At 34.7% G+C, this 72,089-nt stretch overlaps 1 protein-coding gene across 2 annotated transcripts; it reads left to right on the top strand.

The window, feature by feature from the left end:
• Window positions 1-26,025: 26,025 nt before the first annotated feature.
• Window positions 26,026-71,333, top strand: LOC141396521 (homeobox protein unc-42). 2 transcript variants are annotated; one of them, XM_073972067.1, is made up of 7 exons: window positions 26,026-26,488; window positions 26,588-28,158; window positions 44,756-44,934; window positions 47,182-47,289; window positions 64,405-64,581; window positions 64,654-64,759; window positions 70,737-71,127. In XM_073972067.1, the coding sequence occupies exons 2-7, from the start codon at window positions 27,765-27,767 to the stop codon at window positions 70,841-70,843; spliced, it is 1,071 nt and encodes a 356-aa protein (XP_073828168.1). In that variant the 5' UTR covers window positions 26,026-26,488; window positions 26,588-27,764; the 3' UTR covers window positions 70,844-71,127. The 2 variants fall into 2 exon arrangements, with proteins under 2 accessions (XP_073828168.1, XP_073828167.1); XM_073972066.1 differs by having other exon boundaries at window positions 26,026-28,158; window positions 70,737-71,333.
• The last annotated feature ends 756 nt before the right edge of the window (window positions 71,334-72,089 follow it).

The raw sequence follows: 72,089 nt of genomic DNA, 5'->3' as shown, positions 1-72,089 counted from the left end.
TTATCTTAAGTCTTCAAGATTTTGCTTGGAAACCGCAAGTCATATCAAAATGGGACTAAAGAAAATAGTGAAGCTGTGAAAATTCTCTACAAGATTGGATGATTTATTTTCTAGGTTGTACCATTTTCAAGATATATAAGTTTAATTTGGGAAATTGCAGTAATGACATTGTTTTATAAGGAGGCGATACAGTCAGTGCATTGTCTCAATTTGAAATTCTATATCTCAAAAACGGTAAAACCTACGAAAATATCATCAAGGCCAATCTTGTGGAGAATTTTCTCTGCTACAACATTTTCTTTAGACCCATTCACATAGAACTCGCGGTTTCCAAGTTAAATCGTGAAAACCTAAAGAACCCTTAAAAATGTGAACTTAAATCGCGATTTATTTTAAAATCCCTCCGGCGATTTTTTTTCGTTTCTTGATATTTCTCATCTATGAGCATTGTAGTTTCAGAATCAGCAAAAACTTCCGAGGTGTAAGCAGCTTCCATTTAAATTTGTTAAGGCACACCGTGAGTAGTCAGAAATAAGTAATGTGTTACCAAGTAAGGAGTACCAGTGGCACAGAGTCTATGTGTCCGACTACAAAACCGAGAGTTGTGGGTTCTACACATACAGTCAGCACGCGATGTTTTGTTTTTTGTGGTTTTATAGTATCTGATTTATGTATGTTTCGCTCATGTTAAACTATGCGATGTTTACAAGACATATTTTTATATACCTTTTAATGGTCAATTATTTCACAGCCCCAACTCAGGCGACAACACTTGCCCTAACATTTAATTTCAATTAGGTATGTAAAAATAAGTACATACATATCGCTCATTTACTCAAAGAGTGACATAACTCAAAAAATGCGTTTTCTGAGTTAGCAATTTCTATTTTTTCTACGACTTCTACTTTATCTTGTGTCAAGTTTTCATGCTGATATCTCTAAAACTCGACGAGTTACAGCTCATTCACTACGAGTTTCGCATAATTCAACACAATAGTTTTTTGAGTTTATGAAGCACTGAAACACTTCAAATCGTGCTTGATCATGCACAGAAATTTAGCGCTAATATCTGGCTATCTGGTTGTAAAATATGGTCCAAGTAGTCATTTTAGTTTTAGTGTAATAATCTTTTTAAGTTGGGAAGTCAAATTTCAATCGCCAACTTAAAACGCGTTTTTCCCGAAACTTGATTTTTCGAGATGTGTCACTCTTTGAGTAAATGAGCGATATGTATGTATGTAATTCGTAATAAAATGTATAATGTTGTGGGCGTTCGTTTAAATATGTAGAGTGCACGACTACATGCCCGATATTTTACCTCCATGAATAAAAGCGTCCAAATTTGTTTAACTGTCGTTTCATAAGAAATGACAAACATTTTTTGGTTAAAATTAGCATTTCCCCTAATTAATAAGGCATCATTTCATGTTGACACACTTCTGTAATAGTTGAATTTTGTAAACAATTTTTTATCATTATTAACATTTAGTTAAAAAGTCCCTTCGTTCAATTATTTCAAAAGCGAAAAATCATAAATAATAAATGTGAACTAATTTCGTAAACCACGTTCTGTTTAGGGGATTAAAAAAACCATTTGTTTTTGTTGTTGTTAAATTGTTCCTCTATTTGAGAATACAATTCCCCTCTTGTGTTTTAATATGGCATTGTCTTTGTTGCTGTTGTTGTTTGCCATTTGTTAATTTATTCGTATTGTAGTTAAATTCAACATTTTTTTATTCTTTCGAGTTTTCAGTCTTTTAGCATTTTGAAGCTGATTTGTTGGATGTGCTTTAAAGCGGCTACATACAAAAGATCTTGTGTACATTCATACATACAAATATATGTATGTGTGTCGTATATGTACGATTGTAAATGATAAAGTACAGTGGTTTCAATGAGGATATTGTCAATCATATTGAAATTAACTTTGTGAAGTTATGAAAATATACAGAACCATTTGATATCCCACGGCGCCATCAACAATGTAATGTAAAACTACGCCAGGGTTAACTGTAAGTAATGTACAATTCCACGGGTGCGGGTTCTTCGATACCGGATTGACCCGGAACCACACAACATCCAAGTTCCGGCCAGCGGAACTTTGCATCATTTTTCTGTGTTGGGAACAGTACGTTTATATGGGAGCTATGTATACCTAAACTTGGACCCATATTCAACATTTTTTGCAGGGAGGTACTTTATATACTGAGAACTCAAAATCCAAAATTACAGCCAAATTGGTTCGAAAATTTGGCAAAAATATCGTCAAAATACCGTAAATCGGGCGGTACCTATCTTAAACATTTTTTGCGGGGATGTATTTTGTTCACTCAGAAACCAAATTGCAAAATTTCAACCAAATCGGTTAGAAAATTTGTCTAAATTCATCAAAATACCAAAAACCGTGCGGTACCTTTATATGGGAGCTATACCTAAACTTGAAACTATATATATATATATATATATATATAATTGTTCCACAAACATCCCAGATGGGACAAGGGAGACTTCTCTCATATCAATGAGTGCACCCCGATTCATATTAAGCTCAATGATATGGGACCTACTGTTTATTGCCGAGTCCGAACGGCGTGTCCTATAACACCACTTGTAGAGAAGTTTTACATGGCTGAAATACTCAGGAAATGTCGCCAACATCACTGAGGGGTATTTTGCCAACGTTGAAAATTTGATGTTGCCTGGCCTGGGAATCGAACCCACTACCTTTAGCGTGCAAGGCGGGTGTGCATACCATTGCACCACGGTGGCATCCGTGGAACTATATTGAACAATTTTTCGGGGATTTATTTTGTTCACTCAGAACTCAAAATGCAAAATTCAATCAAATCGGTTGGAAAATTTGCCTAAAATCGCCTTTATATGGAGATTATACCTAAATGTGGACCTACATCCACTATTTATTTTTCTATCTTTTTGCCTCGTTATAAACCAATGTTTAAAATTTCGAGGAGGTAGCTCGATTAGAACTATTTTTGGCACTCCTTTCCATACAAGTGGGACCACTGTGCGCAGGACCAATTTACATGTGCTTAGTTTATCACATCCTCATGCACCATACTCAAACTTCGGTGAGATGCAATAGATGCCGCTAGTTGGTTCATCTCAGGGGTTGTTCTGGACTCGTCCATGCTAGGACTACGACAGGGACTATGTTGATGCATGTTGCGTGAACACTAGGGTTATGACTTTTTTACAACCTCATATCCCTGTATCATAGCGTGATGAGTTTTGCCATAAGATTACATAAAATCTTAATTATAAGGTGGTTCGGTGAAAAAAACCTCACGCACAAAATGATTTTAAAATTTGAATTTATCAAAATTGTGGACAGTTTTTTGAAGTCACTGAAAACAGATATATAATTGAAAATAAACTTTAGAGCCACATGAGATAATTAAAATGACATAAAATTTATTTCTCACTATTTTTCTTCAATTCTGAGAATCGTAAAAATGTCGTAAACGCTTTTATTCAAAAATATAAGTTTTTAACAAAAAACAAAAAATTTAAATTTTTTTCAAAATGACTTTTTTCGCGACTTTTTTAATATTTGAATGAAATAAACGTTATTATAGTTATTAGTAGGCTTATATTTATTCATTCGTGCAACAAAAAATAATTTTTTGAAATTTTTTTTTTCATCTCATATATTTTTTCAAAAAATTATTTTTTTAAAATCGATTTGTGCGTGAACTTTTTTTATATTTCAATGGAATAAACGATAGCATAGTGATAAATGGGCAAAAGTTCATTCATCCCTGCTACAGGAAATCATTTTTGAGGAAAAATGTCAAAAAGTCATAACCCTAGTGAACACTCGTTGTCAACAGAATACTCTACTCCCCCGCAGTCCCCCAACAGCACCAGCACACGCAGCACTTAACAAAAGCCCTTGTTGTTCCAATCCCTGAAAATGAGGTACGATAGAGGAAATAGCGGATTTCATGAATCTGAAGAATATCATGGTCACGGCGGTGTAGGAAACCAAGCTCAACAATAACCGCAGCTTACAGCGTTACAGTTGATTGTTACAATTAGCTGATGGATTAGCTTTCCTGTTGCACCAGTCTGTTCAATGCAGACCTTTTCGTTTGAGCATCTAATGAACCGTATATGGAATAGCAGTCAGGTGTGGAACAGCTCAAGTAGATTTGCTGTGCGTATACGTCCCACCGATAAATACATATCTGTACTGCAGGTTACAGGTCCCGCTTTTGGAACGTCATAACCGTCTGGTCCTGGGGGACTTTAATCCACATCATAAGTTGTGACGTCAACTGCCAACCCGTAGTTTCTCTTGGAGCAAACCATTCCCCTATAATTGTCTTCATCGACAGATTGCCCGATTTCATCACCTCAAAATGCCGTACTTCCATTAATTAGGGAAAGCTAATTGGTCTAGTTTGAGTGAGTCCACTAATCTCCGCTCAGAGATCTGCCCAAACCTTCTGATGTTCCGATACTCCTGGTCGAATCCCCGAAGTGAGACCAAACTTCCCAGCACAGGTGACAGGATTAGTAAATGAGCGTGAGCGGAACAAGTGGTTAAATCATTTGAAGAGTTGCAACATTGGAGCAGGAATATGTGAGTTGTGGCCAAGAGTTAAGTAACTTTCGAACCCTGGAAAAATGGAAGATAGTACCTCAGTTATGTTTGGCGACGTTACGCTAACTGATCCGAAGTGGTGCGCACATTATTTCAAACGACAGTTTGTCCACCACCCAGCTAGTTACAGGGCGAAGAGAAGAGTTATACGATGCATTCGATCCCTTCTTGTCGAGGATTAACCACCACAATTTACGTTGAATGATGTTGCGAATGTCATCAGGAACGCTAAATCATCCAAAGCGTTGGGCCTTGATGGTATCTCGATGGTAATGCTGAAACAACTGGATATGCCGCGAATCGAGTATCTCAAGTTATCGCTAGCCACCCACATCGTTCCCGAAGTCTGGAAAATGGACAGGGTGTTCCCGCTACAGAAGTAAGGCAGGGATGCCAGCAAAGGTGAATCGTACAGACCGATTTCGCTTTTATCGCCCGTAGCAAAGACACTTGAGGCTTTAATCCTCCCCAGTTGCCGATAATCAGCACGGATTCTGTAAGCTGTACAGCGTGACAACAGCCCTACATGCCAACTCCACATATAGTTGTCGAGGACGCAACCAGAATAATCCGTGCGGAAGGACTGTGTTGGTGGCGCTCGACTTATTAAAAGGACGTTGGATAATCAATTATATGTGTGGACGCCAGTCGTAGGTGCAATTCAGGTACAAAAAGTTCAAGCCCCGTAGAGTGAATCAGGAAGTTCCCCAAGGTGGGGTAATATCTCTGAAACTGTTTAAGCACCCGTCAAATCGATTCGGGGTAATATCTCTGAAACTGTTTAAGCACCCCTCAAATCGAGGTACACAAACTATTGAAATCAATATTTCGTTACGTATCCTTTATTCTGGATGATACAAGCACATCTTTTAGGCATAGATTAGATATTAATTATTGGATATTTAGCTGTTTCAAATAAATTTTCTTTGGTTTTGCATTTTTTTCGCTTGATTTTGGAGTTACCGGTTTCCCACAAGTCCCCATCGAGAGCTAAGATGAGGGGATTGGGCGGGCCAATGGAGAACTTTTGTCGAATTGGTTTGGAATCACTCCTTAACCACTTTCGATACATGTTTTGGCTCCTTATCTTCCTGGAATGTCCATCTAAGTGGCATCTCTTCTTCAGCATAAGGCAACAACTCGTCTTTTAATACATTACGATACTTGAAGAGATCCATAATTCCACTAATTTTATGAATTGGTCCAATTCCTTGCCCCGAAAAACAAAAACCCAGACCATTATGTTCCGCCTCCATGTTTTACAGTGCCCTTACAATATTTAATCGTTGCCCATTTGTTCTACGCCTTATGCCATCCGAGTTCTTTAAAATAAACTTAGATTCATCAGAAAACAGCACAGTCCTCCATTTTTGGATACCCCTGTTCAGATGGGTCTTAGTGAATTCAAGTCTGGCTTTTTCATTTTTTGACGATATGAAAGGTTTTTTTAGTCGTCGACTGAATAAGCCGGCCTCTACCGCTCTTCTGTCAATCGTTATTTTTCTAATTTTTAAATCTAAGGGATTTTGTATTTGACCAGAAGTTGCTGTAGTATAATTTTTGAATGAATGTGAACAATATCGGCTAATGTTTTGGTATAGCACCTATTTATTTTATTTATTTATTTCAAATATTTATTATAATAAAAAATTACAATAAAATTATATAAAAAATAGCACTAGCATCTAAGGCTATCGGCTACTGGTATAGCATCTTTTATATCGGTACCTTCTGATTTTCGCTATTTTGATGATTTAAGCCACATTTTCATACTTACGGTTCCTAGTGGTCACAAAACTTTTCCACCAAAAATTTTGGACCTGGGTCCACGTTTGGGTATAGCCCCCATATAACGGTACCTCCCGATTTTCAGTATTTTGAGGATTTAAGCTACATTTTCCAAAAATTTATTATTTCGCTTGAAATAGTTAATAATTTAATATCCTCTATGTCTACAAAATGTGCGTGTGTCATTCAAAATAAAGGATAACCAACGAAATATTGATTTCAATAGTTTTTGTTATACCTCGAATTGGGGGGTGCTTTAATTTTGTCCGATTATATTTGCGACCTAAAATGTTTTTTGAATATTATTCTGAATTCCTTAAGTTTGTATTTTCAAATAGCCTAGACAGACGGCAGTCTTAATTTGCATTAACAGCCTTAATTCAAATTAATTTGAACATTATCCACATTTTTAATGCACAAAATCAAACTGAATTTATATTGAATTTAGTAATTTCCATATGGCAATGTTGTTGAAAATCAATTGTCAAAATGGGATACAAATCAGCAATCTTCACATTTCGCGCCTTCTATCAAATCTATTTTTAAAATTTTTATTTTCACAAACATTTCATTACCCATCATACCAGTTCTATCGAAAATAATATTTTCTTCAAATGTTTATTTACAGTATTACGACAGTTTTATACTGTTAAAAAGACTCAAAGATATCGCGAATAAAATAAATTTATTTTTGCTTTATCGTGGTGAGAAAGTCACTGGAAGAAAGTATATTTGTTTCACATATTTTGGCGAACTTTTGTAAAACTTTATGAAATGGTACAAACAAACAGCTGTTTCATAAATGCAGAAACTATCGTCTGTCAGGGTGAAAAATTAATTCAAATTAAGGAATTGTTAATGCAAATTAACTCTGCCGTCTGTCTAGGGCATACTGTTAAATATATACATTTAAAAGAAAAATACAAACAAAACAAGTAAACAAGTGATATATACCCTCAGCCAATGTGAAGTGAAACTTTCACCTACGGACAGATCAGAATTTTGTGGCCTTTTTTAGACATTTAATAGGAATTAACTGCTCTAAGACACAAATGTTGAACCTTTGTGGGGGAGGTACCCTTAGGTAGGACCGATATGGGCAATTTTAGAAGTTTGTTTGAACAGTTCGAGAATGATCGAACTATTTTCTCAGGAAGTATGGACTTGCCACTGATGAAACTTGTACCGTCGCATGGGGGGCAATGAATACAAGTTGCTGCAACAAAAAACAAAACAATTCGAGAGCAGGTCCTAATCTGAACTTATCCGAAATTTTGTGTGGGAGGTACCCGAAGGAGTGGACCGATTGAGTCCATTTTGGAACCTCATCTAAGTTTACTAGAAATTTCACGATGTGCAAAGTATGGATCAAATCGGTTACTTCCTTGAAGAGTTATCGTGCGCACAAATTTTCCGAACATGTTCGAACTTTTGTGGGGGAGGTACCGGAAGGAGTGGACCGATATAGCCCATCTTCGAACTTAAACTAAGTTTGAACAAAATGTTACGAAAGCTAAATTTTGGATCGAATCGGTTGATGCGTTCGAGAGTTATCGTGCGCTCCAGCTAGCCAGACAGACAGACAGACGAACATTGCTCAATCGACTCCAAATTGTCTGAAACACATTTGGTCAAACATACTTGTGGTCTAAAACCATTATTTCGATGAGGCACATTTTGCCCGTATGAAAGTGTATATGTATACCCTCGTTAGCATAAATACTGAGGGTATAATTACAATTAGTTTCCCTTAAAAAATTATCATTTTAAAAAATGTACTGAGGGGGTGCTTTAGTTTTGGCCACCACTGTAGGTCCATGTTTAAGAATTGCCCCCATGAAATGGTAGCGCCAAAAACAGTGTAATCTCGACTTTACATTGCATGACTTCCAAATTACTTTGATCGGATTTTGCTGTCAGAAACACTGTGCCTATATTTTGGATGTTACACGTACACACGTTCAAATATGTCACTGTTTCTTTTATTTTCTTCATCTGTACAAGAAAAACAAGAACATTCATATCTATATTAAGTTTTTTTCGTTCTCCAAACAAAAATAAAACGAATAAATCCTAAAAATGTTTTAAAGCAAACCGAAAAACACAACAACGGCAACAACAACAACAAAAATGACATTTTCCGTTTGGTGAATGCATGCATTTGAGCTGGTATTTCTTTAGGCGTCCCTTTAATATTGTTCTATTTGTTTGTGTGGTGGATACGACATACATACGTACATACATTTGGCTGGAGGAGTATATTCGTATTTATGTGTGTAACATTGATTGTAGAATCGTCATGCCACTATTACGGGCCTCAAAACAAAAAAAAGCAAGTTCACAAAACTCCAATAGCAATGGTATCCAACAACGAAACGAATGACAAATTAAGATGGAATACAAACGAAATGAATAAACGCATCAAACAGAAAAAAACACACAGCACAAGCAGTACTCAAACAACAACGGCAACAATGATGATGATGATATGGCCCCCGAGTAACACCCACCATTGCTTAATACAACTGCACCATACACCAAACTACCATACACACACACGCTCACACTGCAACAATAATGGTCTCGTATTGTTTTAAGGATTACATTAAATGCTGTTGCAAAACGTTTTTGAGAGTAGTTCTTCCATATATCATTACCGTCCTTAACGCCGTCGCCATGACATTTCCAGCAGAATAGAAGGAAAACGATGATGTTTCGGTCGGTCATTTTTTCAACGACTCAGTGTAGCACACACACATACACACTTTTATAAATGACAAATTAGGGAATTCATTGCGCAAACTCAGTGGATATTCGTTAGGGTCTTGTTTTTATTCGGTTAACTCTCGCCTGATTGGTTGTTAGTCGCTGCAGTTGTGTCGAGCAGTGTGTTAGAAGAGTACAGCTAGAGGGTATATGTATTTTGTTTTGTAGCAATGCAGTAGTAGATTCGGGTACTGTACAAACAATGTCAAAGTGATAAGGGTTTGTTTTTGTAGCAATGCAGTAGTAGATTCGGGTACTGTACAAACAATGTCAAAGTGATAAGGGTTTGTTTTTGTTCAGTTACTTTCAAACTGTGCTATGTGTTGTACACGCCACTAGCCGTTGTTGTAATATGCGGCAGTTTTATACACTTTCGTACAATTCATTTTATTCAATTTGGCTGATATCGCCAACAAAAGTTTTAAAACGTTTCTAATCACAATAGGCTAGGCTCGACATTTAAAAAAAATTAGTGAAATTTGATGCCAAACATGCCGTAAAAAAACGTCAAATGGCAGCGGCATTATTAAATGTTGGCACACTAGAAGTTATTTTAGTAACTGATTATACCCTCAGCCTTTAGGCAAACGAAATGTGCCTCGTTCAAACAATGTTTTTAAATCCTAAGTATGTTTGGACGACATCCGTTTAAGACAATTTGGAGTCGATTTAGCTATGCCTGTCCCTCTGGCTCCCCTCCTACACAAAAGTTCAAAAAATTTTCGAAAAATCGGGTGCAATATACGTCTCGAAAGGAATAGCCACAATTTGGTCCACCCTGCAGAAGTTCGAATATAGGCTAAAGCGGTCAACTCCTTCGGGTTCCTCTCATACACAATTTCCAAAATGTTGGCGAAATTGCAGTTTAAGACCTGCTCCCGAATCGGAAAATTACGACTGTACAAGTTTTTTTCACGGGCAAGTTCATACTTCCTGACAAAAAGGTACAAAAGCTGTAGAAAATTCCTACGGCCGCCGTGTGTAGTGGCTGGTGCCACGACAACCGACCGAATACTGCGTTGGTCCAAATTTAGCATATCGTAAAATGTCTGTTAATCTTAGACAAAGTTCGAAGATCGTTCTTACCGGTCAACGCATTTCGGTACCTCCCTCACAAATTTTCCAAAATTTTTTACTAAAATGGTACTCGCGATATCTTTTGAACGTATAAACCGATTTGGTCCAAACTTTGCCTCTCGTAATATGTTAGGGTACCTCCCTCAGAAAAGTTGAGCATTTTTGTTTATGTAGAGTTTAATCTCTGTTTAAAATCCTTTCGGAATTTTATAGCTAATTCAGTCTGAAAATGTAGCCAAAAACGTCAAAATACCTGATATACCGAGTGGTACCGTTATATGGGGGCTATTTCTAAACGTGGACTTATGTCCACAACACGGTGCGCCTGAACTAACTGTAAATAAAAAGTGCTTACACCCAAGAAAATTTTTGCTGATTCTGAAACTACAATGTCCAAAATCGCTGTCAAAGTTCACATTTTTAGGGGTTTTTTAGGTTTGCACGATTTTGCTTGGAAACCAAATGTCCTATCGAAATGGGACTAAATAAAATGTTGTAGCGTGAAAATTCTCTACAAGAGTGATCTTTATGATAATTTCGTGGTTTTTATCATTTTCGAGACAGCGAAGTTCAAATTGGGACAATACACTGACTGAATCGCCTCTTTATAAAGCAATGTCATGCACGGTGTGCCTTAACTAACTTTAAATGAAAACCGCTTACCCCTGTGAAGTTTTTGCGGATTCTGAGACAAAAATGTTCATAGACAAGAAAAATCCAAAAACAAGAAAAAATCGCTGGGGAGATTTTTAAATAAATCGCGGTCAAAGTTTACATTTTTATTACTATCTCAATGCCGAATGGAGGGGGTGGATACAGCAGACATAGAGGTTAAACAGTTCCGGAGATATTACCACACCTTGGGAAACTTCATATTTCACTCTACGGAGTTTTGACTTCCTGTCAGTGACTTTCACGTACGACTGGCGCCCACAAATATAACTTATTATCCAACGTTTCAATCTTGGCCAGAGGCTAGTCTGCTCGATGTCTTCAAACAGCGTGGAGTGATTAACAGTATCACACGGCTTGCTTTGGTTGGGTCCTCTACTAAAATGTGTACAGAGAGAGAGAGAGAGGCCTTGCTACGGGAAACAAATGCGAAATCGGACTGTGCGATTCAACCTTTGTTGGCATCTTTCCAGACTTCGGGAAGGATGAGGGTGGCTAGCGGCAGGTTGAGAACTTTAGTGAGATACTCGACTCCCGGCTCATCCAGCTGTTTCAGTATTACCATTTAGATTCCATCAAGGACCAACGCTTCCCTGATGACATTTGCAACATCATCCATTGTAAACAGTGGTGGTTTTTCCTCGACAGGATTGCGACTTAGTACTCTCTGCCGGGGTGCTCGACAAACTGTCGATTGAAATGACCTGCGGTTTGGGTGAAAATGCGGATGTGACAAACCGAACAGAAATATATAGGTCGTAGATTTTTCTTCGTCCCGGCACGGACCAAAAAAATTCAGAGCAGGCATTCCGGGATATGCTGCTCCCAACACAGAAAAACGATACAAATACAAACATGCGGTGGCTGAGGTGACAGCCGCTGGCCGGAAGACGGAGTTGTGTGGTTCCGACTCAATCCTTGTTCTCATTTAAGGCGGAGACTATAGTATCGGTCCGTTTAGTCCGCTCACATTATTTTTATACAAATAACGTTCCTGGACTAGGATGTCTACGTTCGAGAGGGTTTTCAGGAGTTCAGCAGATACTTTGTAATAATGGAGATTTTTTTGTACAAAGCGAACTTCAGTCTTCTTACCAATTCCATTGAAAAAGGAGTAACCTAAACTGAAGTTATCATCTCACATGGTATCTCAGTGACAGGTAAAGCTATCAGTTTGCTGCCATCACAAAGCGAACAGATGTTCTTAGCTGCCACGTCCGAAATGAGAATGTCCCTAAGATTACCTTTCACCAGCAACCTATGACAGTCGCTGATGCGCACATTGGTATCAGCCTTGTCGATAATTGCTAGCCGGAAATCATCTGGGATGGTTTGTTGCACAGTAAGAGCTGAACTTCGGGTTCTCCATGCTCGCCTTCGCAGGCGTATAAGGTTTCGAAGAGGATTGACTGACTGAAGCGATTTTGTTCTCTCCAGTTCAACGCAGGCGAAAGTACCGGCTGTGACAGTTAGAGTGGGGGAAATATAGTTCCGACACCGATACAATGTTCGTTCTTCTTCACAGAAAATTACTGCATTTTAGGAACATTGTTCAAAAAAGTCTTGTCAAGGTTCAAATTTCTACATTTCATGAACGACTTCCATATATTTTCTTTATGCTTTGCTTTATACTGTTTTCTTGTAAGAGATTGAAAAAAAAACAATTTTTACGAGTTTTGTTTTTATTGACTAACCAACCACCACCACCACGAACCAAAACCAGAGACAAGTTTTGTTCCTTTTTGTAATGATTTTATTTTGGATTATTGTAATTTACCCTTTCTTCTAATGATGTTCACTGTAGTTGTTATCGTCTTGCAAAGCTTAGCAGAACAATATGAACCATATGTACATATGTACATTAGGGCTATAACCAAAAAAATACCACCACATTGCCGTGTAGAGCATAGAAAACTATTATGAAATATGTGGCCTGTTCCCGTACTTTATAAAGTGGTAAAAGTCGTAAAAGTTGTAAAAGTCGTAAACGATTCCCATATAAATTTTGTGTACGGGAACGCAAAATGTGTAAAAGTGGTAAAAATTGTAAAAACTTTTTAGTTCTGGAACAGAGCTATGGTGTCAATTTTTCTCTATCGCGAAAAAAGTTTCCGCACCAAATGCATGGAAGTTCAGAAATGCATTTTTTAATTTCATCTGTTATAACAACATATTTGCTTTTGATTAAAATTTTTATTTTTTTGTAATCTAATTTAAAATCATTATCAAAGCGTTCTGGACCAATTTGTTCTCAAATCGCGCCATTTCGGACCATTTTAGGATTTTTTGACACTATTGCAATTTTTGGTTTTTCTTTATAAACTCGTGAATTTTATGTTTATATTTTTTGTACCTATCGGACAACAGAATTTGGGGTCATTTGCAACGAATTCGCGAAAGTTACAGGCTGTTTTTGTTGACCTTGCCTGTGAGAATTGTATTTGTTTTCTACAAAAATACAACACCAGTACCATGTGGGGAATTTTGTCCTAATAATGAAAACGCGTTTCTAAGATCGATTCGATGAAAAACGTTTCAGCACCGACCGCAATTACTAAAACTCTTTTGATATTTTTTCTACTTAAAATTTTAAATTTGCTTTGTTTGAATAAATATTTATAAACAAAAATACATTTCTCACAGGCAAAGTCATTAAAAACGGTCTGTAACTTTCGCGAATTTGTTGCAAATGACCCCATATTCTCTTGTCCGATAGGTACAAAAAATATAAACATAAAATTCGCGAGTTTATAAAGAAAAACCAAAAATTGCAATAGTGTCAAAAAATCCTAAAATGGTCCGAAATGGCGCGATTTGAGAACAAATTGGTCCAGAACGCTTTGATAATGATTTTAAATTAGATTACAAAAAAAATAAAAATTTTAATCAAAAGCAAATATGTTGTTATAACAGATAAAATTAAAAAATGCATTTCTGAACTTCCATGCATTTGGTGCGGAAACTTTTTTCGCGATAGAGAAAAATTGACACCGTATTTCATAATAGTTTTCCATGCTCTACACGGCTATGTGGTGGTATTTTCGATATCTGCAAAAAAGTGCAAAAAGTTATATCCCTAATGTACATGTTGAGTTTATCAGCACTAAGTTCAGATATTAGATGACGCCTTTATATCATAGGTGACCAAGAAGAGAGCGACTAAAATGAGTTTTTATTGTAGAAAACGCTTTATATTAAAGAAATTAAAAAATTGTAGACGCGAACTATATCGTGCAAATTTTTCCGACACCAAACGCACTGTAGGTATTTGGTTTGTTAGTTGTTGCGGCGGTGGTAGTTTAGCGTACAGCGTTTAGCTGTATTTCAATCAGGTTGTCGTGCTGTGGTTTATTGAAACAATGTCAATGGGATAGTGAGATGATGAGACCATTCAAAAGAAAATGAGAACAAAGTTGAGAGCATTTACCAAAAAAGAGAGGAAATATGAGGGTAAATAATGGGAATTAAGAAAGTGATTTTGCGTCTCATGAAAATCTTACATATTTTTTGAAAAAATAGTGGCTTTAGGATGGATATAAGAAATTGCACATGTATCTTATGTGAAAAAAAACTACATAATGAACGAAAATATGTAAAAATTCATGAAATATTTGTTTCTGTGTTTCCTTATAAATACTTCCGAGACCAATATAATTATGTGAATCTTTCAATACACCGCATTTTTATAGCTCTGATCTTCGGAGTTGATCCATAAAAAAATCTCGTTTTTTTGTGGATGAACTACACCATTTTCAACTGTAATTCAGAAAATAGCAGTTGTAATTATTTTTTCAGAAAATAATCAATTTATGAAATGTTATTTAAATATGATGTGGTTTATTTACATCAACAGAGAGACATGCTAGCGTTATAAAGTAATTCTGAATTTCAATTGAAATTTTCTGAATTTCAAATGAAATATTCTGAATTTCAAATGAAATATTCTGAATTTCAAATGAAATATCTGAATTTCAAATGGAATTTCTGAATTTCAAATGGAAATTCTGAAATTAAAATGATATATTCTGAATTTGAAATGGAATATCTGAATTTCAAATGGAATTTCTGAATTTCAAATGGAATATCTGAATTTCAAATAGAATTTCTGAATTACAAATCTAATTTCTGAATTACAAATAAAATATCTGAATTTCAAATAGAATTACGGAATTACAACTGCTATTTTCTGAATTACAGTTGAAAATGGTGTAGATAGTTCCGGAACTACACAACTCTAGTGAGAGTGCCAACTTATTTGCGACATTATTGCTCAGTCTGGCCTTTCTATAGCCCTTTTGCGAGTTTTTGGAGTTGAGGCAGTTTTATTTATTTTGACCTTTCGCCGTTTGCCTTAATATTTAACGGTTTGATATCTTTGGACCAAAGTCCGATATAAAACTGGACCTTGTCGATTTTGACTCTCTAAAGGCCTGGGTACATAAGCTGCCTCACTTGCTTGCCTACTTCACTTCTGACATAACAAAAATAAATGAATAAAGAAGGTCGAACCAATTTCGAACTAGTTTGCCCTTTTCTTCTTTATTCTTTTATTTTTGTTATGTCAGAAATGAAGCAATTTTTTGAGTTACCGACAAAAAATCGGTAATTTTGCGTTTTATTTTACAGATTTTTTGTTAATGAAAAGTTCAAATAAAAGTTGGCAGAATTTTTGGTGTAGGTAGAATTTTACTACTACTTTCTAACTTACAGAAAAATACCATTAATTACCGAAATTATAAAAGCATTTTAATTTTACCGATTTTTGTCGGTAACTCAAAAAATGAGTTAGAGAATCGCACTTTTGGAAGATGAAGTTAAATAAATTGTATGTGTTCACAATTTTTGTTCTTTATGGCAAGAGCTACAACTTTGCCTACACGAGTAAATTAAAATTTTTAACGAACAAGAAGACATCAATGGCTGGAACCTTTGGGGCCCAAAATCGCGAAAGTGCAATTTATGGGGAATAACGCCTGTACACGTGGTCTTCTATCACACTACGGTGGTAGAATATGGCAAATTATCATGACTCAAAAAATTACACACTGTGTAATGGACAAAATATCAGTGAAATGTGCACAACTGTGTCAAATCATAATATAATCTTAATTATAATCTTGGCGCCCAACTGACATTGCCACCATTGAATTAACGGACCCATTGAAGTTGTCGCTTAAAGGTGCAATTTTCTCGTTACCTGTGGCAAGTAATACCGTCCTGTGAAAACCTATGAAATTTAAAGCAAAACTAATGTTATTCAATACAAAACAAAATTTAACACCATTAAAATAAAAATGTAAACTTTAAAACAAAAAAGTAAAAAACAAATAATTTAAAATAAACTTCTAACCATTTAAAGAAACAACAACAAAAACAAACCAAAAAAACTTCAATTCTTATATCCAAACTGACGAACAGAGTGGTTGAATGGCCGATTGTCTGAACATTAGCACCACCACTCTATGCTAATTTAAAGAGAAAATAATACTTCTTGCACAATTCTATTACTTTCACTGGTGGACGCCACCAAGAAAACAAAACAAAAAAACGACGAGATTAAATCGAGATGCTGGCAATTTACAACTTGAATAACCAACTTCCAACCATCCATCCATCTCCTCCCATTGTTTTGCATAGAAGACACATTGTAGAAACTACATTGTGTACCTTATCCTACCACTCCCTCTTCGTCTTCTACAAAGTTGCAAAAGAAGAAAATTTAAATTGCAAACATGTGGTGGCTGCTCGTCCTGGCTGGCTGGTTGGCAGATCGAAGAGAGTTATGTGTATCTTTGACGTTGTCCCCGTCATCGACAGCATCATCATCAGCATCGCCAGCATCAAACAAACGGAAAAAGTGTGTCAGACATTTTATATTAACATTCAATAGTATTTTCCGCTTCTACGCATTTTTCTTGTTGTTGTGGATTTTTTTTCTTCTGTTCGCCAGAATACAGTACTCGTATATACCAATATGCAGCTCATACACCTTCGCACATTCATAAAGGGACCCCTCCGTTTACGTGCCTGCAATGTGGAATACAATTTTGACATTTGCTATTTACATGGCATACACAGGAGACAGGGTTGTCGTTTTTGAGTCCTTCCGACCAAAGATGATGCTCAGTTTATACAATATGTCTGCAATTACAATTCGGTCTTTGGAGTGTTATCGGAGGTGCCCACAGGCTGCGGATGGATACATTGGGCAGTGGTAAATTAAATAAATGGTAGTGGACAATTCGTATAGTAAATGTCCCAGTGGCATCTTAAACAATATCAACCATGTTCACTTCGGTCCTATAACTGCATTTCATCGAAAATTGTGAGCTTATGTGAACAATTTTGTGGACCAAATCGGCAACTTACTTCGAGAGTATTCATGCGCACCATTTAAACGAAAAGTATTGAACTATTGTGGAGAGGTACCAGAACTATGTTTGGATAAAATTTTGCGAGGGCCAAATTTTGGTGCCCGGACATAACTCCCACGGACATAACTCCCAAAATGATTTTGGGCGTTATGTCTCCTTTGCTTTGCGGACATAACTCCCAAAATTCGTTGGGAGTTATGTCCGTGAAGCAAAGAGGCCATAACTCCCACAAAAAACTCGAACATAACTTTTTTAATTACAAAAATAATTTTGGCTTAATTTATGAAATTATGTCAGTATACGTTCGGAGAAGTTTTAGCAAACTATGGTATTAGACGAATACATTTCGTATTCATATTCATTATTATTATAGACATGTAAATATGTTTTTTTCTTAATTTTTCAAAAATATTTTCGCCTGCGGCTTTTTTCGTTTTTCAGAAGGTATTTGCCTAATTTTTAAACAACTTTTTATTTTTATAAAAAGTGAAAATATTTTTGTAGAAAATCCTGCTCTCGAATCGTTTTATTTTCCCCCAACAGGGTGTTCTCAAAGCCACTGTTACGACGCACTATAGGAGGCAAAAAGTCGATTTTGCAACTTCTAATAATAATAATTTTTTAGTTGGCATTGAAAAAAGAACATGCCAAAATTTATTAATATGAATGATATTTTTGAAAATAGCGTCATTATCGCGGTTTAAATTGCAGGCAAAGTGAGAATTTGGAAGAAAAACTAAAAATATATATATTATAAAGCATATTTCAATGTAATTAAAACCGCGGAAAAATAAACCAAATACAAATATATGTAAAATGGAATTGATTGGCAACTGCGAGAGCAATTTATTTAATATATAATATAGTTAAAAAAATTTTGGTAGCTACCAAAAAACTCAAAAAGTCAGAAATAAATATTTTATTTTTCTTAAACTAGCTTCATATAGACTTATACTAAATTGGCCGTGTTTGGCCGTGATTTTGACACCTAGAAGACATTACTGAAAGTCTTCTGCATTGGTATTACTAGGTTTCAAAACCCGATTTTACCCGTTTTTTGATATTTATGCGATTTTGTTAGGTTACTTCTCAATAAAAAGTCTTAAAATTGTGGAAGTTTGGTTTGAGGAAATAAATAATAAATATAAAAAATATTGTTATTCACAATTTCATTGCAAGTAAAATAAGTAATGGCGACAAATTGTTCGGTATATCCGTGGTTTTCTATAAACGGTGCGGCCGTAGTAAGCTTTATTTTATCTCTCTATTACATATTAATCATTGATACGGTTTAAAGGAGTACTAAACTGGTCTTTATTAACGTATATTCAAAAAATATACAAAACTGTGGTAACAATTCGTTGGAAAATCTACTCGCGGGGACAAAATTTGTGTTACTTACTACTGTGATCGTTTTCATCAGTTTGTTGTGTATAAGAAAACTAATGAAAATGGCATTGGAAAAAATAGCTTTGTTCGTTATATACGTAGTTGCTTATAACCGTTGTTCGTTATATCCGAATTTATCTGTAAAAATCTTTGTTTTATCTCACTTTTACGCATAAATAATTTAAAAGGTTAAAAAATCCTTTAATTCCGCTGTTATTAATTTTTGACTCAAAAACAGGGCAAATTACCTATAGTGCGACGGTACAAGTTTTTTTTGGGACAAATCCAAACTTACTGAGAAAATGGCCCGAAAGTTATAAAAAAAACCCTCTAGGCCACCATATATAGCAGCTGGGACTCTCAACAACTTTCGAACCGGATACTACGTTGGCCCAAACATGGATATCGTAATATTTCTGCGAATCTTAGATTCGGTCACAAAAGTTCAATTTTTTTTACCCCTAAAAGGTACGGGCAATATCTCTTGAACGGAACAATCGATTTGGTCCAAAATTTGGATCTTGTAATATGTTTTCCATACTTAGTTTTGAGTGCAGTTTAAGGTCTGTTCGAGGATCCTTTGAAAATGTTGTGGTCCTGTTGACAGCGATATTATGTTTTTCGTGGGCAAGTCCATGTTTACTGATATAATAGTCCAAAAGCCCTATATTATACGACGACTAACTGAAATGACTAGGTCCTTTCCTTCATGTATTTTCTCCGCAACACTTTTGAGATTTAATTCAAATTCATATCCTTCCAAATAAATAACTGTAGTAATTTTGAGAACTTTCGCTGCCCATATCGCGAAAAGTATGTCCTTTTCCAGTAAATATAATCTAAATGGAAAATGTTGAACTTGTATTAGGTTGAAATTTTGAAGGTGTGGATCGATAAACATCATGTTTGGAAAAAATATAACGTTTTTCAAAGTTTCGGTCAAATCGGGTACTCAATTCGTAAGTTGTCGTACGAACACATATATGTAAAAACCAAATTTCCTTTACAATTCCATTTGAAAAAAAAATTAAAAAAAAATTTGCGAGCACATCTACGATTTTTGTAATAGAGGTTAAGGAAAAAATTCTGGTTTCAAATCTGTTCGCGTTCACAAAATTGGCCGATGCCGCAAAAGTTATAGCGGTTTTTATTCTCTTATAAAGAAAAAATATATTAAAATTTCATATTTGTTGTATTGAGGAAATTTATGCATATAGCAGTAACAGCATTTGACATCCATCCGTAGATGCACCACAATTTCTAAAATTTGTTTTTATTTTTGCGGAATATCAAAAAAATTAAAAAAAATCTTGGAGTAAATCTAAATTATACTAACTCAGAGTCCGTATAAACCTAAAAAAAAAAAAAAAATAAAAATACGTACAGAATCTAGACAACGCGTAAAAAATATGAAACCAAAATTATAAACATTGGCTTTATAAATTGCATATTATAGCAACAACAAAATAGAAAAAACTTATTGTTAAAATATTATTCGTAATATATATTTTTGGTTCGATTAGAAAAAAATATTTGGGAGTTCTTCAACTATTTCGCTAAAATTCCATACAAATTATGTATACTGCTAAAACAAAATCAAGAAATATGGTTACCTTCGCGAGAGCTTAATGCTTACTGTGATAATGTATAAGGATAGGAAATTAAGAGTAATATTGAAATTACAATCATTCAAAATCTATGAAAATTAAAAAGCCTATTATTCGCGAATTAGTTAAAATCATTTCGTGCGCATCCGATTTTGAAAACAGCGAATCAATATCTTTCGATATCTATGCATATTTAGATGATTCACTCAGCGGCCAAAGTGTGCCGTCAGTTCCATCACACTATGCAAGAAACCTTAAAGTGGGTAAAAGTCGCACAATATGCATACGATTTTGATGCGCATCCGGCTTCATTAGCACCCATAAAAAATACGTCAATATACACCTATTTCAAATAGATTATTCAAGAACCGCGGATGTGCCTCTACATTCTGTTTGGTGTAATATACCCATATTACTCGCGCATCCCTGTAATTTTTGACACGCGTTTTCGCAAATATTATAATCGCGTATAAAGTATTCAATTTATGTAAAATTGTTTAAAGAAAATCGCGGTTTAGTACGCGGATCTGTCAAAATATACTGTAAGGAGCACACTCATGAGATACATATACATACATTAGACAACGTAAAATCACGAGTTATATAATCCTAGTATGAGCTTGAAATATTATCTTGTTGCGCGTCCGAATTATTAAAAAAATAAAAAAAACCCAAAATTCCGGCTTCAAAATGTCAGCATCAATTTTAGGTGGATGCAGTGGATATATCGAAAAATCATACACTAGCTGTCCATGGAGCATCCTGTCATTCTTTCTTTGAACATAGGTTTATAAAATGTATGGTTAAGCCACAAATCGGAAGGGAACATAAAAAACTTGTTAGCTTCAACCCATTTTTCTACATTGATGACAACACAGCTTCCACGAAAATTAATCTTAATGGTCGACATTATGGGATTCCTCGTAAAACACTTAGTTTTAAAGAATTACAGTCATACTATATAGAATATGTTAACAGTTCGCGAATTCTGAATAGGTGAAACTCGGATTGATCGATTATAAAACATTTTTGGTTTTTACCATATATATTCCCACAAGGTTAGGTTAGGGGATGTGTAGCCTCTTGTGTGTGAGTTCCGGTCCATTGTGAGCATCCAAAGACATAAGGAAGAAGGTAGAGTACATGTAAGATAATAGAGTATACAAACACAAAGAAGGCAAAAATTAGAAAAAAATATGTTCAGCCTTAGATTTGATACTAATGGATTTGACGGCTTTAAGAGACCCTTGTCCGTCCACACGGTTTCCGGTTCAAAGAGCTCAACTTAGTCGTTGGTCAGACTAGCAAGGTTTCTTGAAACCAATTTAGTTAAAGTTTCTTTTCAAGTTTCGTTAGTGTCCACACACGTAACGTGCAATTTCAGATTTTTGCATGTCCTCTTTATTTCACCATTCGTATTTGTTGTGTTTCTCATTTAAAAATTCGCCAATAAGTACAAAACAAACCAAAATAAACCAAAAAACAAAACAAAATAAACAAAAAAAGAACAAACACTTTTTCATTAATCAATTTTTATACCCTATACCACAATGTGGAAAAGGGTATAATAAGTTTGTTTTCCCAAAAATTCATGTAACGCCGCGAAATATTCGTCGTAGACCCCTCATGTGGTATACCAAACTTCATATCTCGACGAGATAAAGCGATTTAGCGATGTGTGTCCGTCCGTCCGTCCGTCCGTCTGTCCGTCCATTAAAAATTGTAATCAAGCTAGAGGCCGCAATTATGGACCGATTGTCACGAAATTTAGTATGGAGGTCGGGTTTGGACCAGAATAGAACTGATTAGTTTTTGGCGATGATCGTGAAATGTTAAAGGGATGAAATGGACCAAAAACAAAATTTTTGCTCGATTTTGTAGCCGCTCTGTAGGTCGCAATAATAGTCCGATCGGCGCGAAATTTTAAACGTAGTTTTGGTTTGAGATGAAGAAGTAGCGTGCAAGTCAACGGTATGATCGGATAATATTTAGCGGGTTAAATTGATCAAAACTTTTGTGTGAAAATTGGTAAAATTTCTAATGCACATCTTATAACAGCTAGCCCGGAAAGCTAGTGCACAGGGATAGTGGTATAGGGTATCACATGGTCGGCCCCGTCCGACTATAGTCTGTTCTTACTTGTTTTTATTAAAAGTTATTTTCTACTTTTTCGTCTTTTCATGCTTGTTTTGTTGTTAATCGTTTGCTTGAGAAAGTAAACTGAAAGAAACCGGAATAAAAAACCCAGCAACGAATAACAAGAAGAGGCAACGCAACAAACACAGAAAACCATGTACAAGGGTTTCACTACTTTATACCCCTCGCCGATAAACTTGACGTCACCATGTTGAAATCGTGCTAATCTGACCATCGACTTACAGACTTCCTGATCGCGAAGATCTCAGCTTTCAAGCTTTTCGACTGGTAACTGGCAAATGGCACGTCTGATGTTTTCCCCCAAGACCGGAATCGAAGCGGTTTTATCCCCATACAATTTTGACTTTACATATTCTCACAGCAAAAAGTCTAACGGATTGATATGAGACGATGTTGGTGGCCAATCGACTGGTCCAAAAAGTGCTCACCGAAGTGTTCTTTCAATAAATCCGAAACCAAATGGCACCGAGATTACGAGCTTCAAATTCAGACATCAAATACTCGGTTATCACGGCGCACAGCGTCACGACTGTGTCCAAAAATGGTCAAAATGAAGTAATTCGGAATACAAATTTGTTGATGATAATTTCTAGTAAACATTTCAATTTGAAGGTATTGATTTGTCAACTAGTTTTGTCCATGGGAAGGTTCAAATCCGATAATTGTTGGCAATATGTATTTTTGTCCTTATTTTACTAAAATTAATAACTTGTATTATGCTCCAAAATTTTAATATTTAAAGTAATTTATCGTTCTTAAATAAATTTTTAAAGTTGCTTTGAATGTAATAAACATTGATTTAATTTTGTTTGGAAGTAAATAATGATCATATGGTGTTTACAGCTACCAAAGTCTGTGGTACTTAGTACATCGATTTTGTGAGTCAAATTTTAAAATTAGTGGAGTGGGAACAAATTGTATAAAAGTCTATATCGATATTATTTGTTGCTTGAGTTGTGAAAAGTGAGTACTTCATACGTATAAAGGTCCCAGCTGCAGAGGTTTGCAGACGAACATGTTATTTCTCTTTTTCAGCGAACACCTCACTCAGGGGTTACCCCCTATTTTAACAAAGCGCTTTGCGGTGTTGACTATAGCGCGAAAACGAATCAACCGATCATCATATATTTTTGTGGGCTTATTATTAAGTGCGTAATAATCTTGCTTTAAAACGAGAGAATTTAAAAAAATATCAATTTTTTAAAGAAAAAATTGTGAATAGCGAAAGTTCGATTTTTTACAAAAAATGGACCGTTTTTGACCATTTGACCGTTTTTAAAGGAAAATTCTCATATATAAAGACAAGAGTTTTATGTATTCAATAAGCTCAAAATATGAAGACTGAACAACAAATTTCAGTCATTTCGGGTGGATATTGAGGCCACAAGATTCAAAATACCGAAAATGGGGGAGGTACGGTTCTATGGGGGCTATAGGAAGACGAGGACCTATACTGACAGATTTCTGGTGGAAAGTTATAAGCCCCCAACGAAGACTAAATACCAATTTTCAGCCACTTCGGTGTGATAATCAGACTAAAACCTCCAAAATACTGAAAATCGGGAGGGAGTACCATCCTATGGGGGCTATATGAAGGCGTGGAGCTATGCAGACAAATTTCAAGGTGAAATTTTTATGCCCCCAACGAAGACTAAATACCAAATTTCAGCAATTTCGGTGTAGTAATGAGGCTAAAATCTTCCAAATACAGATAATCGGGAGGTACCGTTCTATGGGGTCTATATCAAAACGTGGACCTACACCCAAAATTCAAAGTTGAAATTTTGCATACCTTCGCTGAAGACTAACCACCAAATTTCAGTAATTTCAGTTGGTCATTATGACTAAAACTTTCAAAATACTGAAAATAGGAAGGTACGGTTCTATGGGGGCTATATCAAAACGTGGACCGAGCATCCCAGTTTTTGTCCTGGAGATTGTATGTCAATAATAGGTACGTGTACCAAAATTGATGCACCTACAACAACTCCTTCTATTTTTGGCCACAGTTAATATGAACTCGCGACATAGTGCGGCGCAATAACGGTCGCCATTAACGATGAAGTCCTAACCGGCATCATTTTGAAGAAATAGGGTCCGACGATTCCACCGTTATTTTTTCTGGATGAAGTGGCAGCTCTTAAATCTCTTTAAGCTGCTCTTCTCCCAAATGAGGCAATGTGCCTCATCACTGAACAAAATTAGGCTCAAAACACACTCCCCACATAACGCGAATTTTCGTAATAAAGTTGAACGATTTGTAATCGTTGTAGAGGTGTAAGCTTTTCCATGATAAAATGTCAAACAGTAGGTACTAAACAAAAATTACATGAACACGTAACACGACTCACGCGTGATCTGTCAAAAAAAAGGCTGTTGAAAAATGTACCTCTTGTTCGATCGCTCGTTATTTTCACCAGGGAATTCAGCGCTACCAAGTCTAATGTAGACAAACTTCGTTTTTAAAAGTATGTAGTTTTCGTCAAATTTTTGCTGGGGAGTTGTTGTGGATGGATCGACTTCAAAATATCTGAGACGGATTTGATCTCAACTTATGTGGTTTTTAAACCATTATTTCGCTGAGGCCTATTTTTGTTTTTAAAAGGGCAACACTGTCTTCTTAAACACACGCAGAGACAACCTACACAATTTATTATTGGTTCCAGAAAAAAGTAAAATAAATGATGTTGAACTACCATAAAAAAGCCAGAGAGAAATCAATCATTTGTTTTGGCCATGTTCTGCAGCAAGAACAACTAAAAAAACTGCTCAAAGTTGTTTGTTGTTATAATAGCAGTAGCGGCATCACTACAATGTATGAACTGTCACTAATATAGCGTTCCTTTTTACTCATAGGAACACATTTAATGGCTGATTTCCGCCACGATATTAGAGAGAGATGGCAACAGTAACTCATTTGAGGTGTGTTTTATGTGAAAAAAGACAAGAAAACGGAAAATATGCTGTTGCTCTTTCACACACCCACCGGCGATAGACATTTAATCCTAAAGAAACCGATTACTTGGTAACCGTTGCATAAGTTTTCATGGGGGTTGCTCAATATTTGTGCGCTGTCTCTTTTCGACTTTGAATTTGGCAAAAAAAATGATGGCAAAGACGTCCTTGCCAGCATCCCCCATCCTTAGTTGGCCATTTAAGCGAAAAAAACCCTAACTAAATGAAATGATGACGATAACCATAAGCAAATCCGGTCGTTCTGTTACCGCCACCATCACCACCACATTAGTTAACAAGCTACGCTGACGTTCTCTGCTAACGTTGACGTCCAAAGTTTCCACCAAGTCGGCGGCAGGCAGTCAGTGTGCATGATCCTTAATTTCGTTATTTCGATTTATAATACCATCCATGCTCTCCTCGCTTGGCCTGCATATCATTTCAAATCAGATCGAACGCGTGTTTATACAACAACGAAGACGACAGAACATACGTAGCTCATCAAAACTCACGTTTAACGGATTATTGTGAACAAAGAAAAACTTTTGTTTTCCATTTCAAAAGCAAAAAAAATAATTAAATTATAGATTCACATTTTAAAGTTTGTTTTCCTCCGTTTTTTGTGTGAAAAGCCTAAAAGTTTAACCCAGTATTTTGTGGAGAATCCACGAACTGTTATTTTGTTCTTCCAGTTACAAAGCCACGCCGAAGTTGACGTAAACGTGCATCCGTTTTTCGGTGTCCTTTCATTCAAACAGACGTTGTCGTTGCCATCATCGTTTAGGCCACGTCCGAAGTTGGCATATGTTGAACTTTGTATAGCTCCTCCATGTGTATGGGTGTTTTTGTAACTTTCTGTATCTCGGTTTCTGTGTGTGTGCCTTGGTACTATTTCGAATATTCCTTTGCCGCAGTCTATCATCATTAGTTGACGCTGGATCGAGTTAAATGAAAAACGCAAATTTCATTATTCGCCAAACAGTCGTCGGTGTCATCGTGTTTATTGTTGTTGGAGTTTTCCTTTATTAAAATTAACTCACAAACCAAGTGAAGAAGTCAAGCTATCCTGCCAAGAAGTAAAGTAGTCTCATCATTTCTATACACCTTGAAATCGTAATTTGTTTTCTTTTCTCGGTGTGGACCAACTCATCGGCATTCATTGGCACGCGTCGCAGTAAATTCGATAGCGAGCGATTTTGAGCGATTTCAAAACAAAGAAAAAAAGTTCCAAAAGTTGGTCGTCGGTTGTTCGGTTGATACGTGCATTGAACGGAAATCATATTTTCAAATTATTTGTAAACATTAGAAAGTGCCGTTAGCCGTTAGAAATCATCCAACGAAAACAATCTTCTCGAACGTGAACGAATGATACGCAACGGTATTATCATTCAAAACTAATTTCACAAAAAGAAAATAGAAAAGAAGAAAATTCTTGCGAATCCGAAACAAACGAAAAAATAAGTGAAATATTCTGAAATTCATTCAAAAGTGCCCAAACAATAGTGTGTGAAAAAAGTGTCCAAAAACCCAAATTAACCTCACTTTTCCAAAGCAAGCTCTAAAACGAAGCCACCCACACCGCAACACCTAACCTCAACTATTAACGATTTAAACGCGGAAAGTGTTAAATTCTTCCCATTGGATTATCCTGGTGATTTTTTCAAAACGTATATCGATTCGAGATTTTACGCCGGCCACAAATTGGATTTCAAACAACAAAATTGTGCCGGCGGCCCGGGTTCAGGTGGTGGAGTCGTCGGCAATAACAATAATAGCCATCCAATAGCGGCGGCGGCAACGGCTCACTTGTCCGCTTCCTCAGCGTCATCGTCGGCACCGTTACATGGTTTAGCGGCCCACACGGCGGCGGCTCATCAATCTCATCAATCCCTTTTGAATTCTCATCACGCATTACAGCAACACCATCAACAACAACAGCAGCAACAACAACATCAATCTGCATCATCACCTTCTATACAAAGCAATCAACAACAACAACAGCAGCAGCAACAACAACAATTGCATTCAAGTAACCCTGGTCCCAATAATCCCTCGTCATTAGGTCCCCTTAATTCCTCCATTAACACCAACGGTAGCGGTAATCCCTCGGCCGGCAACAGTTCACCATCTTCGGCGGGTATTCATCCCACCCAAGAAACGCATTCTTCCTCATCCGTACCACCCGTTCCTACCTCACTGAGTGCCCCCTCCCTACCGCACATAGCACCCACATCGCTTGGTCTTAGCCCCCAATCATCTGCGGATTCTCAACAATTTAACATTTTTCCTGCCATCTTTAGTCGCCAATTAAACTTTTCCGCCGCCGGGGGCTGTGGCCAAAGTAAACTCACCATGGATGAGCTACGACCGAATTTAGTTGGTGGCCTTTTGGGTCTACAGCAAGGCCTACTCGAGGATCATGCCGCCAGCATGCAACATGGGGGCGGTGTTCCACAAGACACCAAATTTATGTCGTTTCAAGATAATCGCCTCATGGGCATTGGTTCCTCACATGAAAATCGCCTTTTGGGACTAAGCTCCTCGGTGCAGGATAGTCGCTCACCCGCCGCCATCACCTCCGCCATTGACAAGAATCCGCTTAATCATCAGCGAAAATGCAGCAGTACCCCGGAGGATTTTAGTTCATTGTATTCAGGATTACCCACACCTGGCATTGATTCGTCGTCGCATCATCACACACCCGCTCATACGCCGCCAACAAGGCTATCGGACCATACGATATCTGGTAATTATGCTTAAATTTTTCATTCATGCTCATTCATTGTTAATCCTTTACTCTCCTCTTAATCCTTTCATTTGTCCAAGAAATTATGGTCCTCAAAATGACCAACATCATCAGCTTCTGTGCTCAACTGCACAGGGATATATTTACAATAGTTTCCACAGCTTATTGTACCTCTTTCATTGCAAAAACCATATGCACCCATTCATAACAAGCGAACGCGTGTCTGTTCCCACAATGAAGTGGGCACACGCTTCAAGGATTATGGCGAGTGCCAATATTTATGTGACTTTTGTTTTTCTTTGTTGTTGTTTTGAGTCGTTTGTTTGTTTACTGACATTTGACACTTCATTGTTTTGACCCGCTCACGAAAAAGGTGTGAAATGAAATTTGCCAAATAACCCAAATAATGAAATATAAGTAGCAAATGCTGGCACGCTGGAGGTTAAATGGGGACATAACTTTGTAGCAATTAATTAATGAATGCATGTCAAAGAATAGAGTGTAATTATGTTTTGTTTTGATACAACCAAGCAATGTGACGCTCACTTTCCAGTCACTAATGACTGGTGTCTGAGTTGCAAAATACTTTTGAACAATTTTCAAATACCAAAAAGCCATTGGAGTTTCTGAGAGATCTGGAAAGAAAAGAATCGGCTCATTTCTCAAAAAATGATATGTGAAAGGACAATATAATAGGTATACCACATTTTAGAAAAAAAATATTACTCAATATTTATACAAGAAAATGTTGCGAGTTTGTGCAAAACAGAGCTATATTATCAACCTTCCACATGGACTTACATTACTGTATTGGCGTCCTATAAAATGTATTCAAATGGGAATTGATCCCACTCTTAAAGGAAATTAAAAGAACATTGTTGGCTGCATTTTAAACAGAGAACGACAAGTAATCATTGTTTTTGACGAAATGTAGATTAGAAAAGCAGAAGATGTTATTGACGGGTTTGAAGATTTTAGAGATTATATTAGACTTAGGGCCATTATTATATGTGTTCTTTTACTATCTAATGGATTTGAAAACGCAAAATAAACTAATTTGGAGACATTAAGAATATTATTTTTACATAGAAAGTTAATGCCAAGATGCTCCTCCTTGAAATACAATCATCACTTTCAACTTTAACCCAGATATGTCGAGTGTACTACATGTAGTAAGTAAACCTATTATTTATAGGTTTCTGTGGTTATTTCACGTTAAATTTTCTAATAAACTTGCTGAGGCGCTATAGAATATAACGGTGAACAAAGCGTACTTTGATAAGATTTGTCTAGAGTAATTGTGCGTATTATTTGTAATCAAAAATTTCAGTTTTGCGAAATTTGGAAAAGTGCGAAGAAGCCACGCAATCGGTGCGAAAAAAATTTATATGCATATTTTATTTTTGTTGGGTTTCTATGTTTTTTCTAATTATAACAGTTGTAAAAATCAATACGTAGCAAAAGTATACGCCAAACAATTAATTATATGTGTTTTTAGTTGACATGTTTCCTAGCGTACTACATGTAGTACGTTCGGCACTTGTGTATAAAAAATAAAAATCAGTCGAAATCGCTTATAACGTCGTCGTTTATAACGTCATATCGCTTATAACGACGAAATCTTAAAGTCCCGAATTTCTGCCCTTTATATTTCACACAAATAAATATCGCTTATAACCTCATCGCTTATAACGTCATATCGGTTGTAACGTCGGTTTTTTGTGAAATAATTTAATTTTGCTATCGGTTATAACGTAGAACCTTACGTTGAAGAAATATTTCTCTAAATTTTTTGTTTCTATGTATATTTTTTAAGCTCAAACAACTACAAAATATCAAACATATGCACAACATGTTCGAAAACGGGGTTGGACAACTGAATTATGACCCACATGTAGGCGGCCTCAAGTCAATTAAGCTAGCAGTTTTGCCACCCAATGTCACATATGTTTTACAACCCATGGACCAAGGTGTAATAAAATCGTTAAAATCGCATCGCCGGAATCGACAAATATCCACTATCCTGTCAAGAAAAGTACGAAATTAAATGTGTTGGATACCGTGTATTGTTAGATGACGTATCAGAGGCGTGTCTAGCTTTAGAAACCCTTTAAAATGTTATTTACTCAGAAGATGTTACAAGCCAAGAATGTGTATCATATCTGAGTTAAATTTAAAACTTATGTTGGAATTCAAAAATCCAAACTATATATTTTATGATTTTGTTTTTAATCAATTTCTACGAATGTGTATAAAATGAAAAAAATGAATTGAATTTATTTATTTACTTAGTAAAACAATGTTTTTATACCCAAAAGTCACTATACATAATATAATTTCACCTCTTTTATAAATATCGTTTATAACGACTATCGCTTATAGCGTCCGATTTTGGTCAGTCCCTTGACCGACGTTATAAGCGATTTCGACTGTAATATTTTTAGGGATTTTTATCATTAAATGAAATACAGTTGAACCTCGATTATCCGGGAACCTCCATTATCCATGATAGAAAAGAAATGTTGGACTTTTTTCCATTTCTTCTATTTTTTCGTTATAAACTTCATTGCCCGGGAGTAAAAACACATTTTCCAATTAATCTGATTAAGCAAACAAAAGATAAACAAACGAAAACTGGAAATTCTCCCGTATTACACAATTTGTGTATTTATGGTATCACAAAAACCATGGGACAAAGTCAATTCAGATGAATTTGATGATGATTATATTATGTATCCTTCTAAAATTTGGTGGATTACAGTAACAAATAAAAATTGCAGACTTTCATATTATTGTACAATATTATGTCATTTTTACTTTAAAAAATATGTTTAAAAACTGCATAAAAGCATTGCCTCCATTATCCGGGAAAATCGATTATCCGTAATGCCTCCGGTCCCGACCATCACGGATAATCGAGGTGTAATAAAGGCCTTAGAAGAAATATATGAACAGTATTTGCACAATTTTTATGACATTGCAACTGCACCCGCCGAAGGTGTGAATACGAGGGCTACTAGATAAGTTCCGGTGTGCCAGAAAACATTGCTGCCGTGCAAGAACTAATAATGCAAAATCGTCATGTGATATACGGTGAGATAGAGACAGCCTTGGTCATTTTTTGCACCAGCATACATTTGTCTTCATTTGATTCCCGCACATCAAGAAAAAAAGGCGTGTTCAACTATTTTCGTCGCCAGAAGATGCAGTTGAAGCGTTCAAAAGTCATGTTTTGGAGATGATATATATTCGCGTTTTCATTAATAGGCCAGAAACTTTTATAGAGTTCCTCCTAATTACATTTTAGGTGAAGATCCTGGAGTAAATGAAGCGAATTTTAAAAATTTATCTCCTCCATTATTAAATGTTGAAGCTGATTTTTTTTCGAAATCTTTATTCCACTGTTTCCGATAGCTAAGACGATATTGCACTTACGTTATTGTAACAGATCTTACTTTGCTCTTCTCACTGCCGGCTTGATACGAAGCAACATCTGGAAGACACCGATGCTATTATTTCAGCATGTGATCAGGAAATTTTACATATAACCCTGGAATTGTTTTTAAAAATTTTTGATGGTGATTTTTTGCAATTTATTACTCAATTCTCCAATGACTATGCCCCAAACATAATAAAACTACATTTGTCTTTTGCATACGTATATGCCTAGTGTACTACATTTAGTACGGTCTTAAAATCCAAGTTAACCACAACCAATCCAAAAAACCACATAAGAAAAAAAATCCAAATCTATAAAATATAGAAAATTTTACATAATTGCTGAAATTCTGGTCAGTATCGGCTAAACTATTGGGAATTGAACCAAGCAACCTTTTGCAAAAATCTTCCAAATAAAGTTCTCAACAATTCTTTAGAACATTCTGAAACTCTAAAATGCTTACTTCATGTTGTTTCAGCGGTATTTTGCATCATATCTTTTACAACACGTATTTTAAACACAGTTCACACCAACAGTTTATTCTCGCATTTCGGATTTCACTACATTATTGACATTTTTATTTAATCGTCGTTGAAAAATGTACTGAAAACAACGGCATAGAGGCATTTTACAACAATGACATGTTCTGAAGAGTTGTGTATTACATTTCAGGGAATATTTTTCCAAAAGAAAATATTCAGAAAAAATTAACGGGGAGATACGGTGCGAAATGTATACAAATTGTGGAATTTTTGCATATATTTTGAAATTTGAGGCAATAAATGTTGTTTTTCGAGTTCATTATTTCTCCAAATATTTTATTCTTGTCATTGTCTACAAATTTGCTTCAGAGGTCAGAAGAAGATTCGCATTGGTTTCAGAGATATAGCCCCGAAATTCTTTAAAAACTCAATATTTAACCATGTTTAGATGGGGCCATAAAATCCGAGCTGGATCTGACACAACAAAACCCAACTAGGGTTTCTTGTCGTTTGGGTCTGTACTTTCAAAAAATACACAGTTCGAATTGTTTGCACAAGATCACCTTAAAAATGTTGCACAGTGATATAGCTGTCGGCAAACTGACATTGACATTTAATTTTATTGGTCAAAAACCCTATCATCACAGATTTGTAAAAGACACCATCTGTACAATAAGAAGGCACGTGACCCCAAGGGTTTGAGGCCTTGCTGTGTAAAGGCATTATTTTTTCAGACTCTTATATTCTAACCGGTTAAGAATTTTGATTTATTCTCGGAGGTAAAGTTGCAGCTCTTATCATTAGGAACAATAATTGAGAACATATTTTCAAGGTCAAAATCGCCACTTGCCATACCTTATAGTGTATGGAATATTTTCAACTTATGGTCTGTTCCTTTACTTTAAAAATGGTAAAAGTGAAAAAAGTAGCAACAATTGTGAACTGCTTTCATATCAAATGTATGCTTACATCAAGTAAAGGAACACTTATCGAGTAAAAAGTGATAAAACTTGAAGATTCTAGCATGTAAAGGAACAGAGCTTTAATTGAAAACGATATATGGTTTACAAAAAGATAGGAGTTACCATCGTAAATTTTTCTAGCGAAACTACCTTCTATTATTATGCATTCGATGACTTTAGTAAGTAATTTTCCACAACATACGACCTTTTCAGAAGCGGTCAAAATAATAAAATCTGAAAAATTATTTTTATACCCCTCACCACCATTTTCGGACATATTAACTTATAATACCCTTCCCACGTATAATAAATTCGTCGCGTCGTTAGCGACATCTAAAAATTTAAATATGCATTGTCAAAACATTGACTTATTTTCAAATCAGAAAAAGTTGCAAAAGATTTCACAAGGAAAAACGTCATAAGATTTTTTAAATAGTAAGTAAATTCATGAGAGCATATACTTTCATGGCATGTCTAAGTGAAGGTAAACATATGGTCTGTTCCATTACTTCAAGAATCTACTAATTTTTACTATATTTTGCGATATCATTATCGTAGTAAAAAATAGTATATTTTTGCATGTTTTGGAACAGGCATATATATAGTACGAAGAATTCATCCTATGTAGGTGGTAGATGATGAAGTTAGTAATAAAGATGTGAAGATAAAAATATGAGCTTTGTTCCAGAACTAAAAAGGTTTTACAATTTTTACCACTTTTACACAATTTACACGAAAAACCGTTCCCGTACACAAAAAAGTTGAAAAATGTTCACTTCTGTTTAAACAAACATGGCGTCGAATGACGCTCTCTTTAAAAACTTTTTACACGACAAATTTGGGTAAGTAAAAAATAGTAACATGGTTGCCAGCATCTGATTGGCTGGTACGCAGACTTTGACATTTGTTCAAGCTTTTTTGACGTTTTTTCCATGTTTGCGTTCCCGAACTTTCTAAAAAAAGTTTGGTGTGAGAGAAAATTTTCTCTCTCCCTCTCTTTTAAAAGTTTTACTAATAAAAAGTACGGGAACAGAGCTATGGTGAGATGATGATGAGTTTTAAATGCGGATCAGGTTAAGATGTAGAGCATGGTAGAACAAATACAAGGTAAAGTTAATACTACAACAAATACAACTCGAACAACCCCTCATACCAATTGCGGATATTATTCGAATGTTCGACACAACTTTCGAAAACGATATCACATTCGAAGAATTGGCAATTGTTTTTCGGGTGTACACAAGCACGTTGTTCTTTTGTTCGTCAAAAGTTTAAAAACGATATCGTTTTCGAACATTTGGCGAATGTTTTTTCTTCACAAGAAAAATTGTTTCGAGAAACATTTTTTACTTTGAAAATTTTTTTGTTTCAAAAAAAAAATTTACGTTGTTTGTAAAAAATTCCCATTTGCTTTTTTCAAATAATTTCGATATAAATGCTACGTATAATATAGACAATAAGTGTTGATAAAGACAACATATGTGTAGGTTGCCAAACACAAGACAACAATGTTTATCAACAGTTAAATATCGCGTCGCAAACATAAAGAAATAAAAACGGAAAAGGTACATAACAGAAACATCAAGAAACTCCACAAAAAATGTTTTTCGCCACTATCGTAAAACTATCGTCAATCATTCGCTAATAATATTATTAACGATATTCGAAATCGAAGGATTTCCTGCCACAAACTGAGCGACGAGTGAATCGTTTTTAATTCATTCTCGTGTGTCGTTCTCGAACAAAATATCCGCAAAACTCTCGAGAAACATTCGAAAACGATATCGTTTTCGATAGCAATGGTATGGGGGGAACAACCACAAAGGAATTTGTTTTTGTTTGTAACGTTACTGCCAGTTGTATTTGTAAACAAAACAAGGAAATGTCTATAAATTATTGGAATTTAAAAAAACTAATAATTTTTCACATTTGGTTGAATATTTTGGAAAACATGAATGAAAATTCGTTACATTTTCAATTTGTATGTTTCCACATCATTCCACTAAATGCATAAATTCTCGCAGAAAGTAGAATTCTTGCAGAAAAGTTTGGGGTCGCTGAAAATTCATAGAAAAAGGAGAAGCTGTTTCAATGTTTTGTTTTAGAAATCAAGGAAGCACATGTTTATTAGGGCTTTATTTTTTTAAATTTTAATAAAATACCTCACATATTAACAAACGTTGTATCGCCTCTACAAGCGGGGATTTACTGCGCGGCTTATCGTTCGAATTTGGAGGAGGTTACATATCATTGATATGAAGAAGTCTTTCTGGGAAATGGTTTTTTCCGAATGATATATTTTTTTCTCAAAAAATATATGTCCCTAATGTACATCGAAATAGAAATAAATGTATAAAATGTCATATGAAATTTGGCACTAACGTTACAACCCAGTTCAGTCAGCTGTGTATTGCTGCTACCTTTTCTTATTCTATCATGGATGTAGGGGTTGATGGTGTGGCAAGATGATGGAGTGGAGATGTGCATCGTTGGCCAATTGATGCACTGGAAGTAGAAAGAAGAGAGTTCCCCCCATACCATTGCTATCGCAAACGATCCGTTTTCGAATATTTTTCGATAGTTTTGCGGATATTTTGTTCGAAAACGACACACGAGAACGAATTGAAAACGATTCATTCGTCGCTCAGTTTGTGGCAGGAAAACCTTCGAATTCGAATATCGTTAATAATATTACCCCTCATACCAATTGCGGATATTATTCGAATGTTCGCCACAACTTTCGAAAACGATATCACATTCGAAGAATTGGCAAATGTTTTTCGGGTGTACACAAGCACGTTGTTCTTTTGTTCGTCAAAAGTTTAAAAACGATATCGTTTTCGAACATTTGGCGAATGTTTTTTCTTCACAAGAAAAATTGTTTCGAGAAACATTTTTTAATTTGAAAATTTTTTTGTTTCAAAAAAAAATTATATTGTTTGTAAAAAATTCCCATTTGCTTTTTTCAAATAATTTCGATATAAATGCTACGTATAATATAGACAATAAGTGTTGATAAAGACAACATATGGGTAGGTTGCCAAACACAAGACAACAATGTTTATCAACAGTTATATATCGAGTCGCAAACATAAAGAAATAAAAACGGAAAAGGTACATAACAGAAACATCAAGAAACTCCACAAAAAATGTTTTTCGCCATTATCGGAAAAACTATCATCTTTCATTCGCTAATAATATTATTAACGATATTCGAATTCGAAGGTTTTCCTGCCACAAACTGAGCGACGAATGAATCGTTTTCAATTCGTTCTCGTGTGTCGTTTTCGAACAAAATATCCGCAAAACTATCGAAAAATATTCGAAAACGGATCGTTTGCGATAGCAATGGTATGGGGGGTATTAGCGAATGAAAGATGATAGTTTTTCCGATAGTGGCGAAAAACATTTTTTGTGGAGTTTCTTGATGTTTCTGTTATGTACCTTTTCCGTTTTTATTTCTTTATGTTTGCGACTCGATATATAACTGTTGATAAACATTGTTGTCTTGTGTTTGGCAACCTACCCATATGTTGTCTTTATCAACACTTATTGTCTAGATTATACGTAGCATTTATATCGAAATTATTTGAAAAAAGCAAATGGGAATTTTTTACAAACAATATAATTTTTTTTTGAAACAAAAAAATTTTCAAATTAAAAAATGTTTCTCGAAACAATTTTTCTTGTGAAGAAAAAACATTCGCCAAATGTTCGAAAACGATATCGTTTTTAAACTTTTGACGAACAAAAGAACAACGTGCTTGTGTACACCCGAAAAACATTTGCCAATTCTTCGAATGTGATATCGTTTTCGAAAGTTGTAGCGAACATTCGAATAATATCCGCAATTGGTATGAGGGGTTAGCATAGAATTATGTTAGTTAAGGACCTTGCCAAGCCACGATAGGTGGCCTTATCCCTAACTTATCAAGTGAGAGTAGGGAGGTCGTTCTACGACGAGAGACCACAGGCCAGATTGCTTTAGACACCTTGCAGAGCCATCTTTAAAGTGCCTCTCGTTGAAGATCCCACGAAGTTTTCCAATGTAATAGCACATTAGTGGCCGTGTAGTTTCATCAACCAGAAGGTCGATAGACTTAGAGCCACCTCGAGCTAGGTCGTATGCTACCTCTTTTCCCATTATGTTATTATGACCCGGAACCAAAAATAGTTTTACGATATCGCGTAATAGTACGGTTACATTAGAGTTTTTTTTGCCGGGTTAACCCACTTCATGAGAATTTATTTGACGTTTGCTCTATGAATTGACATTTGAAACCCAAACCCACTGGGTTAATCCGGTTAAGTGTAACCGGGGTATAAGTCCTCTCTGCAAGCAAGGATAGCTCAAGAGTTAATGGTCCATGACTTGAGAGCCTTGAGTACCGCTTGACTAGCGACATATACATTCACCGGTCCTACAAGACTACCTTCAAGTCTTCCAGCCTTCCAGTTCTGCTGCTTTCCTGATAGCAATAATCTCCGCCTGAAAAACGCTGCTGCTATCGTCAAGCTTGTATAAGTGTTTGATTAATGGGTTCTCGCAGTGGACGCCCGCACCAGTGCCTTCTTCCATCTTTGAACCGTCAGTGTATATTGTCAGACCGTCCAGAGGAGACATGCCTTCAGCCCATGCGTCCATGCTTGAAAAGATAACGGATAAGGAGTCAATCTTGAACGAAGTTGGCATATAATCGCTTACGCTACACCTGTTATTTTATTCAAGTCGACTGTCATTTAATTTTAAAACTTTCGAATGTCCGAAGTGTGAACTTCGCCGCGATCCACAATCAAAGAGTAGTAAAACATAAATATATATAGTATAAATAAATTTACTAAAATACCGTTTTCAATTTATTCATCGCTATGCTTTGCGAACACACTTTTAAATTGTCAAATGCTTTTGGACAATTCATTCGATAAATGAATGAATTTTTAAAAATTCCCAATTTTATATGGAACGGTGACAGCAAGATGTTTAGGGTTTTGCCAGTTAAGTCAAATTGTTTTGTTCTATTTGTTCCTCCACATTTCCCCTTGGCTTCCATGAAAAAACATTTGTATTGATTGAGAGGTGATCTGGAATTCCAATTACAAATGAAACCAAAGAATTTTAGAAAGCCGCCCTTACTGAGGATTCCTTGTAAAATATTGATTTCCTCGAAGTCACAATTTATTTTGGTGGCATTTGATGTTTTTATTATATGTATCAACGTTTCATAACTTTCCCTGATGTTAACGCATCTTGCTATAGGAAGAGAAGGTTTTCGGCTTGACACATGCAACAGTATTACGTTCAAGCTTCAAACAGAACCATCAACTAAAGTCTATATCTACATTATGCAATTTCCAGTTAGATGGAGAGAGAGGTAGGTATATAGTAACCCTTTGCCTCTCAGCACCGATAGAAGTGACAATTGCCGCAAGGAAAATTACCTAATGTAGATACGGACAAACAATCTCCACTCAATAGCGATGTACCTCATTCCCATTTGGCACCCGAAGTTTTTATATCGTTGCAGTAAGGGAACGAAATTTAGAGAATAGACGCTCTCGTTTGCGGTACACAGTAAAGTTCTCAATAGCATGTGTGAGTTGCCTTTGCTTTAAAAACGCAAGTCTCTTCTATAGTCCCAATATGGCCACAATAAAATCCATTTCCAATTGTGTTATTATTTGTGGTCCATCACTTCTTTGTTGGGGCTCATACTCGGTACCAAAATGATCTTCATAAGTAACACCACTTGCTAAAGTCATTACTATGAACTCCGTTTTACGATCTGGTGTTGGTGGCTTTGGTGATACAACATTAGCTTTGTTCCAGAACTAAAAAGTTTTTACAATTTTTACCAGCTGTACACATTTTACCCGAAAACCCGTTCCCGTACACAAAACAATTGTAAAATGTTCATTTCAAAGCCAATCTGATTGGCTGGAAGGCCGACTTTGACATTTTTCTAGTATTTTTTGACGTTTCTTCCATTTTGTCGTTCCCGTACTTTTTGAATAAAGTTATATGTGTATCTGGAGATCTTATATTCGTTGGGATCCTCTCCGAGAGCTTCCACATTGGCCAAAATGATCCCATGGCACGGTACAGCAACAATGAAGCTGAAAACACACCCAACGACAAAGTGCTGCAAAGTTTTGTCTTTATTCTTCTACCAGAAATGACACAAAACTTTACTCAAACGTTGGATATGTTTTCAGCTTCACGGTTTCATAGTTAGAATCTCCATGAATGCACGCTTGATTATTTTGGGGGGTAAACAACTTGAACAAATTACTTAGAAAGGACGAGCAACAGAAACAATACGTTCTCCACGTGAACAGATGCCGTCAGCTGAACGCAGATAGCTCCAAAAACACATGTACGATAACTTTCCCAGCAACAATTACTTAGCAAGTTCCAGCAACTTCTCTCAGTGAATTTTACTCCCTCAAGCAAGAAAAAATGCAGAAAGTTATCGAACAACATTTTGCAAAAACTTGCAAGAAAGTCAGCTGTTTCCGAAAAAGTATGAAAATTGTTTTTGTTTCTTTTGATATTTTAAACCAAATTGAACAAAAACATAAAATTTGAAATTGCATTTGACTTATTTAAAGCTGTAATCCTATCCACAACGCTTTAACACATGGTAGAATAAGAAAAGGTAGCAGCAATACACAGCTGACTGAAATGGGTTGTAACGTTAGTGCCAAATTTCATATGACATTTTATACATTTATGTCTATTTCGATGTACATTAGGGACATATATTTTTTGAGAAAAAAATATATCATTCGGAAAAAACCATTTCCCAGAAAGACTTCTTCATATCAATGATATGTAACCTCCTCCAAATTCGAACGATAAGCCGCGCAGTAAATCCCCGCTTGTAGAGGCGATACAACGTTTGTTAATATGTGAGGTATTTTATTAAAATTTAAAAAAATAAAGCCCTAATAAACATGTGCTTCTTTGATTTCTAAAACAAAACATTGAAACAGCTTCTCCTTTTTCTGTGAATTTTCAGCGACCCAAACTTTTCTGCAAGAATTCTACTTTCTGCGAGAATTTATGCATTTAGTGGAATGATGTGGAAACATACAAATTGAAAATGTAACGAATTTTCATTCATGTTTTCCAAAATATTCAACCAAATGTGAAAAATTATTAGTTTTTTAAATTCCAATAATTTATAGACATTTCCTTGTTTTGTTTACAAATACAACTGGCAGTAACGTTACAAACAAAAACAAATTCCTTTGTGGTTGTTGTTCGAGTTGTATTTGTTGTAGTATTAACTTTACCTTGTATTTGTTCTACCATGGCTTTAACATTTAAAAAAATGTGAAATTGTGAAATTTTCTTGGTCAAAAATGTTAACATTTCAAGTTGTTTACGTGAAAAATTTGCAAGCTCTCAGTTACAAAACTCTAAAAAATCTCTCCCAACTCAATCTCTTTTGCTGGATAATTTTGTTATCGAACAGCATTCCGTAAAAATTTGTACAAATGTTTGGGTTATCGTACAGACCTTATGTCAGTCCCTTGAGTAAATTTAAATAAGGGCGAAACCTATAGCTTTGCGTGTGCGTTCAAAAATACAAAAACAAAATACATGTATTTGTTGTTGTTTTCAATTTGAAATACATGTATTTTGTTTTTGTATTTTTGAACGCTCACGCAGAGCTATAGGTTTCGCCCTAAGAATAAAATGAAAAAGGCATTAGCTTTGTTCCAGAACTGAAAAGCTTTTACAATTTTAACGACTTTTACACATTTTACCCGAAAACCCGTTCCCGTACACAAAAAAAGTTGTAAAATGTTCACTTCTCTTTAAACAAAAATGGCGCTGAATGAAGCTCTCTTTATAAACTTTTTACTCTACAAATTTGAGCGTGTAAAAAAATAGTAGCATGGATGCCGGCGTCTGATTGGCTGGTACGCCGACTTTGACACTTGTTCCAGCTTTTTTGACGTTTTTTTCCATTTTTGCGTTCCCGAACTTTTTAAAAAAAACTTTTGTGTGGCAACAATTTTTCTCTCTTTTACGAGTTTTACTATTAAATAGTACGGGAACAAAGCTATATATTATACTTGATTTTTTAAATAAGTAATTGGTTTCATTCCAAAAATTTATAATATAGGAGGGAAGATGGTGTTTTTCGCAATATTCTTCAAATAGCAAAAAATCGAGATTTTCAGAACTTTGAGGCCCCAGCGACATGTGCTAACATATTTCGATTGTGATCAAACTTTGTCAGTCTTAAAATCTAACAAAACTAAACACGTATTTTTAAAACCACCCTTGTACATATGCGTTCTAATGATATACTTATCTTAGGAAGCTCATACGTTCGTTTCAATATCATTTTCGGCTAGGTTTTAATACTTGGTTTTGTCATTCTTGTTTTTACACTGGTCAATATCCGTATTTGTGACCTATCCAAAGACATTTTCTTTCTTTTTGTTTTGACCTTAATGAGATCTTTAATCGTTTGCAAATGAAATATTCCTATATATATGGTAACATGGGGAGGGTGTGCAACGTTTTTGTTCAAAATGTTCTTATATCAACACCGTTAAAGTTTTTTCAAATATTATTTTTGGAAAACATATAAGCATATCTTGGCTATAAAGGGGTGAGTACATAAGCTGCCTTGCCTGCTTACCTTGCTTGCTTCTGATAAAAGAATAAAAAAGAAAAGGGCAACCAAGTTCGAAATTTGCTCGGCCTTCTTTATTCTTTTATTTTTATTATGTCAGAAATGAAGCAGGAAAGCAAGGCAATCAGGCAAGGCAGCTTATGTACGCAGGCCTTAAGTTTTGATATATAAATGTATATAATTTTGTTTTTAAAATATAATTTTTGAGAATTTACAAAATGTCTAAAAAGTGGCAAAGCCGCTCCACCCATGGCGCAGCTAGGTTGCCTACGCCAAGAACTCTAAATCTTCATTTAACATACTTCTTCCTTAAATATCAAAATTTTAAAAATTTTATGTATTGAATAATCAAATAATACTTAAATTAGATAAAAAAGAAACAGATCCTAGCATTCAATTGAAGTTGGTATGTTGAATTTAGATACAAAAGATATAATATTACATCAATACGATACGTTTAGCATATTTGATTTTGACTTCACATTATAGTGTGGTATATCTATAACATAAACAATATAAGTTAAACCCGACAAATTTCTCACATTAACCCACCCCCATTCTGGCATTATTAATTATTTTTTAATACAAATTATTTGGATTTCTATGATTTAGAAGTTGTCTTTCAATGGTATAAAAAGTATTTTGGATATCACCAAAGACAAACAAGATATAACAAAATATACCTTCCATGAACTTTTTCGCAATACCCTGAAAACACAAAACTGCTTGCATCCTCTTTGATACAAATGCCAGCTTTTGGGATATGATAGATCTTCGCTAAACTCACAATTTTATAATTATCTTACATCTAATGTTATCTCCAAAATCTTCAACCTGTTAATAAGATCTTTTGATTTATTGAGTCAAATTCTTTTCTAATCTACATTTTATCAAAAGCAATGATTACTTCCGTTTTCTGTTTAAAATGGAGCCAATAATTTTGTTTATGGGTGGACTCAATTCCCATTTTGATAAATTTTATGGGAAACCAATACAGTACTGTAGACAGATGTGGAAGGTTAAAGTCATGGTACAATAAAGTAGAGGTAGGTCAGGTATGAAAATCGCTGAAAAATACAATCCCACAGCCATGACTTAAAACGTCAAGTGGCATGGTACAACAATAAAGGTGGATGTATCTGCATAGTTAGCCCGTTTTACAGAAACATATGGAATTTAGAACTTCACTGTTTATATGTTAAATGTACCAAATAGAGTCAAAAATAAAAATTACTTTAGCTAGACTCCAGAATATTGTTGCTAGAAAAGTGTTCCAAAAATAACAAAAGTTGTACCCATTCTTATGACAATGAACAAAATGTCATTCTCTTATTTTCTACTTGACAAGTTTGGCTGATCTAAGTCGAAGGTCCCACTAGCGCTGTTTCAACATGGCGACTTCGAGTATATAGGCGAGGGGTATGAGGTAGTGAAATCGCTGTACATGGTTTTCTGTGTTTGCGATGCTGCCTCTTCCCATTATTCGTTTTAAGAAACTCACTAGTGTGACCAAGGACAAATATCGTGATTGCTGGTATCCGATTTGCAGATACATTTCAGCTAGAATTTTTACAAAAATTGTAATTTTTTCATTCCAGTACTATTTATGTATATGAATATTTAACTGATTTGTACTTTCGCAAGTATTGCTATTAAAAAAATTAACAATTTAGTATTGCCACGCGAATAAAAATCGACATTTAGATCAGATCTCCGGAGCTTGCGGCGAAACAAATTTCATCCGAAGAAATACATCTTCTGGGTGTTCCACTATCCGCAGCCGGTAGAAGCGACTAGTAGCGCTCACCTATGCTTTCCGGATAGTAAGACCATTCACACACATACAATGTATCAACTGTGGCGCCCAACGTGTTCTAAAACCTACAATTTAAGTCCGTTCTTATTGTAATAATTTTAAATTTATATCTCCTCCACCAGTAATTGTTTTATTTGAATTACTGCTAATAGTCCCATCTCTTCCTCAAATGCCATTGAATACCTCCACTTTAACAATTTTCGGAAAATTTTATAGCAATTTACTCGTTATTGCAAACACCAACTCAGAAAATCAAGGTTAACAAACCTGAATTTTAATTGGGATAAAAATGTTGCCTCGATTAATGAAAATATTTGCATAAATTATCCCAAACTGCATGGAATCGTGTGACAATGAGTATCTATGTGACCTACACGAGCAAAAGATCCTAGTGTAAATTGTCCGTCTGTTAGTTTATCTACCTTTTATCCTTTTCGTTCATTCCTATCATTCAACATCTTTAAAGCAACCAAACCAGCCAGCCAACCAACCGGTGTGCGCAGGACATTCTTTTGGTTATTGCTGTTGTTGTTTTGGTATCATTCTTGCTCGTTTATATTGCAAACTAAAAGATGATACAGAAGGAGAAGAAGAATACACAGGAGAAATACAGAAGTGTAAAATAACAAATGGATGATGACGAAAATTCGGCTGCGTGCTAAATATTAAAATAGTGAATTCGATAAAGGCCAGTGGCGAAGCAGAACATTTTCGCAGCATCCTCACTAATGTCATCATAATCTTGTGGCCGCAGTTGAGGTTGGTTAGTCCTAATTATTCACAAAGTGTCCCGATTTTTGCGTTTTTTGATGTTATAATTAATGCAGGGTCAGGTTGGTTGTTTAATGTGACTGACGTCTCCCTTAAATACCAAATGAATAATAATAAGTTTGTGTATAAATATTGAGGTGACGGGTGGGTGAGTAAAGTGATACTAAATAACATGCAGCTGTGTTGTTAAATATCCTGAAAGGTAATTGTTTAGAAGCTATTTACTTTTACGTAGGAGATCATTTTATGGCAAATTTCACTTTTGTTTAAAATTTACATATTCCAAAACATTTACATACTGAATACTACTACAGCAGCATTCGCATTATCCTTATCATCCGAACATCCATCTATCCTCACATCCCCTCCCCATAATTACATTTTTCAACTCTTTCAACTTAATTTACCTAATTTCTTGTCATTTATTCATATGTGTTTGTTGTTTGTTTGTGTTCTTTCCATGTCTGGCGCAGCGGAAGGTGCTTTTAAGAAACTGAAACCTGAACCAAGCACGGGCCTTTCATCCGTTTCCAGCGGTATAACATCACCAGGAAGTGGTTTGTCATCATTAAGTCACCATGCCGGCCATACTCCAACCACAGCATCATGTCCAACACCAGCGAGACGAAGACATCGAACGACATTCACACAGGTCAGTACTTTGTTAAATAAATAAACGACGTCACGTCATTTCATCACCTCTAAGGTGGCACTTACATACATATACATATATGTGAACACGTCCACACTTTATTTGAAGTTGACACATGACTTGTGTAGATGTAGGAACTTCCATGCTGAGTTAAGATTCCCTACAAAAGTTTGAGAATAACATGTGCACCTGAAAAGTTATATGTATGAGTTTAGTATGCGTGTGTTTGTAAGGACACTCAGCGTGTAGGAGTACTTTTTTATTTCATTCCAAGAAGTGGGCAAAATATTTAAGTCCTTTGCGTAAATAAATTGTTTTATTCAATTAGTTTTAAAATGGAGAGAACATAATGCATATTACCAACTCATCACTTTCGATTTCCGCTTTTTATTTAGTTTCATTACTTCTGCCTTCAGATCCTTAATCTCACGTTCTACCTCTTGATTAATCGCTATTAATTCTTCCTTGACTACCTCAGCATCATTCTGAATATTCTTGACTTGCTCCTGCAGAGTCCCGACAAGCTTGAAGAGTGATCTAGCACTATTAAAATCACTATATTACCTGACCTGGATCTAGGGTAAGGTCTAATGAAATCAGAATATGGTCGTTGGAAAAATCTTTGTGTTGTACCCGTATCACGTATAGGGGGTTTCATTGTAACATTCGGGTTTTTGTAGATGTATGTTGAGTAGCTGGTCTATTTTCTTGAGATGGTTGAAGATTTGCTTGTGATGGTGCTTGAATGGTTGATATATTTTCATTATAATTTTAATATTGTTGGTATGTATGGAATAGTATAATATTAATGTCTATTGTGTGGTTGTTCTGTTGAAGTATTCTCTATAGCTGGATCGAAATGAACTTTACGTTGCTGAACATTAGTACTCTTTAATTGATCGATATGGCGTTTCAAAGCATAGCCATCATCGAGTCTCACGAGACAATTGACCATACATCTCGATTATTGTACCGGTTTTCCAAACTGTTTTATTATTTTTCATGTGTAGAACCTGCACTCTTCCTTCGGAAACTAGTCGCCCTCCGCACTCTTTTGCACCAATACTTCTCCTATTCCTATCTTTCTTGCATCACAATGTATGGAGAAGGGCTTTGTGAAGTCAGGACTATGCAAGACAATGGGGCTCAATTCGGTTTCTATGAAATGAAAGGACTGAGCTAAGCAGGATCTATAACTCTTCAAATGCTTCTTGTGCTCCATTGGTCTACACGAACTTGCGATTATCGGCCAAGGGGATTGAAATAACAGTATATTTCCTAGTGAACTTTCGGTACCAACCCGACATACCGAGAAATCTTCTAACATGCTTAACCGACTCAGGAGTAAGAAACTCTGCTATAGCAGACAGTTTATCGCGATCGGTTCCAGTACCCAGCCACGTGACCTAAATACCGGACTTCAGTCAAGCAAAACTTACTCTTTTCTACGTTGATCGTAAGACCATCGATTCGGAGAGACTTAGCCACTTTCTTGAGCATTTTCTCTATGCCTCTCAAACGTTGGAGACACCGGCACCTCTCGATCCATCAGCCCAGATATCGTTTTCGGAGCGTTGCATAAGTCGAATGGCAAGACTTTAAAGTGGTACAGCGATGTCCCAGGAACTGGCGAAGCAGTCTTAACCTTTGACGACTCATCCAATGGTATCTGCCAAAATGCGGCTCAAAATCCCTTCAATATGTAGAAGCGGATATGCATCACCTTCTGTCACGGCATTAAGTTTCCCGCTGTCTAGGCATAGGCTACGATTCTATCTAGGCATAGACGATTCTTGGAACGGTGAGCCTTAACTAACTTTAAATGAAAGGTGCTTACACCTGGGAAGTATTTGCGGATTTTAAATCTACAATGGTCATAGACGAGAAAAAACAGAAAAAATCGCCGAAGGGATTTTCAAATAAGTCGCGGTCAAAGTTCACATTTTTAGGGTTTTTTTTAGGTTTTCACGATTTTGCTTGGAAACCGCAAGTCCTATCGTAAAGGGACTAAAGAAAATGTTGTAGCAGTGAAACTTCTCTTCCTTATGTCTTTTAGATTTCTTCCCAATACCTATACAGAAATAAACCATCTAGTTCATATTCTTTATTTTATGTAAATTAAAGGAAAAGGTTCCAAGGATTCTGGTCATGAAATGCTTTTAAATTACATAATTAAATTTATCTTATATGCTCACATTCCAATTAAAATTAAACTCTCCTTTTTTTCTTCTTTTCTTCAAATTTCAGGAACAATTAGCCGAATTGGAAGCAGCCTTTGCCAAATCGCATTATCCCGACATCTATTGCAGAGAAGAATTAGCGAGAACGACAAAATTGAATGAGGCGAGAATACAAGTAAGTCCAACATTTATTTTTTCTACATTCTTTTAGTTTTTGAATTTTCAAAACACCAGTCTGCTAATGGTAGTACAAGAAAAAACAAACAAATGGTCACATTCCAAAAATATCGGTTTCTTTTTTGCTAATGATGGGTGAACTGTAACCGATTAACAATAACAATAATAACACACAGCAGTCAGTCAACAAGGCTAAGGGGTGTCGCTGTAAAGTGCATTTGTCAACAATGGAAACTAAATACTTTTATTCGTAGCAACAACGACAAACAATACAAACAATTTCTAATCGACTTTTTATCAATCCCCTTGGGTGGTGGTTGTTGTAGAAATCCCCTCTGGTGGCATTCTGGCATCTCTTTGAAAATCCTAACATTCACCCATCCTCATTTTTCGTGTTGCAGAATCTGGTTGTGCTTTTTCCATGTCCATGCCAATTTCAATTCAGCACTAAAGCGAGGTGGGGGGTTGGTTCCTGCTTGCATGTTAAAAGTCCCTTCGCAGTCGGTAATTAATTTATAGTTTTATCTGAAATTCAAACATACTTTGGCGACAAATAAGCCAACTTTGTCGTCACATACTTATTGTCAGATTAGAATCGTGCACTCAACACTCGAACGGAACACCACCATTTCAAGTACGAATTGGATGGTATCTAATGCTGCTGCACTTTACTTTTCGTTTTTTTCCTTTTCTATCCTATTTGCTATTATGTCAAGGATTAGAGGGAAGATTGATGCTGATGATGATGGTTTTGCTGGACTAGTTACTCGGTTGGCTTTTGCGGTGTACAATTACAGACAAAAATGACAAATGACAATAAATGGAAAGTTTTTTTCGGTGACATACCTATTGTTGTTGTGAAAAAATACAGTGGTTTGGTGAGTCGTAGTTTGTGTTTCGTATTTGTTATTAATAAGACAAATTTCAATGAAAACCCAAAAATTAAAGATTTAAAATTAACTAAAGACCTTATGGTACGCTTACATATAACTGGATTCCAAGTGTTAATTCTATTGCGTATACGACAAATAAATTATCATAAAAAGGTTAATCCAGCAAAAAGGTCTAATGTTAAGCCGAAAACACTAATCGAGTCCTTGGCTTTCCTCTTTCACTTGCAAAAAATTTCAATCATCAAGCTTAACTCAAAACGAGAAAATGAATAAGAAATCATTAAAAATGATCTTCGCCCTAACATGCAAAATTTTCAAAAAATAATTTTACGTCATTTCTGGTAAAGGAAATCCTTGGATGGTTTGTTTAAATTCCTATATACATATTGCTTTTTCTATGTATGCATTTTCAAGTCGCTCAATTTTTTAAATCCTCTTTTTATTGGTTGATGTCTAATTGGTAGAAGACATATCCTTAACAATGAGCTCAGCAAAGATATCATTCCAATCTTAACAAGATTATGCAGCCGAGACGATTTGACTAAATATTTGGATTGTCCTTGTCGTATTCATCTTGTCCCAGTTTGCTTCCGTAAAATTTTGTTGGCGATAATCGTATACTGTTGTAATGTACTCCTATTAATGGAGTTGCCCTCAATAACAAAATCATTTGAAAGTAAACATGGGGTTACCTTATACTCTGTTGGCGTAGTACGACGAACTATATTTCGATTTACAGAAGGCCTCGCACAGAGGGGAAATTTGTGTTAAAATTTGATCAAAAGACCTAGAAAGCTCATTTATAGTCGGATTGATATAAAATTTTACACAAAGCATATCTTCTGTACAAGGATTATTCCTATAGAAAATAATGAAAATAGGTCCAGATTCGCATCTGATATGAGATAAAATGCACCAAAATCACAGAAATTTGACATGTGCAACCTGAACCAGCCTAAAAAAACATTGAGCCAATTTTCAAACAAATTGGTACAGATGTATACATAGTCCAATATACATATATTTCATTCCAAATTTTATTTTTTTGAAACTTACTTAAATTAAATTTTTTTCAATTCGCATGAGAAAAGCCGTGAATATTTCTGAATAATGCAAACATATTTGATAGGTGTTGGTTTAGTATGATAAATAAGAGTCCCGGTTATAAGGCGGAACAAAATTTAGTGTGAGTAAACCTTGCAATTCCATATAAAAATATTTCATATTTTTGTTGAGAAAAATTAGATTTTTTCGGAATGGCGCAAATATGCGAAATTTTTTATGATTGAATCTGATATTTGAGACTCAAGCGCATAAAACATTAGAAGAAACTATGGTCGGGAAACGACGGGGAAGTAGACTTTTTCACTATTGAAATTGTAGTAATCTTAAAGATTATCATAAAAAATTTTCATAAAGAGGATATGTATCACCATTATTAAAGAGCAAAGATGTAAAATCAATCTGAAAATTTTAAATGCTAATCTTGTTCGGAGACTGTACAAAAACAATAAATCTTGAAAAATATAAATTTTCGCGAAAATAATGTCATTTTAATGTTCACCTAATTGCTTAGTTTTCGAAAATTTACTTTGTGTTTTCAGTATGGCTGTGTTCAATCGACTACTGCATCGGATTGGTTAATCTCACAAAGTCGAGGATGGTTATAGCAAATGTAGAAAAGAGTCTGGTTTCCGTTTATCAAAATTTTTTCATAAAAAAACGATTTTCATATTTTGAGTTTTGAGCAACTGTAGGCCTATGTTTCCCCTCTGTGCCTCGGTACATAAACAGTTGGCTTCTTTTCTTAAGTCATTTTTGGTAAAAGGCAAAGGGCAGCCTTATTTGTACTTGACTTGGCCATTCTTTATCCTTTTATCAGAATTGACCTAATCAAGAAGGCCAAGCTGCATAAGTACTGAGGCCTTTAGAATTGTTTTAGTCGTCTTTACACCGTTTTAATTTGCTCTCAGTTAAATTTCAGATCCACATGGAACCACAGTGCTTTGATAAATTTTCACAACTTGTTCAATTGATTTCAAAATTCCCTTTGCCATTTCCCTATTTTCAAAACAGATGTATATTCATAGTTTTTGACATTGAAATTCCACACCCAAACGACATGACATCCTCAACAGAGCGTAGAAACCACAACAAGAGTACGAGAATTCCATCCCTGGACTCGAAGACAGTGAGTGTATGTGTAAATTAAAATGTAATCATTACGGCGGAGGCTTAAAATTGTTGTCAAATTACAGGGATTGTGTCACTTGACTCTGCAGTGTTGCAGCCAAACCCATACCTTATGTTCAAAAACTATACTCTCTATTAAGGACAAATTGTTATGAGATGACGAACATTATTTGAACATTTGTTATAAAAATATGTTTTATGCTCATTAAAGTGATTTCAAACGGAGGAAGGAAGGGGCAAAATGGAAAATTATTTTCAAATATTTCATAAATGACAGGGTGTTGACAACCACCAGAACAAACGAGCTGATCCATAGTTGACAACTGTTGTTGCATTTGTTACAAGTGTAACGATGGGGTTGTTGACAAGGATTCCCCTGATGTTGTTTTCCTTTTTTGATATCAGTTGTAATCTCTGATTATGGTGTTATGATAAGATTATAGGCATTTGTTTTGTCTAATTACCCTTCCTATCGTCTGCTCAAAAAAAAACTTGTAGAATTATAGATTTATTAATAATACCCTATTATTTTTTAAACATAAATGTCACAATGTAAAGATATCTTATTTTATATGACAGTGTTGTTGTTTATTTTAACTTTGATTTGTATGTAGTATATTTACTGGGCTAAATCGGTCAGATTTTTTATGAAGGATATAAATCTAAAAGAAGGACAATAAGAAGTGTTTTATTGTGGACATTGCGGAAGTTTTTATTTACTATTAATTTATTCTTACATCATTTATTCCCTGCGCCAGTAGATACAAAAACTACTATTTTTTAAGGCTCGCTCGAACTCTGTAACAGATCTCTCCTTGCTTACCTCCGCTGTTAAAATGTCACTTACAATTTCCTGTGAAACAGTAATAAATCCTTGGATGGTCTGTATTAATCCCTTAATACTTATTTTTGAAAAAGTGCCAATTTATTTTATATATTGAACAGCCTTTTCAAGTCGCTCAATTTTTCGATTACATCCACTTCCCAGCAAAATTTGACGGAAGGTGTTCTTTGCGATGACGTGATTTCATTACATCTTTTGCATTGGTTCAAAGGAAGTCGTGAAAGATCCGATCTTTTCATTAGGATTTGAACCAATGCAAAGGAAGTCGTGAAAGATCCGATCTTTTCATCAGCATTTGTACCCATTCCATCGATCCAATAGAGATGATGTTTGTGTTTTTATTTACACACCTGTTTATTTTCAAAGTTGTTAGAACTGTCGTCGTGATGTTGTCTTACATTTCCTGCATATCAAACAACTAAAACTTCTAAACAATTGGTATTATATGAAGTCCCAACCATCGAGCTAAAAATAGAATCGGACTGCATACATTGCTACTTTAAAAGTTCCCTTGTCTGTTCTAAATCTGACATAGAATGAAATCAATCAAATCTCGCTTCTTGGAATTTGAAAAAAAAGTCCGAAACGAAAAGGAACAAGAATCTGAAAATAAAGAAGAAACTACTTTTGGAAAGAAACAATTAAAAATAAATTAATTAAGCATAAATGGTATTTTCCATAAAAAGTCTCTCCTCCCCGTTCGTTACATTTTGTTCTTAGAGATCCCTAAAGCAAGCCGGGTTGTAGATCCCTACATATTTCCGTCACTAAACAAAAGAGTATAAATTACCAAAATGTTGTTATAAAATAACAAAATTATAAAATAAAAGTAATTTACGAAATAAAAATACTTAAAGGAGTGCATTTGGAGTCCATGTTGAAATCTGAACTGGTGATGGGAAGATAATTGAAAAAACCTTTTGTAAGATGAAAGAATATCAGTTGCGGAGAACGGAGGAAGTAATCTTTTGCGTTGCAGCGGTGGTGATTACATTGCAATTTTGGATGTAAACTTTTGAAAAACTAAACTGATAAATTAATTGTAGCTATTTCATGAATTAGTTTGAATTAATAAAGAGTTTTGTTTTTCATGAAAACCATATTTCAATACAGCATTTCCATTTTCCAAACAAGACATGAAAATTTCATGTCAAGGGGTTGGTGAAAATGACATGCCAAAGCATTGGTTAAAATGACATGTCAAAGCATGGGTGAAAATGACGTGTCAAAGCATTGGTGAAAATGACATGTCAAATCATTGGTGGAAATGACATGCCAAAGCATTGGTGGAAATGACATGTCAACGCATTGGTTAAAATGGCATGCTTAGGATCCAGAAAAGAACGTCATCTTTTGGGGTCCACGCTCATATAAAATTCATCGATGAAGATGCTAAAAAGATGACATGCTAGATCACTTGCACCCATGATTGAATGTCATCTTTGGCATCGAACATTTTGCTGGGTTTTTATTGGTTGATTATTCGAATTGGCAAAGAATACATCCTTAACATTGAACTCATCAAATAAATCATTACACTATTAGTAAAAGGGTAAAGATGGCAGTAGAGACGGTATGAATATATATTTGGATTGCCCTAGTCACATTCATCTTATCCCAGCGTGTTAAATAAATATGTCTCTCCTTCAATTTTGGTCACAATTTAACATTAAACTGTTATTGGTCTTGACCGTATACTGCTGTAATGTACCTCCTTTTATGGGTTTGCCATCGATAACACAACGATTTAAAATAACTTGTTACGAATTGATTTATAAATATGGGGATACCATATGAAAACAATTCTAATATCAAATTAAAAAGTAAAAAAGCGATAGGTTTGGCCGGGCCGAACATTTTATGCCCTTATATGGGGGCTACAATAAAACGTGTACCTATGTCTATAATTATTGTTGGCGAAGTTTCTTGATCACTGAGAACCCTAGATGACAAATTGTAGCTAATTCGGTCCGCAAATGTAGCTAAAAACGTCAAAATAGTTGAAATCGGTCAAAAAATTAAGCTAAAATCCTCAAAATACCTTAAATCGGGAGGTACCGTTATATGGGGGCTATAACAAAACGTGGACTTATATGGCCCATCTTCGAACTTGATGCCGATGGAAAAAAGATACTCGGGTGCAAAATGTTAGCGTTCTTTCTCAACTATTACGGACGCTAGAGTGATTACAACAGACAGGCGGACATGGCTAGATCGTCTTGGAATTTATCCTGATCAAGAATATGATTAGTTCGATGTGTTACAAACAGAAAACCAGTAAGGAAAGGATAAAAGCCGGGCGGGGCCGACTATATAATACCCTACACCACTGTGAATATGTAAAATATATATGGGAGCTAAATCCAAATCAGAACAGATTTCGATATAATTTTTCACATTTATTTGTAGACCAAATTCCGTCACATAGTCCAAATTTCATTGAAATCGGACAAATATAGCGCGATTCGTGCATCAAATACCTAAAATCGGCCAAGAATATATATGGGAGCACTTATTTTTAGACTAAATATCGGACATATATAGCGTGTTTCGTGCACCAAATGGCTTAAATCGGGCGAAAATATATATGGGGGCTATATCCAAATCTGAACCGATTTCTATATAATTTGGCACACTTATTTATTTCTAGACTAAATTTCGTCGCACATTACAAATTTCATTGAAATCGGACATATACGAGTGTAGCGTGTTTCGTGCACCAAATGCCTTAAATCGGGTGAAGATATATATGGGGGCTATATCCAAATCTGAACCGATTTCGATATAATTGGCACACTTATTTCTAGGCCAAATCCCGGCAAACATTCCAAATTTTATTGAAATCGGACATAAATAGCGCGTTTGGTGCATCAAAGACCTAAAATCGGACGAGAATATATATCCAAATCTGAACCGATATCTATATAATTTAGCACAGACCAAATCCGGTTCTAATCCCGGTAAACATTCCATATTTTATTGAAATCGTACATACAGTTTGTCAAGTAATTGTTTTCGAACCAAGAAAACTAACATTTTTCTGTATTAATTAATGAAAAAATTACTGATAAAAATGTGGGGTTTTTTGCAAAAATTAGTTGGACGACTTATTTAAGACAAGATAGGATGTATAAATAAAAAATTAACCCACGTAGTCCAAAAAAAAAAAAAAAATTACGAAAAGCAATAACTACATGTAATGCAAGTTGTCAAATAAATGTTTTCGAAATGTAATGGAGGTTCCAATATACCCCATATTTTCGGTAAATACTTGAAAATCAGGACAATTTATGAATTTTATTTTTAACAGGGAGTAACTACTAACTAGTATCAACAATATTAGTCATCGAATATCCGTACTAGGAGGGTTAACATATGGACCAAGGGAGTACCAGGTCATATTACATGTAAATTGGGTCCTGTAGGTTTTAAACCGGGAATATTTGAAAACTAAGACGTTTTATGAGTTTCTTTAGTTCACTAGGACGGATTATCATCAACTAAAAAAAATTAAATTCAGAATAATTAAATCAGGAGGGTTGCCAGATGTACGAAAAAGGTACCAGGTTATATAAACAGTAAATGAGACCACCTGAATCCATAACCAGGGCTTAAGATTTGTTTATTTAACTCAAATTGAATTAATGGATGAAACAATTCTCTAAAACAAATCAAAATATGAAATAATAGTACAAATATCGCTTAGAAATACATATGCATGATATTGTCAGTCTATACTGATTTTAAAATGGACATCCGATGTCAACTGTTTAGAGCCAGTTCAGAGGAATTCTCTAAATTTTTTGGCTTCCATGGTAAAATTGAAGCATTATTTTGCCGCCAGCATTATTTTTCCCTTAAAAATATGCTGAGTAGTATTGCAGAGTACACGAAATGATTCCAATAGGTCGTAGTAGGCATTTCTGAAATTGTCGAAATCTGTACCCCATACATTTCTAAGCAATATTAGTCTCTTACTGCGATATTTCCGATAGTTTCGTGAAATGTTTTTACCTCTTAATTAATATTAAGTGAAACAACAAACTTCGGTGCACTGTTTTGAGACACAGCTGGTCTCGTTTACTGTTTATATAACCTGGTACCTTTTTCGTACATCTGGCAACCCTCCTGATTTAATTATTGTGAGGTAATATCTATTTTAGTTGATGACAATCCATCCTAGTGAACTAAAGAAACTCATAAAACGTCTTAGTTTTCAAATATTCCCGGTTTAAAGCCTACAGGACCCAATTTACATGTAATATGACCTGGTACTCCCTTGGTCCATATGGTAACCCTCCTAGTACGGATATTCGATGACTAATATTGTTGATACTTGTTAGTAGTTACTCCCTGTTAAAAATAAAATTCATAAATTGTCCTGATTTTCAAGTATTTACCGAAAATATGGGGTATATTGGAACCTCCTTTACATTTCGAAAACATTTATTTGACAACTTGCATTACATGTAGTTATTGCTTTTCCTTATTTTTTGTTGGACTACGTGGGTTAATTTTTTATTTATACATCCAATCTTGTCTTAAATAAGTCGTCCAACTAATATTTGCAAAAAAACCCGATATTTTTATCACAATTATCAGTATTTTTTCATTAATTAATACAGAAAAAATGTTAGTTTTCTTGGTTCGAAAACAATTACTTGACAAACTGTATATAGCGCGCTTCGTGCATCAAATGCCTTAAATCGGGCGAAGATATATATGGATGTTATATCCGAATCTAAACCGATTTCGGTATAATTTGGCACACTTATTTCTAGACCGAATTCAGTTACACATTCCAAGTTCCATCAAAATCGGACGTATAACTGCAATGTTCATAAATGAGAAAAATAAAAAAAAATCACCAGAGTGTTCTTTAAATAAATCGCTTTCAAAGTTCTTAAGTTTTTAAGTTTTCACGATCGAAATGGGACTAAAGAAAATGTTGCAGCAGTGAAAACTCTATACAAGATACACCTTTATGATATTTTCGTAGGTTTCACAATTTTTTGAAATATACATACACATACATATCGCCTCCTTACAAAAGAATGTCTTGACTGCAATTTCCCAATTTAAAGTTATATATATCAAAAAAGGTACAACTTGGGAAAAAAATACAAAAAGATTTCGAAAAGACTTGCTGTTTTCAAGCAAAATCATGAAAACGTAACAAAAAAAAAACCTAAAAATGTGACCTGAACTTCCATATCTCAAAAATGGTAAGACCTAGGAACAAATCATAAAGGTCAATCCTCTAGGGAATTTCCACAGCTACAAAATTTTCTTTAGTCCCATTTATACACGACATGCGGTTTCCAAGCCAAATCATGATAACATAAATATGTGAAATTAGACCGCGATGTATTTAAAAATCACTCCAGCTATTTTTTCTTGTTTTTGGATATTTCTCATCTATGAACATTGCTGTTTTAAAACTTCCCAGGTGTACGCGGTTTTCATTTAAAGTTAGTTAAGGCGCACCATACGTGACATTGTTGTATAACGAGGCGATACAGTCAGAGCATTGTCCCAATTTAAACTTCTATGTACATTTCAAAAAATGGTGAAACCAACGAAAATATCATAAAGGTGAGTCTTGTAGAGAATTTTCACTGCTACAACATTTTCTCTTATCCAACTTAGATAGGACTTGCGGTTTCCAAGCAAAATCGTGAAAACCTAAAAAACCTCTAAAAATGTGAACTTTGACCGCGATTTATTTAAAAAGCCCATCGGCTATTTTTATTTTATTTTGTTTTTTTTTTGTTTTCCCATCTATGGACATTGTAATTTCAGAATCCGCAAAAATTTCCCAGGTGTAGGCTCCTATTGTTTAAAGTTGGTTCAGGCGCACCGTGGTCACGTCGCCCAATTTTTGACTGCAACCCCTTTTTATTGGTTGATTATTTAGATTGGTGGAGGGAGGACACATCCTTAACATTGATCTCCGTAAATTGATCATTCCATTATGACAGGTATGATTAAATATGTATTTGTATTGCTCTTGCCACATTCATCTTGTCCCAACTTGTTAAATGGATATGTGTTTCCGTCAAGATTTTGGGCACAATTTAACATTAAAATTGTGTTGGTCATAGTCGCATCCTGCTGTTATGTACTCCTTTTTACGGTATTGCCCTCGATAAAAAACCATTTGAAAACATGTTGTTCCTAATTGATTTAAAAAGATGGGGATAGTCCTATATGAAAACACACAGCTTATTATGCAATTTAATATTAGTGGCTCCTTGGTCCCAAACTGTTCCCCTTTCGATCAGGTCGATCTATTCAGCAGCAACTACATTTTCGAATAAAAGAACCTGCAATGTGTATGTATCCTAAGTGCTTTGTATAATTACTATTAGTTTTGTAGCAATTCTCTTACGTCTAATGTCATATTCCAAATCTTCAAGCCCGTCAATAAAATCTTCTGATTTATTATACACCAATTCTTTTCTAATCGACATTTTGTTCAAATAGGTATGATTACAGTAGTTATGTGTTTAACATGGAGCCAACGATTTTCCTTTAAGGGTGTGATAAATTCCAATTCGGAAACATTTAGTGGAACGCCAATATAGTAATGTGGACGGATGTGGAAGTTTGAAATGAAGATCATTTTTAAAAAATCTTAACATTTCCATGATGTTATTTATAAACATTGAGCAATATTGAAGTGGCGTATATTGTGTGATTCTTTCACATTTCGTTTTTGAGAACTGAGTCGATTCTTGTTTTTACATCTCTCAAAAAGAATGTCTTTTCTTCAATTTTTGTCCGCCTATTTCTTTTCCGAAGTCTTCAAGCCATCAATTATGGATTCATATTATGTTCAATTTGTTTCTTAAATCCTTCGATTTCTCATAAACTCGTAACATCTTGGAATCTTGTATTTATCGAAGGAATTATGGATAAGATGTGTTATTTAAACATTCTGAAGTATAATTTGAAATGTTGCACTGAAACAATGGGATTGGGGACAACAAGCACAATTCACACATTGTTCAAAAGTGATTCAAACAACTCCCCAATCCCCGGATTTGACTCCTATAGGAAATGTTTGGAGTATTTTGGAGATAGGAACCCTGAAAATGCCTTGCAAGAACAATGGGGAAAATTCAGATTCCTTGCACCGAAAATTTAGTTGAATCTATAACAAAAAGCTGTAAAGGATAACAAAGGATATCATACCAAGATATCCTTTTTGTTTAATAAAACTTTTAGTGTGCATACTTTTCATTTTGAGGTAGAAATCGATGTTGTTTAACAACATCATTTTCATTAATTTACTCTTAGCAATCGCAGTTTTAATGAAAGAAACTGAAGTGGATACTTTTGACTCTGACTCTTTTGGGAAGAGGTGTTCCGAATGGGATTCCAATTATGTACTATGTCAAGAAAGCTAATTATTTATATTTATTTTCAATTGGTCTTACTGAAAAATAGAAATAAAATGTTGAATTTTTTTAATACTTTTTATTTGTGATAACAACAAATGTTCTATATTTATTCAATGTATCAAAGCACAAAGGCGGAGACAAATAAGAAGCATGGCATACAGGCTTAAGTAATTTGTGATACAAGAATAAAGAACGACCGGTTCTTTATTTATCTTTATACTTTTACATTTAAAGCCTCTCGATGGCTTCTGGGAGAAAAACAATCGATGCATGTATCTCACCCTTAAGGCCTCGACACATAAAAAGCATGGCATTCTTGCTGAAGTCATATCTGATAAAAGGCTAAAGACCAAGTTCGACCTAATAAAAAGACTTCAGAATCACATTTGAATTAGGTTGAACTTGGTCTTTAGTCATTTACCAGATATAACTTAAGCAAGAATGCCATGCTTCTTCGAGGCCTTAACCCACTTAAAGCCAATGGCCGTTTAAACGCCAGCAAAAATTGTGCACAAAACTGCAGGTAAAAAACAGTTAAGGTGAGAACACATTTAGAGAACTCTATTCGTAAAGAGAGCCCAAAGAGAACTCTATTCGTAAAGTGTTTTTTTTCGATTACAATCGTAAAAAACACTTAAGTCGACAAGTTACACTTATACAACACAGAGATTAGTTAGAAAAGATGTGAAAGTATTATTCTAAAAACATAAATTGCGATTACAAAGCACGAATTATTCTGTATTACACTGCAAAGTTACCTGTCCATTTAAACGGACAGTGGCAAAATCCACTACCGTCAATTTGTATGGGAAATTGGTATTTTTCACAATTATGGATAAAGTAAAGTTGCAGTTTTTTAGCGCGTACGATGGAAAATTTTTTATAAAATAAAGAAGATAGAGGATATCTTTAAAAATATAAAATATTTGCCTTTGTGCGTACGACTAAAAATGAAGTTTACTTTATGCATACAGTGACTGTCACGGAAAAACAAGCTTATGTATAGAGTACTTACAAACAATTTAATGATATATGGAAAGTCCTGTATCAACCAGGCTTGCCCCATATTTTAGACTAGCCTTTAACGGCATTGCCATAATAGAGAAAAAAATCAGGACGGAGAAAATAGTTTTTAGAAACATTGTTAACAATATCGAGATTATGTTTGATTTTATAAAAGCCCAAACAATAATACTTCTGACGAAGCGTTTTGGTAGCGACATTTTATTTATTTAAAACTCAGGTGTGTGTTGGCTTCTTCCACAAGTAAAATATCGATTTTAACCCCCTGTTTTTGTAACTATTTTTTTTTCGTTCGTCTATATTTGTAATAATTTGAGCATCCATAGCTCAGCCCCTAGATGACATACAGATCTAATTCTTCGTAGACACGTTCTATTTATAGTTAAGAATTCCTCATTCAAAAATCAGCGTTCTACATTTGCGCTAAAGCGAGTAAATCGATTTAGAAAATTTGACAATTCGTGTGAGAATATAAATTTTTTTTTACAAAAACTGGGGGTAAAGGCCTGCGTACATAAGCTGCTTTGCCTGATTGCCTTGCTTACCTGCTTCATTTCTGACGTAATAAAAATAATAGAATAAAGACGAAATTTCGAACTGGGTTGCCATCAGTTGGAAATTGGGTCGGCCTTCTTTGTTCTTTTATTTTTTATTGAAGCAGCAAAGCAAGGCAATCAGGCAAAGCAGCTTATGTACGCAGGCCTTAAGCCGGATATGAATTTTATACCACACAATGAATTATGTCACAATAACTTGACAAAAAAACCCCGCAGCAAAAAAAAAAGAATTGGAGTGATTCTATGAAACTCGTCGAAGGGAGTAGTATTGTTTTGCTTGAATGGCAACTATGGGCGTTGAAATTTTTGTTTTTATAAGTGCAAACATGTTCACGACATTATTAACAATGGATCTGAAAACTATTTTCAAAGGAAAGTGCGAAAACTTGTGTTCTATGCCCTGTTTTTTCTTCTATCAGGTCAATGCCGTTAAAGGCTAGTCTGATGTGGGGCAAGCCTGTCTGATACAGGACTTTCCAAATATCATTAAATTGTTTATAAGTGCTTTAGACATAACACTTAATGATTCTTCATATTCATTTTTGGAAAATAACTTCAAAAACTAAAAATTTCTAGCCAAGTTGTCTACCTAGGGACATCAATTACAATCATCCCAAAACTACGTCAGGAACATCATTTTATCTATCGGAATCAATGGCAAAACTACTGAAAACGATAGGGAACCAATTATTCCACCATTCTGATTACTAAAATGGCAAAAAAACGAAAAATTTGGGAAATATTAATCGATTATTGTGGTGCATCATTTTTAATGCTCATTTTAAGAATGATTTCTGGTAAAATTTTAGTATAACGGTACTGTAAACGGAATATTTTTGAATGCCATCTTCAAGACAACTTTTCAGCCAACAAAATTGTTTTTTGAATTGTTAAAAAATCTCCACTCGTTTCCATGTTATACATTTTTATTTTCATTTTCAGTGACAGTCAGTGTATTTGTAAAAAACACCAATTTCCCATACAAATTTACGGTAGTGGATTTTGCCACTGTCCGTTTAAACGGACACTCGATTCCGGAAAAACTATAAGTTTTAAGTTTTTATTTTATAAAAAATGCTTTGAAATGAAAATAAAACTGAATTCAATAAAAAAAAAATTTCCAAAAAAAATGTCTGGCGCTAAGTGGGTTAAGAAGCATGACATTCTTGCTTAAGTCACATCTGGTAAATGACTAAAAACTAAGTTCGACCTAATTCAAACGGGATTCTGAAATCTTTTTATAAGGTCGAAGTTGGTTTTTAGTCTTTTATCAGATATGACTTCAGCATGCTTCTTATGTGTCGACGACTTTGAAGGTGAGAACACAATAAAAATGCATGCTTATCCAAGCCTGAATTTCTGTAAAAGAAAAAAGAAATCCAAAATCGCATTTGTATTAGGTAGTACCTGGCCATTGTTCATTTACATGAAATTGAGCGTGAAGCAAGCAACAAAAAACATTGTGTTTCTACCTTAAGCGCTGAAGGTAGAAACACAATGAAATACGCCGCTTCATCACGCTCAGTTTCATGTAAAAGACTAAAGGCAAAGTACTACCTAATTCAAATTAATTAGGCAGCATTTGAATTAGGTAGTACTTGGCCTTTAATCTATGACATGAAACTGAGCGTGAAAAAAGCGGCGTATTTCATTCTGTTCACAACTTAAAGGTAGAAACACAATGAAATACGCCGCTTTTTCACGCTCAGTTTCATGTAAAAGATTAAAGGCCAAATACTACCTAATTCAAATGAATTAGGCAGCATTTGAATTAGGTAGTACTTGGCCTTTAATCTTTTACATCAAACTGAGTGTGAAAAAGCGGCTTATTTCATTCTGTTCACACCTTAAAGGTAGAAACACAATGAAATGCGCCGCTTTTTCACGCTCAGTTTCATGTAAAAGATTAAAGGCCAAGTACTACCTAATTCAAATGAATTAGGCAGCATTTGAATTATGTAGTACTTGGCCTTTAATCTTTTACATGAAACTGAGCGTGAAAAATCCAATGGATTTCAGATGAGATTTCATTTGACGTATACGCAAAGGAATTGACAGTTGAAATCGAGTGGATTTCGTAAATGCAAACCAGGCACTATTGTCTATATTCAGGAACCCGTCCTAAAAAACTAAAAAAAGTAACTTTAATATAAACACAATTCGGTCCTTATATGTATAATCTCTAGGCCAAGACATCACGTTATAGTTCTCTTGTTTTTTTGTCGGTGTAGTCTCAGACCCATTCCCTTACATCTATCTATGTCTTTTGTGTACGCAAGTGGCAAGATTTTATATTTTCTTTCATGTTGTGTTTTATTCTTCGTGGCATCATCTGAATCATAAGAAGATAAATGATGCGTCTTGTACTTTCTTTCAAGGCAAAGAAATGGGGGATGTTGTTTTGTTAGAACTTTTGCGAAGACGGTACCCAGAGTATTAAATGGGGGAGACCATCATTATTTTATACTAGCCATGGAATGTTTGGGTTTCGTTTTTTCAGCTGCACGTAGTCATCACGTTGTCATCATCTGCTAAAATGGTGGTTCATTTTACGTGGCTCTTCGCCGTTGTTTTTCATTGCTGCCGCCATTGCCATGCCTCTGGTTGTTTTTGTTCCAACCTAATGATGGTCGATGTGTGTAGGCGTTAAGAATTGTTGGTGGGGGCGAGAAAGCACTGAAACTGTAAAATGAGGGTGGCAATGGCTGACTGAGTGAACAGTCCTAGTAGATGGTTGGTGGTTCGGATGGCGTAGTTGTTGAAAAACATGTTTATTTTACTTTGCCATTTTCATTTCATTTTTGTTTGTTATCATCATCTTCCATAAGTAAACATGAGTGTATTTGTAAATGTTGTATATGTGCCCATACATACATACATTTGTAATATCCTTGTGACTGGGGTATGCCGCACCAAGTCATGCAATGTGGGCGGAGTAACTCAATTAAGGATCCATTTGATGGTGCTCACAGAAATTCCATACATCAGTGTCTGTGTAGTTTGTATGTGCACACAAATACAAATGTATACATCAATTTAACGAAATACATACATATGTATATATTTAATGTGTATATTTAACATAAAACAAGAAGATATTCATTAATTTTTCCACATCCAAGTTAAAGTCGTTTTAAATGAAAATTTTCTAAAAATTTAATTTTTTGCACAATTTTGTTTTTTTTTCGTGTTTTATAGTTACGAGTTAAACGTACTTATGTGAAACATTTTAAAAGATTTTTATGAACAACATGAAAGTAAAGGCCTCGGTCCATAACCAACTAACTGGCTTTCTTGCTTAAGTTTTTTCTGATAAAAATCTAGAACCCAAATAGGTAGTTCGAATTTGGCTCGGTCTTTCTTTATTCGTTTTGCAAAAATGATTTAAGCAAGAAAGCCAGCCTCTAATGTACCAGATGCCTTTAACATAGTCCAAAGTTGGCTCGTCAGATCATAGTTTTTTTTTTTATCGGAAATGACCTAAGCAAGAATTGATTAACTCATTTCTTGTATAAGACTAAAAGGTTTAAGTAAGAAGATATAGATTAAGTAGGAATTCCAGGCCTCTTATGTACCGGCCTTATCAGCTTCTCAAAAAGAAAAAACTTTTCCCCCACATACATATCTCTATGAAACATTTTTCTTTTTTATTGCCAGAAAAAATATTTTCTATATATGTACGTAATTTAAATGTGTATATAAATACTTACGCACATAGCTGTAGACGTAAATAATGATGCTGAAATGTAATTGTAAACTTTCAAACATTAAGGGTCCTTTTTCGTCCCTTATTTTCTTTCGCTTCCATCTTGTCGTTTAGATTTTTCCTTCCACTTGCTTCGGTATTACCCTCAATGTGTTGCCGCCTTACGGCATTTTGCCTCTTGCATTACCTTTCAAATTTAGAAATAATTTTAAAGATCTTTATTTTCTTTCGTGTGTATTTTTTTCATCTCTTCACTTATCATCCATGCTGTCTTGTTAGCATCCTTAAAGGATGTCTTCGTCTTGAAAGCGCCAAGAAAAACATCCTTATTTAACACAAGCACAGGAAAACAAAAACAACGCAATCATCTTACAGACTTTTATTTTCAAAAACTCATCTCTTGTTGTTAATAAGAAACAATCTACTTTTTTTGATACGTGTAGGAGGGCGGTTTAAAAATGTTTTTCTAACGTTTTATTATTTTTTTTCAGGTTTGGTTTCAAAATCGCCGCGCAAAATATCGCAAACAAGAAAAGCAATTACAAAAAGCATTGGCACCATCTGTGATCCCCTCATGCAATGGCATGATGAGAAATATACAAGGTTACAGTGTATCACGTGGCTATCAACCATATCCTCATCATAATTCAATAAATCGTTATCCTCAGGTATGTACAAAATATCTCAAAAAACTAATCGAATATTCGATTAATAAAATTTATATTTCTACTTTTGCTTAGGATCTATTCCAAATGGGAGCCTCATCATATCCCGGTATGTCACAACCATTCTCAATGGCACACGGTACGAATATGGGTTCCGTTGGTGTTCGTCAAGATTCAATGGGTATGTATTTAAAACATATTTTATATAAACTACTGGCATTCTTGCGTAAGTCATTTCTGATAAAATATTAAGGCTTCGGCCCAGTTTGTCTTCGAACGGCTCACAGACATACATACATTTCTATTGAATATCACGCCTACTGGCTGTAATTTTTTTTGCAAAATTACAGGGTTAATTTTTCGCTTTGTATACCACGTGTTCTAATTATCAAGGTTTTAGTCATAAATTTGCGATTTCTTCGCCTGTGCTAAAAGCCGACCTTAAATTCAAGTTTTATTAATTAATTTACTAAATGCAAATAATTGCGAAACATCTGAAATATCGTTATTTTGGGAAAATCCGTAGACTAAGTTGCCTTAAAATAGCGCTTTACGAGATTCCGGATGGAAATACCTAGACAATTAACTCTTAAATTTGAAAAAAAAGGCTTCGGTACATAAGCAGCATACCATTCTAGCTTAAGTCATTCTGATATAAGAATAAAAGGAAAAGGGCAACCTAGTTCAATTTTGGCTCGTCCGTTCTTTATTCTTTTATCAGAAATGACTTAAGTAAGAATTTACTGCTTGCTTGCCTTAAATATTTGGGTTGCCACAATCATTTTGTTCCAGCTTGTTAAATGAATATATGTATGGTAAAAAACAAATTTCCTTTGCAATTCCATTTGAAAAAAATGTTAATTTTTTTTTTTTTTTTGCGAGCATATCTACAACTTTTGTATAGAGGTTATGGAAAAAATTCTGGTTTCAAATCGGTTCGCGTTCACAAAATTGGCAGATGCGCGCAAAAGTTATAGCGGTTTTTATTCTCATATAAAGAAAAATATTTATAAAGATCTTATTTGTTGTTACGAGAAAATTTATGCCTAAAACGTTAACAGCATTCCATATACATATATTCGTAGATGTTTAAATATTTACTAAATTTATTATTTTCGCGGAAAATCTAGAAATAATAAACAAGTATTGAAGTAAATCGAAATTATCCTGTCCCAGAGTCTGTACAATGCCACAAAAAATTTATGGGGATTGGGAACACAAATTGCATATTATAGCAATAACAAAAGAGAAAAACTTATTGTTAGAAAATATTGTTGCAAATATATTTTTTGGTTTGATTCGAAAAACTAGAAAAAATTGTTGGGAGTTCTCCAACTATTTCGCTAAAATCCATACAATAATTAATCGGGCATGTTCTGTCATTCACCTCTGCACCTCACGTGTATCGAACACACCTAAAGCTGTTCTGCAACACACTTTACACCTAGTTGGGGTGTATTCCTCACACTCAAGGTATATTTATATAAGATAGAAGTGACAATCGGCTGTATTCTTACTTTTTTTGTAAAATTAGTTTTCAAAATATAAAAGGGTCTACTCATGAAATTTGAAATTTCGAAATTTGCTACCATAAAATACTACTTTTCATCGTAGACGTGCAATAAAAATGAATTCCAGAACATGCCCGAATGTGTACTGCTAATGGCTATATCACACCATATGCTTTTTCACATGTATGTTGTCACTTTGGGTATACTAATATACAGACCAGCTGATGTCATACATGTGAAAAAACATATGGTGTGATATAGACATAAAACCTTTTATTCGCGAATTAGTTAAAATCAGTTGATGCGCATCCGTTTTTGGATACAACGAATCAATCTCATGCAATAATTTCGATGCTTCACTCAGCGGCCAAAGTGTGCCGCCAGTTGCATCACACAATGCAAAAAACCGTATGCTTGGTTTACATTACGAAATCCAATCGATTTCAACTGTCAATTCCTTTGCGTATACGTCAAATGAAAACTTATATGAAATCCATTGGATTTCGTTTGACGTTTAATCAATAGAATTGACAGTTGAAATCGATAAAAGTCGCGCAATGCGCATACGATTTTGATGCGCATCCGGTTTCAGTAGCACCCATTAAAAATACATAAAAATAAACCTATTTCAAATAGATTCTTCAAGAAACGCTGATGTGCCTCCACATTCTATTTGGGGTAAAAGGCCCATATTACTGGAGTATCTCGGTAATTTATGACACACGTTTTCGCAAATATTATAATCGCGTAAAAAGGATTCCATTTATGTAAACATTTTCAAAGAAAATTTGCGGTTTAGTACGCGGATTTGTTAAAATATATTTTTGTAGATTTTCCTATTTTCAAGGTATCTATACGCACTGTTTTAATGGATGGATTTGAACGCGGAAGGCCTCGTTAGAACCGTCGTCGAGTTCAAAGGAAATTGAATGACACTTGTAAATTTTACACTCCAAAAATAGGTTTTTTATGAAAATTTACTCATCAAATTTTCGTCTTTGGACTTCAATTACTAGGATGCTGTATGGAGCACATTCATGAGATATACATACATTAAACGACGTAAAATCACGAGTTCTATAGTCCTATTATGAGTTTCGAATATTATCTAGTTGCGCGTTCGGATTATTAAAAAGTTCAAAAAACACCGAAATTACGGCTTCAAAATGTTAGCATCAATCTTTGGTGGTATATCGAAAAATCATACACTAGCATCATATTGCCCATGGAGTATTTTTTGAGTCTTTCTTTGGGCATAGGTCTATAAAATGTAAGGTTTAGCCATAAATCGGAAGGGAACATAAAAAAACTTGTTGGCTTTACACTGATGCCAACACAGCTTCCACGAAAATTAATTTTAATGGTCGACATTATGGGATCCTTCCTAAAACACTTAATTTTAAAGAATTGCAGTCATACTATATAGAATATGTTAATAGTTCGCGAATTCTGAAAGGGTGAAACTCGGATTCATCGATTGTAAAACATTTTTAATTTTTACCATTTCCGTGAAATTTTGTTTGTCATGATCGTATACCTTTTTATGGGGCTGCCCTCGATAACAAAACTATATGGAAATAAATGGATCCTGATTTAAAAAGATGATTTAAAAGATAATCCCATAGGAAAGCATTATTGGGCCAAATACATACGGTCCGTTGTGTCACGCGTTGCGCGTTGAAAACAACAACCACATGAAAAATGTGTGAGTGATGCCAAGTTTGTTCTTGAAGTTTTCATGTGGTTGTTGTAAGGCGACACTCAACGCGCCGTATGTGCCGGGGCCTTAAGCGCTCGGCACATACGGTGCGTTGCGATACAACAACCACATGAAAAAAGTGTAAGTGAAGCCAAGTTTTTTGAAAAACAACAATATGGCTGACGCATTAAAGTTAAACATAATTTAACTGTTTTGGGACAACGCGTGTCCCAACGTGTCACTAAAGCGCTCGGCACATACGATGCGTTGAGCGTCGCGCTACAACAACCACATGAAAAATGTGTAAGTGATGCCAAGTTTTTTGAAAAACAACAACATGGCTGCCGCGTTGTCCCAAAACAGTTAAATTATGTTTAACTTTAATGCGTCAGCCATATTGTTGTTTTTCAAAAAACTTGGCTTCACTGTGCGCATCTGAGCAAAATAGGTTGTGGTATGTGTTACCACTTGGTCGTCAATATTAATGCCTAATGATTTGGGAAATGGAGTATCTGCTGAACTGCTGTTATAGAAACATTTTGAACAAAATGTTATTTATCGCCTTGCGTAACATCAACTCGACTTGCGAACAAAAAAGTCCGCGCAATCCACTTTGTCCATAAAATTTTCGCCTTATGTCGATATTTCCATCATACGGGTTATGTATGTTCGGTTTGGATTTTTTATTTCGGTTATTTTCATTTTCATATACATTATTACTTGCGTTAGATCATATAATTTATGAAACTGTTTAGAAAAGACTTTCTACGTAAGTTGCTACCATATTTTCTTATCACAACAATACACTGATTGAGAATGTGTTCATGTAACTTCTTAAGGTAGTCGACTCGACTGTTGGTAGCATGAGAAGAAAAAAATCGACTGCTTCTTAAGAAGCGGAAATTATTCAATTACCATGAAGATGTTATAGCTGTTGTATGACTGATAAACTATATAACTGGTCTGGTGAGGGAGGGACACAATTTATTGCAGACACCTTTAAGGAAGATGTTAAGATTTTGTTTGGCAAAAAATAAGGAAGACTATCGGCCTGTTCCTTTACTTTAGAAAGTGGTAAAACCGGCAAAAGTAGGAAAAGTTGTAAACTGCTCTCATATGAATTGTATGGTGTCTGAAGTAAAGGAACGCTTTTCGAGTAAAAAGTGGTAAAACTTGAAGATTCTTGAACGTAAAGGAACAGGGCTTATAATACACAACAACCATAACACATACATACTTGAAGATTTTCTCTTTTTAAAGAAATTTGCTATTAAACCCAAGACACAAAATATGAGACAGTTAATAACATTTTATGAAGGAGGAAATAAATTGATGTAATCGAAAAAGAAGAAAATATTAAGAGTCTCTATATTAAATGAAGAATAAATTAAGAAACTGAAATTAAAGAGGAAATAACAACATACACGAGAAGGTAGAAAAAAAATAATTGTTTCGGAAATCTTATCATATGGATAGTTAATAACATGGCACAATAATACAGGTACAACGAAAAAAAAAAACAGCTGATTATCACACTAGTTGTCAAAATGCATTATTGTGAATAAAATCAAATACAGAAGGTAAACAAGCAATTCACAGTAATGCCTTAAGCTGTAAACACATCCAACGTTTGAGTAAAGCTTTGTTCCAGAACTAAAAAGTTTTTACAATTTTTACGAATTTTACACATTTTACCCGAAAACCCGTTCCCGTACACAAAAAAGTTGTAAAATGTTCACTTCTCTTTAAACAAAAATTGCGCTGAATGACGTTCTCTTTAAAAACTTTTTACTCGACAAATTTGAGCGTGTAAACAATAGTAACATGGATGCCGGCGTCTGATTGGCTGATACGCCGACTTTGACATTTGTTCCAGCTTTTTTGACGTTTTTTCCCACTATTGCGTTCCCGAACTTTTTGAAAAAAATTTTGTGTGACAAAAATTTTTTCTCTCTTTTACGAGTTTTACTATTAAAAAGTACGGGAACAAAGCTTAAAGTTTTGTGTTATTTCTGCGGCTCAATTCTGTTTCTATGAAAAGGTGAAATGAAAACTTTTATAAAAGAAAAAACTGTAAAATGAAAACACTTATAAAGGAAATATTTTTCATTTCAAATTTTCATAGAACAAGAATCCAGCCCCAGGTATTTGAATAAAAGACAAAGTGCTGCCAAGTTTCAATTTTTCTTTATTCTTTTACGAGAAATGACACAAAACTTTACTCAAACGTTGGATGTGATTTTAGCTTTATTGTGAACAATTTTGACGTTTGGTATGATTTGATGTAACACCTTCTTATTCCACCATGGTAAATAACTAACGAGAACCTTGAATGGAAATGATTACATATGGTGTACATACATATGTATTTATTGTTATTATTATTATTATTAATATTAATATTATTATTATTATTATTATTATTATTATTATTATTATTATTATTATTATTATTATTATTATTATTATTATTATTATTATTATTATTATTATTATTATTATTATAATAATTATTATTATTCTTATTATTATTATTATTATTATTATTATTATTATTATTATTATTATTATTATTATTATTGTTATTATTATTACTATTATTATTATTATTGTTATTATTACTATTATTATTATTACTATTATTACTATTATTATTATTATTATTATTATTATTATTATTATTATTATTATTATTATTATTATTATTATTATTATTATTATTATTATTATTATTATTGTTATTATTACTATTATTATTATTACTATTATTATTATTATTATTATTATTATTATTATTATTATTATTATTATTATTACCTGGGTGGTTTAATATTTACTTCAATTAAGGTCTCATTATTATCCAGTTCCATCGCTCAAGCTTGTTTCGATTTCTTGCTCCTTCCTGTGGATTATTTTAACTAATTATTCATTTCCTTCTTTCATTTCAGGTATGTCACCCGAAGATGAATGGTATAATAAAAGTTTATCAGCGTTACGCATGAATAGCTCCCATCATCCAAACCTTTCAGCACCCATGCTTCAATATCAAACATAATCGAAAACATTTGACGATTTCTTTTAAAATGTAAAATATTATTGAAGACGAAGAGGAACGAAGCTAACCAAGAAACTCAATTGTTGCGCACACTCGAAGTTACTACCATAACCACTGGACACACACAAATTAAAAGCAAACGGAAATTGGAATATTTTACAATTTAAAAGAAATACGTCAATGACAATGCTATGCCAAGATTATTAAAACAAAATATCTTCGCTTGATCCTTTCGATCAAGTTGTAATACAAAAACACAATATTTATGAATATCCTCCACAAAACAACAGAATAAATTTTATTGTTAATAATAATATTGTAATAGTAATAAATCAATAATGATAATGTTTAATATTAAGAAAATGAACAAATTGTAATGTAATATTAAAAACCACATTTCGTCACAAATTGTTTCCTATAACAAAAACAAAAATTCTTCACCAAATCTAATCTAATAAACAATTTATTATTAGTTCTCCTTTGTAAATAATTAACAGTTTTTCTATATAAAAAACAGTAGTAGTAATGGATTGTAAAGTCGTTGCCATATCTAACTAAACTAAACACTTCACTGATAACAGTGGTCCAAAGGCAGCAGGCCATTTACATGTGGGGTCTCGTCCCAGTATTATACTCATATCATGAAGAAAGGAGGCGGACTTCCGTTGCTTTGCAAATGTCCGAATTAGACTTATTCATAACACCGTAATACTCTACAAAACGTCACAATTGGGCAATTAAAAAGCAAACATGTATCATTTTTATATCTGATACATTTAGCTGCATTTTCGAGGAACAATACAATAGCTGCAACTGCATTATTTTGACGAAATCTAAAAAAAATCGCAAAGCAACTGACGTTTCGGAAGTCAGGGGACTAATTTCGGTATTCGATCGAGTATTTTGTGAACGAAAAAATCGAATAATGAAAACCTTTTCGCGCCACCAACCGAACATTTACTATGGTAGATGCATTAGCAATTTGTTACAATAATGTCAAAATTTTACAATAATAAATCATTTCGTACATTTTTTAGTACAACTTCATTCGAAAATTATTACCCAAAGTATTATCCAACGATTTTAACAAATTAATTAATACTATGTTTACATTTACGAAATCCACTCCACTCAAACATCAAATGAAATCGAATCGATTTCAGATGAGTTTTCATTTGACGTATTCGCAAAGGAATTGACAGTTGAAATCGAGTGGATTTCGTAAATGTAAACATAGTATAAATTA

This window comes from Musca autumnalis, unplaced genomic scaffold (genome assembly GCF_047663935.1).
Source record: "Musca autumnalis isolate F117 unplaced genomic scaffold, ASM4766393v1 scaffold_3, whole genome shotgun sequence".
NCBI lineage: Eukaryota > Metazoa > Arthropoda > Insecta > Diptera > Muscidae > Musca > Musca autumnalis.
This window is presented reverse-complemented; position numbering and strand designations above follow the sequence as displayed.

Excerpts from the sequence above, each read along its gene's own strand:
- LOC141396521 (XM_073972066.1), top strand. The coding sequence starts at position 27,765 with ATGGATGAGCTACGACCGAATTTAGTTGGTGGCCTTTTGGGTCTACAG. Across the intron at positions 28,159-44,755 it reads ATCGGACCATACGATATCTG|CGGAAGGTGCTTTTAAGAAA; the intron begins GTAATTATGCTT and ends TGTCTGGCGCAG. Across the intron at positions 47,290-64,404 it reads TGAATGAGGCGAGAATACAA|GTTTGGTTTCAAAATCGCCG; the intron begins GTAAGTCCAACA and ends ATTTTTTTTCAG.